Raw genomic sequence first — 62927 nt, 5'->3', positions numbered from 1 at the left:
TTCAGAGGAGTTTTTGGCATTGTTTGAATTATTTTTAAAATTCAAAACAGTGGCAAAATAATTTAAATAAAACAAAAACAGAATAAAAACGGAAATAAAAAGAGAGAGAGAGACTACCTGGGCCACTTACCTGTAGCCGGCCCAGCTGGCCAGCTCCTCCCGCTGGCCCAGCCCACCGCCGCCTCCCTCCCCTGTCGCCTTCCTCCTCTGCCAGGAGGACGGGCACGCGCCCGGCGCGCGCGGCCACGCGCCCCGGCCACCTCCTCCCTGCCTGGCTGCCTCCTCCTCCCCTGGTCGCCTCCCGCGACGCCACGCAGCCCCTGGCTCCCTCTCTCACTCTCCTCGCTCTTTCCCTCCGTCCCTATCCTCCTCTGTTTCTCTCTCCCTCTCGTGCCGAGCACAGCCGTCGCCTCCGACGCTGTTCGCCGCGGCCACCGGCCACCCCTCGCCTCGCCGATGCCTCCAGAAGAACCGCCGCACTTTCTTCTTCGTCTCCACCAACTCACGTGACGTCGGGAGCCCTGCATCGCCGCCCACGTCGCCGTTCCCCTCCTCGGCCACCGGAACTCGCCGTCGTTCGATTCGCCGCCGACAGGACGTCCCCGAGCCCACTTAGCGTCTCGTCCGACTCCCCGTGAGTTCCTCTTCTCTTCCCCTCAATCCCCGCACCTGACTTCGTCCCCTAGCCCCCTTCTTCCACCACGGCCGAAGCTCGCCGCCGCCGTGCCTCGTCGCCATCGTGGCCAGAGCCACTGGAGCTCCCACCTGAGTGCACCATCGTGCTCAGACCGTCTCCACAAGCTCGTAGCACGCCCCAGCTCGCCTTCCCGTGCCCCCTAGCTCTCGCTCGCGTCTCACCCGAACTCCGGCCGCCGCCGCGAGCTCCGTTCCGACGAGCTCCGTCGACCCCACGACCTCCCACTCAGTCCTCTGGATGCGCGGGAGCAAGGGCCATCCCCTGGTGCCCTCAGCGCGCCAAACTGACGCCTCTAGCGCAAGTCCGGCGTGCCCCGCCGTGTTCTGTGGTCACCGGCGACTCATCGCCGGCGCATCTGACGTGGCGTCGTCATTAGCGCTAATGACCCCACTAACTAACCCCCTAGGCCACTAACAGCGGGCCCCACCCCTGGTCAAACCCCAGTCAGCGCTGGGTTTGACCGGGATTAGCTCCTGTGTCACTGACGTGTGGCCCCCACATGTCAGGTTTGACCTGGACCAGCCCGTTGACCCTGCTGACGTCACTGTGACGTGGGGCTGACGCAATAAACCATTTTCTGGATTTTTTATAATTCAGGAAATTCCAGAAAATTATATAAACTTCTATAAATCATAGAAAATTAACCGTAACTCCAAATTAAATAATTTATATATGAAAAATTATCAGAAAAATTCAAGGAATCCATCTGTACCATTTTCATGCATGTTAGAACAACTTATAGCTGCTGTTTAGCACAAATCATATAAAGGGCATTTAAATATCCACATATGGAGTTTGAATTTGAATCTTGGATTCAAACCAACTCCATTTAATCTGGTTTTAGTTGCATTAGCCCAACACACATTCATTTTGCCATGTCATGATCATGCATCATATTGTGCATTGCATTGATTGTGTTCCCTTCTGTGTTGCCGGTATTTGTCCCCTCTCGATAGACGTGATACCGATGATGTGATCGTTGACACTGATGGAGACTCAATGTTATCTTCAGAAGTGCCAGGCAAGCAAAACCCCCTTGTTCATTCCGATACAATCCCACTCTCTCGCTCCTGCTCTCTTTTACTGCATTAGGACAACAACGATTCAACTGTTACTTGCTGCGGTAGCTGAACCCCTTTATCCTTTGCATGACCTGTCATTGCCACAGTAAATAGATGAAACCCACTAGCATGAGTAGGAGTTGTTTGAGCCCTGATGTGCCTACTCATTCATGTTTGTTTGTCATGCCTGCTACTGCTTAGAGTTGAGTCAGGTCTGATTCATCAGGGATGAATCAGAGGTGTGTGAACATGTCCTACTGTGTGTGAGCTAAGTGTGTGAACACGATTTGGTAAAGGTAGCGGTGAGAGGCCATGTAGGAGTACATGGTGGGTTGTCTCATTGCAGCCGTCCTCAGGAACTGAGTTCTGTGTTTGTGATCCATGATTCAGCTACTACCACGCATTGGGCCCGAAACCAATGGACCCTCTCGGCTTCTTGATCACCCTTGTCCTCTGTCCACGAGTTGCAAGTAGTTTCTGGTGTTTGTAGTATGCTGGAGGCCGTGCGCAGCGCTGACCGTAGGGGTGGGCTGTGATGCGGTAGGCACGTGGCACGGTGTACCGGGCGCCCGTTTGGTGTCTCGGGAACCCTGTTCACATCGTTTGGGGCTGTGAGCGAAACTCCGGCCGGATCTCCTCATGGATGGAACCCGAATAGGCGATAAACCTGGACTAGAGACTTAGGTGATTAGGTAGGTCGTGGCCGACACCCACATTGGGCTTCCGCTTGAAGGTTGCCGAGTACATGTCGTGTAAACGGCGGTAAGTGGTGAGAGCGTGTGTGAAGAAGTACACCCCTGCAGGGTTAACCTAATCTATTCGAATAGCCGTGTCCGCGGAAAAGGACTTCTGGGTTGCTTATATCAGTTCATAGACAAGTGAAAGTGGATACTCTAAAATACGCAAGATAAGCGTGAGTGCTATGGATGGCGTTCTCGTAGGGAGACGGGAGCGGATCCATAGTGGTGTATTGATATGGTGAATATGTGGACTCGTGTGCGCCACCTCAAAAAAGTTACTCGCAGTCGTAGTTCAGGATAGCCACCGAGTCAAAGCTGGCTTGCTGCAGTTAAACCCCACCATCCCTTTGTTGATAATGATGCATATGTAGATAGTTCTGATGTAAGTCTTGCTGGGTACATTTGTACTCACGTTTGCCTATTTTATGTTTTTGCAGAGAGACTTCAGTCTCACTAGTATTTCCGCGTGGTCTTCGACGTTTAGCTTGTTACCTCAGCTACGATCTTGAGCCCTCGGCAGGATCTGGTAGATAGTCAGGCTTCTCAGCCTTTTTCATTTATAGATGTCTGTACTCAGACATGATAGCTTCCGCTTGTGCTTTGATTGGTATGCTCTGAATGTTGGGTCATGAGACCTATGTTTGTAATATCTCACTCCTCGGAGCCTAATGAATAAATACTTGATTTGTAGAGTCATGTTGTGATGCCATGTTGTATTTGCACATATCGAGCATATTGTGTGTATGTTATTGAAATGCTTGGTATGTGTGGGATCTGACCATCTAGTTGTTTATCTTTAGTAGCCTCTCTTACCGGGAAATGTCTCCTAGTGTTTCACTGAGCCATGGTAGCTTGCTACTGCTCCGGAACACTTAGGCTGGCCGGCATGTGTCCTTCTTCGTTCCTGTGTCTGTCCCTTCGGGGAAATGTCACGCGATGAATACCGGAGTCCTGTTAGCCCGCTACAGCCCGGTTCACCGGAGTCCTGCTAGCCCAGTGCTACAGCCTGGATTCACCCGCTGATGACCGACACGTTCGATGCTGGGTCATGGATGCCTGTCCCTGTAAGTCTGTGCCACTTTGGGTTTACGACTAGCCATGTCAGCCCGGGCTCCTTATCATATGGATGCTAGCGACACTGTCATATACGTGTGCCAAAAGGCGCAAACGGTCCCGGACAAAGGTAAGGCGACACCCGTGGGAATACCGTGCGTGAGGCCGCAAAGTGATATGAGGTGTTACATGCTAGATCGATGTGGCATTGAGTCGGGGTCCTGACAGCGTTGGTATCAGAGCTTGACTGCCTGTAGGATTACCAAGCCAAACTGGTCGAAGTTGAGTCTAGAAATTCTTTAGTTATATAAGGGAATTGATTGTGGGATGGAACGTAAGGCTCTTTTTACTCCTTATACCTCATGCCCTTCTGATCTGAGTCATCTTATCTTTCCTGCGGGGATTAAGAACTAGGCTATCTCTTCTTTCTATTAGGATCACGTGTTACTAATCAGTAGACTTATAAGATTGTTGGATTTAAGTCTCAGTTTAGTTCCTACTACTTCCGTATATTAATTGCTGATCTCGGAACTTTGATATTGTGCTTCTGAGTGGTTATGCCACCATTTTTGTGATTGTCTCAAATCTTTTTGAGCAATTATAGCCGTTATGCTGTCCGAGTCATCCCAGGTTTTCAAATAAGTCCGATGCATTTGCAAATCCCTTCCTTCTGTTTCCGATGTTCCCATGGGCCAGATTAACCACACTAATCGGTGTGTTGAGGTAATTATTGCCTCGCCATATATGTTGGAATTATTATTATGACCCTAAGTGCTTAGGGGATCATCTAGTGGTCTAGCCATGATTTGTGTCCTAGTGTGAAGATTCTGGCCTTTATTCTCGGAAGCATCCCGTGATGCTACTTAGTAGTAGGTATTCTACTCCTGGGTTCTGAACCCGAGATTCACTCTACCTACTTCATGTTGATAGTAATTGCTAGTGCCTTTAGGATATTAGTAACCTTTGCGATAGTCCTTGAAGTCCGTGGTATCTTCTTCTTCCAAATACCATGAACTACTTATGGCAGATGTTTATTGGATCAAAAAAAATCACAATTAGAGTACTCTTGAGGAGTTCTCCATTCATAAATCGTGACTCTGCCAGTTCTACCTTTCTGCATGGGTTATCCGGAAGAAATATGTTGAACTTGGTTCGACATACTAATCTATGCATCCACAACTCAGAAAGTTATATGTTCCTTTGAGTTGTTCTCTTTAGTTGCATTCTGACCCTCGTCTATCAATTGATAGTCAAGAGTATGCGTGCGTTCGTTCATCGATGCCTATGACTCTTGTGGTCTGTCAAGCCATTCTATTCTGGAATGACTAGGAGAAACAAACTCCAGTACCTCTTCCATATCTACGATTGGGTCAAAGTAGTTGTATTCCGCAGATCAAATGCCAATCCAGCTTTTGTTCTGTTCTACCTTGGAGTATCACCATCTTTATATCGGGATTGTTATAGGAATTGCACACCATCCTATGAACTCTTGGTACAGTGATACTTCTTGCCATCACTGTTCATTCCTCGGCCCTCGTGTTGATGCAACCGGAATACCGACAAATGAATTGTGATGTGTGAAATCAATACTGCTAGCAACTCTGTTGCTTGGTAGTTAAAGGATAATAATTTCATTCTTAGTATGTTGGTTTTCGAATCATCCTTCTAAGACTGATCGTGCTACCTAGTCCTTATTTCGGTGCACCCTTCGATTGATGAGTTAGGATCTTGTCAAGTCCTCACTCATTTGATCATATCGTCTTGTCCTCAAAAGCAAGATTGTTCTCGAGCTTAGTAACATACCGGTGGTTCGTGACTTTCCAAATATCTTCTTGGAGGTGTTACCGGGTTGTCACCTGACCGCTATGTTGAGTTCGTGATCAAGTTGGTTTCTTGTGAACCACCTTCTCTCCAAGAATCTGTGTTGGATATCCCTGAGCTAGTTGGTTAAGCTAGACAACAACTTGGAGAGTTGGAAGATAAAAGCTTGCCTGACTTAGTTCATTCCAAAGGGATATTCTTGTGTAGGGTGTGCTGAAGAAAGATGATATCTTCATCGATTGGTCCTTGTGATCAGTTGTTGGACCTATTGTCTTATTAATCCTTTGATTTGAGTGTGGGCTATCGTCAAATCAAATCAGTACCAACGATGCTCGTAATGTTGTCTTATTCGTGGTTGATCCCTCGAGCATACACCATTACATCTTTGGTCTGACCAATGCTATCACCGTGTTCACTTAACTATGGAATTCCTTTTAAAAGGAAACCCGGATGAATTGTTGTTGAGCCCATTGACAACATCCTTGTCTTCTCCATAATTTTGCTGAACATTAAGCTAGTGTTGGAAACTTTTGAAAGCATTTGTTCATGCTAGCTCATGAAGCATATGTTTGGATGAAGGTAGTGACTTCCTTTAATTCATGTGCATCTGATGCAAGTTGCCGCCGTGGATTCGAGAAAGTCAATGTTGCTTTCTTTGGAATCATTCCAAATCAGTCATGCACACGTGCGAAGAATGCTGTGGTTTGAAGACTTGCAACCTTCAATCTATATGTATCCCTAGCACACCAAGCCACTGATTGATTTGTTCAAGGAGAAGGAGTTCCTTCATAAGAGCTAATCCGGACTTATGAAAGAACTTCGATACCCTCGTTGATGGTTCCCCCTCCTGAACTCGGTAGTGTTTTATTATAAGACTACCACGTGGTCATGCTTGTCTGGGACAACGCGTTCACATGTTTGTAGCAGAACCACCTCATGTTTTGGAGCTTGCTATCGTAGTTCATCTCCCGAGAATCCCGCAACGTCATCTCGTCGATTTGTGTTGCAAACTTTCATTTTTCTTCCTAGACTCGATGGGTCTGGAATATTCTGACACCAACCAGATCTGAATCTCAGGCAGATATGATGGTTGGAACATTTCCCTAAGAACTATAATATTGGTCTCTCGATAACCAGTAAGGTGGATGTCGTGGCCAACACACCCATCCGGTAGACCTATTATTATAGTATCTTGTTTGAGGAAGTTGGCCACCCCCCCCCATAGGGATTTCGTAGGGTTTACCCCCTAGTTGCCCCTATGGATTTTTGTGTTCCCGAAGTCCGACCTTTACTTGATGTTCTAGATACCAAACCATTTCAATGAATGGGATACGCTAGCACATCAAGGAGAACATTAGAAGCGGAGTGCTAAATGTCTCTCGGTCGATCATCCAGATTTTATTTCCTTGGCCCCGTCAAGGGTGAAATCTGAGAAGGTGTTATCTTCCTTTGCATCTGCATCCTCCATCACCATTCATTATGGTAGCAAGTTGTGTTGCCAGAATCCTTGACACGGATATTGGTGGAATCTTGATGATTGTGGAAATGCTCAAGTTCTTGAGAGCACGCACAAGCGCTACGTCTTATCATCGGCACTAGCTGGGATTGCCCCAGATTTCCTCGGTTATGCTATAACCACTCCAACAGTGAATTCACTCTCTATTGTTGGGTTCTTCCCCAGTTACCAGAATCATTCCCAGCATTTGCATTTTGTTCCCAGCTTGCACCGCCAATGTGCCATTCTACCATGGGTCTCTTCTATTTCCGGTGATAAGCAAAATTCATCCATTACGTTGTCTTCAACAAGGTAATCCACATCATCCAAGTCCGAGTATGCCATTCTACCGACCCCCTCCAAACGATCGCTCGAGAATTGCCTTAGGCTGGTTTAAAGAGTTTCAATGATCTCGGAATCAAAAGTAATTCTTTTTGCCACTTAAGGGGATATCTCTACGAGTCACCTTCCCTAAGGTGTATCGTTATGGTATCATGGCAACTCAACTCCTCGCTACGTTGACAATCGTTTACCACCTTCTTAGGTATGAAATTGTTGTCTACCTAGTGAACCTTCGTCATCCGTTTCTTCCACCCCTATTGATGTGTATCTCGTGTCTCAACCCGAAAGATGGTTCTAAGTCTCATTCCGTAAGTTAATCTTGAGTTGTTCGATCTTCGAGAAAATCGACCCTTCTAGAGTCTCCTTCTTCTCTCCAGATCATGTTGGCAGGATTTCTCAGAGCAAGACTTCAAGATAAAGATGGTGGACAAATCAAAATCCATTTGAAGTGCAACTGGATCGTGAAGATTGTACTAGTTTGCGTTTCCCCTTCATCCTACCCTATGCTTGAATCTCGAGACGAGATTCTTGTTTAGTGGGGGTGAGTTGTCACATCCCTAGCTTCTGGCTTTGCTCTAGGCTAGCTTCATGTGTGCATCATGTCTATATTTTTGAAACTTGAATTGAGGAATGTTGGAAGCCTCAAAACCCTAAATAAAAGAGGGGCAAAAACCCTGGAAATCTCATTCATTGCTCCAAAGTGCTCCTCTTAAATGTTTGATAATTTTTGGTAAGGATTCTGGTCCCAACCAAAATATTGAACATTTTTAAGGATTTATTCTTGGGACTTTGAATTTAAATCTTTAGCTATTTGAATTTGAATTATATTCATATAATTAGAATATAATTTAAATACCCCTGAAATATTTTATAAGCTTTTGGAAAAGTCCATCTAGCATTATAAAATATTCAGAGGAGTTTTTAGCATTGTTTGAATTATTTTTAAAATTCAAAACAGTGGAAAAATAATTTAAATAAAACAAAAACAGAATAAAAACGGAAATAAAAAGAGAGAGAGAGACTACCTGGGCCACTTACCTGTAGCCGGCCCAGCTGGCCAGCTCCTCCCGCTGGCCCAGCCCACCGCCGCCTCCCTCCCCTGTCGCCTTCCTCCTCTGCCAGGAGGACGGGCACGCGCCCGGCGCGCGCGGCCACGCGCCCCGGCCACCTCCTCCCTGCCTGGCTGCCTCCTCCTCCCCTGGTCGCCTCCCGCGACGCCACGCAGCCCCTGGCTCCCTCTCTCACTCTCCTCGCTCTTTCCCTCCGTCCCTATCCTCCTCTGTTTCTCTCTCCCTCTCGTGCCGAGCGCAGCCGTCGCCTCCGACGCTGTTCGCCGCGGCCACCGGCCACCCCTCGCCTCGCCGATGCCTCCAGAAGAACCGCCGCACTTTCTTCTTCGTCTCCACCAACTCACGTGACGCCGGGAGCCCTGCATCGCCGCCCACGTCGCCGTTCCCCTCCTCGGCCACCGGAACTCGCCGCCGTTCGATTCGCCGCCGACAGGACGTCCCCGAGCCCACTTAGCGTCTCGTCCGACTCCCCGTGAGTTCCTCTTCTCTTACCCTCAATCCCCGCACCTGACTTCGTCCCCTAGCCCCCTTCTTCCACCACGGCCGAAGCTCGCCGCCGCCGTGCCTCGTCGCCATCGTGGCCAGAGCCACTGGAGCTCCCACCTGAGTGCACCATCGTGCTCAGACCGTCTCCACAAGCTCGTAGCACGCCCCAGCTCGCCTTCCCGTGCCCCCTAGCTCTCGCTCGCGTCTCGCCCGAACTCCGGCCGCCGCCGCGAGCTCCGTTCCGACGAGCTCCGTCGACCCCACGACCTCCCACTCGGTCCTCTGGATGCGCGGGAGCAAGGGCCATCCCCTGGTGCCCTCAGCGCGCCAAACTGACGCCTCTAGCGCAAGTCCGGTGTGCCCCGCCGTGTTCTGTGGTCACCGGCGACTCATCGCCGGCGCATCTGACATGGCGTCGTCATTAGCGCTAATGACCCCAGTAACTAACCCCCTAGGCCACTGACAGCGGGCCCCACCCCTGGTCAAACCCCAGTCAGCGCTGGGTTTGACCGGGATTAGCTCCTGTGTCACTGACGTGTGGCCCCCACATGTCAGGTTTGACCTGGACCAGCCCGTTGACCCTGCTGACGTCACTGTGACGTGGGGCTGACGCAATAAACCATTTTCTGGATTTTTTATAATTCAGGAAATTCCAGAAAATTATATAAGCTTCTATAAATCATAGAAAATTAACCGTAACTCCAAATTAAATAATTTATATATGAAAAATTATCAGAAAAATTCAAGGAATCCATCTGTACCATTTTCATGCATGTTAGAACAACTTATAGCTGCTGTTTAGCACAAATCATATAAAGGGCATTTAAATATCCACATATGGAGTTTGAATTTGAATCTTGGATTCAAACCAACTCCATTTAATCTGGTTTTAGTTGCATTAGCCCAACACACATTCATTTTGCCATGTCATGATCATGCATCATATTGTGCATTGCATTGATTGTGTTCCCTTCTGTGTTGCCGGTATTTGTCCCCTCTCGATAGACGTGATACCGATGATGTGATCGTTGACACTGATGAAGACTCAATGTTATCTTCAGAAGTGCCAGGCAAGCAAAACCCCCTTGTTCATTTCGATACAATCCCACTCTCTCGCTCCTGCTCTCTTTTACTGCATTAGGACAACAACGATTCAACTGTTACTTGCTGCGGTAGCTGAACCCCTTTATCCTTTGCATGACCTGTCATTGCCACAGTAAATAGATGAAACCCACTAGCATGAGTAGGAGTTGTTTGAGCCCTGATGTGCCTACTCATTCATGTTTGTTTGTCATGCCTGCTACTGCTTAGAGTTGAGTCAGGTCTGATTCATCAGGGATGAATCAGAGGTGTGTGAACATGTCCTACTGTGTGTGAGCTAAGTGTGTGAACACGATTTGGTAAAGGTAGCGGTGAGAGGCCATGTAGGAGTACATGGTGGGTTGTCTCATTGCAGCCGTCCTCAGGAACTGAGTTCTGTGTTTGTGATCCATGATTCAGCTACTACCACGCATTGGGCCCGAAACCAATGGACCCTCTCGGCTTCTTGATCACCCTTGTCCTCTGTCCAGGAGTTGCAAGTAGTTTCTGGTGTTTGTAGTATGCTGGAGGCCGTGGACAGCGCTGACCGTAGGGGTGGGCTGTGATGCGGTAGGCACGTGGCACGGTGTACCGGGCGCCCGTTTGGTGTCTCGGGAACCCTGTTCACATCGTTTGGGGCTGTGAGCGAAACTCCGGCCGGATCTCCTCATGGATGGAACCTGAATAGGCGATAAACCTGGACTAGAGACTTAGGTGATTAGGTAGGTCGTGGCCGACACCCACGTTGGGCTTCCGCTTGAAGGTTGCCGAGTACATGTCGTGTAAACGACGGTAAGTGGTGAGAGCGTGTGTGAAGAAGTACACCCCTGCAGGGTTAACCTAATCTATTCGAATAGCCGTGTCCGCGGAAAAGGACTTCTGGGTTGCTTATATCAGTTCATAGACAAGTGAAAGTGGATACTCTAAAATACGCAAGATAAGCGTGAGTGCTATGGATGGCGTTCTCTTAGGGAGACGGGAGCGGATCCATAGTGGTGTATTGATATGGTGAATATGTGGACTCGTGTGCGCCACCTCAAAAAAGTTACTCGCAGTCGTAGTTCAGGATAGCCACCGAGTCAAAGCTGGCTTGCTGCAGTTAAACCCCACCATCCCTTTGTTGATAATGATGCATATGTAGATAGTTCTGATGTAAGTCTTGCTGGGTACATTTGTACTCACGTTTGCCTATTTTATGTTTTTGCAGAGAGACTTCAGTCTCACTAGTAGTTCCACGTGGACTTCGACGTTTAGCTTGTTACCTCAGCTACGATCTTGAGCCCTCGGCAGGATCTGGTAGATAGTCAGGCTTCTCAGCCTTTTTCATTTATAGATGTCTGTACTCAGACATGATAGCTTCCGCTTGTGCTTTGATTGGTATGCTCTGAATGTTGGGTCATGAGACCTATGTTTGTAATATCTCACTCCTCGGAGCCTAATGAATAAATACTTGATTTGTAGAGTCATGTTGTGATGCCATGTTGTATTTGCACATATCGAGCATATTGTGTGTATGTTATTGAAATGCTTGGTATGTGTGGGATCTGACCATCTAGTTGTTTATCTTTAGTAGCCTCTCTTACCGGGAAATGTCTCCTAGTGTTTCACTGAGCCATGGTAGCTTGCTACTGCTCCGGAACACTTAGGCTGGCCGGCATGTGTCCTTCTTCGTTCCTGTGTCTGTCCCTTCGGGGAAATGTCACGCGATGAATACCGGAGTCCTGTTAGCCCGCTACAGCCCGGTTCACCGGAGTCCTGCTAGCCCAGTGCTACAGCCTGGATTCACCCGCTGATGACCGACACGTTCGATGTTGGGTCATGGATGCCTGTCCCTGTAAGTCTGTGCCACTTTGGGTTTACGACTAGCCATGTCAGCCCGGGCTCCTTATCATATGGATGCTAGCGACACTGTCATATACGTGTGCCAAAAGGCGCAAACGGTCCCGGGCAAAGGTAAGGCGACACCCGTGGGAATACCGTGCGTGAGGCCGCAAAGTGATATGAGGTGTTACATGCTAGATCGATGTGGCATTGAGTCGGGGTCCTGACAAGATGGTACGCCCTGTTGTGGAGAACTTTGGTGACGATGAAGGGTCCTTCCCAAGAAGGAGCAAGCTTGTGATGTTTCTTCTGATCCACTCGGAGAACTAAATCTCCTTCCTGGAAGGCTCGACCCCTCACATTTCTGGCGTGGAAACGACGCAAATCTTGTTGGTAGATGGTCGATCGGATCAGAGCCATCTCCCTTTCTTCCTCTAAAAGGTCGACTGCGTCCTGCCGCGCTTGTTCAGCTTCTGCTTCGTTGTAGATCTCAACTCGAGGAGCATTGTGGAGAAGATCACTCGGCAAGACTGCTTCAGCTCCGTAGACCAAGAAGAATGGAGTTCTTCCGGTCGACCGATTAGGTGTGGTCCGCAGTCCCCAAAGCACCGAGGGAAGTTCGTCGACCCATGCTCCAGCTGCATGCTTGAGATCACGCATCAGCCGGGGTTCCAATACCTTGAGAATTAGGCCATTGGCTCGCTCTGCTTGTCCATTCGTCTGCGGATGGGCGACCGAAGCGTAGTCGACTCGTGTGCCTTGAGAGTTGCAGAAATCCCTGAACTCTTCCGAGTCAAAGTTTGACCCATTATCCGTAATGATGCTGTGCGGGACTCCATATCTGAATATCAGTTCCCTGATGAAGCTAACAGCAGTACCGGCGTCAAGGTTCTTGATTGGTTTAGCCTCAATCCACTTGGTGAACTTGTCGACTGCCACCAGTATGGTGCAAAGTGATCCATCTCTGAATATACTCCCTGAGAGTCTCATTGGTCTTCTGCACACAGACTTGCAGCTCCGTCAATCCAGCCGGTCGCTTGCAAGTTCCTTCAAACGTTCTGACAAACACTCGGGACAGATCTTCCCAAGTGTAAATACTGCTAGGAGGTAACTGATTCAACCACGCTCTGGCAGAACCTTCCAACATGAGGGGCAAATGCTTCATGGCCACCTCGTCATTCCCACCACCAATCTGAACTGCCACTCGGTAGTCCTCAAGCCAAGTTTCAGGCTTGGACTCACCGGTGAACTTGCTGACTCCTGTTGCCAACCTGAAATTGGGAGGAATCACTGCGGCTCTGATAGCTCTGCTGAAACATTCCGGACCAGAAACATGCACTCGACTGCTCGTGGGCGCATCTCTGTCGAGTCCACCTCGATGGGCTCTGTTCCGGTCGACCAAGCCTTGCACGATAATGGATCGCGCGTCGAAGCCTGGTTCTCTAGGGTCGACTGGAACTCTTCGCCCCGCACTGAGCTGACGTCTGTCATCTTGCTGCCGAGGAGCGTAAGACCCACCCCTCGGAGGGGAAGTGGGCACTCGACGCCTATCATCTCGGTCGTGTCGGTCTCCATATTGGTTTCGCCGATTCTCGCGCCCTTCACGCCGCGGAGGCAATCTGGGACTATGAGCCGACTGAACCGTATTCGCAGCGACGGATCGACTGTGAATTCTGTTGCGCGACTGCGACACGGCTGAATTCTGATCTCCTGCTGCCCAGAGCAGATCCCTGATCTGCATCAAGCCTCTGCCAGCTTCCGACTGAGAGGGCTGGATGGACTCTGCTATACGGGTCGCAGCTGCTAAATTCTGGATTGGGGTTCGATAGACCTGAGTCGGCGGGAAGAGTTGACGTCGACTAGCGTCGGGAACTCGTTGCCGCGCGCGCTCGTCGAGTGCTCGCTGAAGATTCTCCAGGCGAGCGCGTTCGGCCAAATTGGCCAAACGTGCCTCCTCCAAGGCGCGAGCCTCGGGGGTTTCTCCTGCGATGGGAGTATGCAGGGCATCCATGTTCCTGCGACGAAGTTCCTCTCTTTGCAGAGAGTTGAGTGGCTCGGGCTGGTACTCTTCGTGGTCTCGTGCGGGGTCGCCTCCGTCGCCTGCCCCACCATCACGGGCGAAGCCAGGAGGGCTGCGAGGCCCGTCGACCATCAGGATTTCCGCCGCTGGATCACTGCTATCGCATTCGGATGAAGTCTCTACGGAGCCAGTCGACAGATCGAACATGCCGTAGAGAGACTCGTCGGGCTCGATTGCCGCAACTTGGGTGGTGGCCGTCTGGCGAGCCACCGCGTGTCTCACCCACCGCTGAAGCCTCGACCGACCCGAGCGCTTGCGCTGGCGGGAGACCGAGAGGGTGGTCGATAGGGGAGTCGACCGATATGGGGTCGTCGGTTGCCGCAGCAGAACGCCGCGGACACATGCGTGAAAATGCGTCGCACCGCGGACGGGGAGCGCATCGACGTCGAGTGGAGCCTCCTGGAGCCAGGCGGAGTCGTCGGCGACGAAGGTGAGAGCACCGAGACGAATCTCTCGACCCTCGACCAAAACCCCAGAAGCTACCATGATGAAAGTACTCGGAAGAATCGCAACTTCTCCACAAAATCGCTAAAACACCTGCCCCACGGTGGGCGCCAACTGTCGTGGATCTAAGTCTGACAGTAGAGTGGGGGTAGGTATGGAGAGGCAAGGTCCTAGCTATGGAGAGGTTGTAAGCACAAGAGATGTACGATTTCAGGCCCTTCTCGGAGGAAGTAAAAGCCCTACGTCTCGGAGCCCGGAGGCGGTCGAGTGGATTATCTGTATATGGATTACAGGGTGCCGAACCCTTCTGCCTGTGGAGGGGGGTGGCTTATATAGAGTGCTCCAGGTCCCCAGCCAACCCACGTAATGAAGGGTTTAAGGTACATTAAGTCCGGGGCGTTACTGATAATGCCCCACATAAAGTGTCTTTACTATCATAAAGTCTACTTAATTACAGACCGTTGCAGTGCAGAGTGCCTCTTGACCTTCTGGTGGTCGAGTGAGTCTTCGTGGTCGAGTCCTTCAAGTCAGTCGAGTGAGTCCCTCGTAGGTCGACTGGAAGGTGATCTCTTCTAAGGCTGTCCTTGGGCAGGGTAATTAGATCAGGTCTGTGACCCTACCCTAGGTACATGACTCCATCAGACGGTGATCAAGCATTTTGTGATCAACTAGTGATGAGGATTCTCTATCTTTTATCTCTACTAACTGAAGCTTTGTCACAAGCATCCATAGTAACCCTATGGGATACAAATTTAGTTCATTCCATTATTTTCTAGAGAAACTTTGTCTAGCTGATCACAACACGATGCTGCTGGCAAATGTTTTTGTAATACTAGGTAGTACTCCCTCCATTTTTATTTACTCTGCATATTAGAGTTAACTGAAGTCAAAGTTCATACAGTTTGACCAAGTTTATAGAAAACAATATAATCATTTACCATAACAAATATATATTATGTGAAAGTACATTTAATAATAAAACTAATATTATCGATTTGTTATTGTATATGCTAATATTTTTGTTTATAAACCTGGTCAAAGTGTCGAAAGCTTGACTTTGGCCAAAGTTAATACGCGGACTAAATAAAAACAGAGGGAGTACACCATATTTAAAGGGGAAAAGGAACACATTTTTTTGACACAATATCGTTTTTCATGTTACAATTTTTTTTAAAGATGGATCACCCTCGGCCTGTGCATCAAGCGATGCACACACCAATTTTTTATATTACTCAACAGACCCGACAAAACAAATACAAGGATCAACTCGAAGTCGACTTCATGGCAACGACAGTCGCTACACCTACACACTTCATGATGTGCCTTAACCTCGCATCAACACACACCATCTAATCCGATGGCCTCACCAAGCCACCGGCTGGAAAAAAGAGGGAACCAACTGGCCTGGCAAATCCTCTGTACTCATCGCATGCACACGCTCTAGAACCAGCCGCAACCTTCTTACGTCGTCCGATCTTCGGGAGCGACCTATGCATTAACTTTGTCAGACCATTATGTCGTTGATTCAACCATGATGCCAAACAACGCAATCACCTGTGCACGTCCATCAACACGCATACGTCACCAAGGCTCCACCGCTCCAGGCCGCGTTTACCTGTCATCGTCGTCGTTGCGGTAGATGCAACACCACTCCTCCTGTTGCCCCCTCCAGCTAGTATCTGCTCCAAGACGATGCCCCCAAGAGGGAGAAGGGTCGCGAAGGGCCCATCATCATCGGATCCGGGAGGCCCTGATCTAGGGCTTTCCCTGGAGCAGCCGAAACAAGATGACCAAGAATACAAGCAACTATGCCTTCAACAAGGAGATGATGGCCAAGATGCCACCATCGTCCGCCATGAATGTGGCCGATAGGAATTTCACTCGCATTCGCGCCACCCTGAACTAGTAGCTGCCTGGATCCATAGTGGGCCATCCCCTGATGATGCGCGCAGCCGCCGGATTGCTGTCAGGGAACCAACATCCCTCGATGACCCCTCATAGCGCCACTGACATCCACTTGAACAACTGACACAGATCTTGGTGCCACCATTGGCCAACCATTGCCAGAGAGGCTACGGGATCCCATCGGCCGGTTCGAGGGAGCTCTACCTCCGCATGACCAGGGATGCTGCCTAGGATGCTGCGCGCGTAATCCACGATGGGCCCGTCCCAGCCGCTCCACGGGTTTCCGTGTGGCATCCATGGACCCGGCTACTTCGCGTTGGGCCAGCACCACCGCACCTCGGCTGGTGTCATCTTTGGAAAGAAGAGTGGCGGTGTGGATTTGCTACTGGTGTCGCCCTGGGGAGGGGTCGTGGGGTGTTTGTACATGTTATATGTACAAAAGACACCAAAATCTATTATAAATTATAATCATGTCGTGGGGCCATTGTAATTTTCATGTCCTAACACATTTCCCTTACCTTCGTATATTTATAAAAAGATCATGACATGAAAGGATTACATAATTATTAGTAATACAAGCTCGGTAAACACACATATTTATGTGAGATGCTTCTTTAGCGTGAATCAAAGACTTTGTGCATATATATATGCACCTGAGATGTGTATGAGCCCACACGCTATTGTAGTCAACTATATGCTTGTCTAGGCAGTACGGTCTAGCTGCATTAAATGCTCATCACAAACATAATTTGATTCTTCTCACATTCCAGATGTTGCGGCATGTTGCACACACAGTTAGTGGTCAACTACGAGCTCCTCATAGAAGTTTTTTTGTTTCCAACCATATATAAGTAATCATTGTAGAGTTGCACATACCAGATCCACAAATCTGGTGGTGGTTCTTGTGTTGAGAAGAACCACCAGTAAGGATATTCCTCAAGTCTCGCATAAGCAAAGAGACATTGAAATTGTGTTTCCAAGTCTAAAAGCAATGACAAGTGAAAATTACTATCATACCTTTATGAGATTTTGTATCTTTTGATTTAAATAACCAGAAGACAAGATTCTACTGCTGTACGGACTTACAAGTTTAAGTTGAAGTTTATGAAGTCTATGGTCTTCGATATTGGGTATACTTCAAATTTACGTGTATACAAAACCCTTTTTAAGTAGGATTCATGAATTTCACAGATTTTTCTTTATATTTCCTCTCACTATTGTCCGCCGCGGCATCGTCATTGTTGATCATGGTCTGTGTATTGTCGAATACCACTATTAGACATTCTGTCCTATATCACTACTATCAACAAACCACCATCCACCATTTGAAGCCTCTACCACATCTCTTTCATCAAGCATCAAAATTAATATTGTGGTGGACTTTTAAGATATTTAAAAGTGGCAACAGAACAACGTTCGATGAAAGTCTTCTCGGTTGGAGCTATCCAGTCGCGCATCGCAGCAACCCTAGATAGTGCAGCACCACTGATGGAGATTGTACAAACGATTGGTGTGTCTGGGTGCCCTAGCTGTTTTTCGTTCTCCCATGGTGCAAGAGCAGCGCTTGTAGGCGATATCGTAAGAATGCTTTGTGGATATCATATGTCACTTCATAACTAGGTGATAATAAAGGTGCCCTAATGTATCTCAAAAAGTGTTTGTTGTTTTGCATGGATCGAGACTGGGATTTGTTACTCTGTCGGACTAAGACATATCTCTGGGCCTTCTCGGTAACACGATATTGATAGTAGCTTGCAAGCATGTATCTAATGAGTTTAGTCATGACAATATTGTATTACGAAACGAGTAAAGAGACTTCCCGCTAATGAGATTGAACTAGGTATGGCGTTACCGACGATCGAATCTCGAGCAGGAAAAGATCGCGAGACAAAGGTAATTGTACACGGGATTAACTGAATCCTTGACATCGTGGTTCAAACTGATTAAGATCTTCGTTGAATATGCGGGAGTCAATATGGGCATCCAGGTTCCTTTATTAATTATTGATCGGAGAGGTGTCTCGGTCATGTCTGCATGTTCTCGAACCCGTAGGGTTACACACTTAATGTTCATTAACGCTAGGGGTGAGAAATTGGTAATAGAGTTGCAGCAAGAGGTAGCTTGCATCAATTTGCCTTTTTTTTGTTAAATTTTGCTCATTTTATGGAAATTACGCGGTAAGTCACAACTTGTGGTCATCAACACCAAAAACAACATTTTGATGGAAATAGGAGTCGTTTCCAGACAAACCATATATGGATCGAATGTAAAAGTAGCAAGGGCAACGAACAACAGATGCTCTAAACTTTTTTCATATATAATTCATTGACAATATATTACTCTAGATGTAATTATAAAATCCATATAAGAACAAAGATAAACGCTTGATGGATGTATGCGAAGATATTTCATTAAACATACATTGTTTCAAAGTAAATAATGGGAGGTCTTCCCCAACATTCATATTATAACTAGATAGTACTACTAGCAATAACGGAAAAACACATAGTTTATTTCTCCAGGATTACTTGCTCGTGTTTCGAGCTGAAGCGCTGCATGTTTGTTCTTTATGTCCTAGACCTGTAAAAGGTAGACAAATAAGTTGTTAGCATACTCCTTAATAAGGAATCAAACAAGCACTATGAAATTTACGACACCTATTATTCGTCTAATAAACAAAAATAGTGTCTAAAAATATTTCAAAAATAGTGTTACTCGATAAAAGTGAAAATTGTATTTTCTGTTTTGTTTTTCGTTTCTTCTTTCAAATACGTATTGATCATTCTATATTGTATAAAAGATATACTATGTGTACATGTAGACGTTTTTCTTGACATCAACAGATATGGTTCCTATATAATAGATTTATAAACTTAATTTCTCAAAACTGGCTAGCAAATAGGAAATAATATATATACCACAATTATACTTCAGTGCAGACACCAATTAAACTTACGGTCAGGGAGGGTGTGTAGAATGCATGAATATCAATTTTTCTGTAGTTCTCTATGGAGCTGCTTTGCGCCTGGATTGCTATGAACTTCACAGTACCACGCGCCATCGACAATTTTCCAGTCCCACCAACAATAGCAAACTCACCATCTGCACTAGTAATTGCCCCCATCACTTGTAACGTAGACCCGCCAAACCTATTAAAATTGTAACAACAATTTGAAAAACTAAACCTCCAGAAAATAATTGTATATTGAACGTACAAATAATTCTTGCATGTTTAAACCTGCATGGACATACCTTGAATCCTGAAAGACCATGCTGAAAGGAAGAAACCAAGCAACGCCATTGGCCTGACTTTTGGTAGCCTGGATATGCATTCCCTTTGCCCGAGCAATGATACTTGACGTGGAATCAGGGGCAGCATGTATCTCCCAGTCATTAACGGCTACCATACCGAACGAGTTCTCAAAGCCAGGGTTGAGAATTATTTCTTGGTTGTGGGCTGGTCCACTAGCGACTTGGTGGAGGTACAAAGATAGATTGAGCTCTTCCTCACAACTACTCTTACACTTCCCTATATAAGGGTCATATGAGATTGGAAGGGTGGCCATGGCTATGGCTAAATTTGAGAAGGTAAGGAAAATGAAGACATGGCTTGCATGGGCCATCACTATGATTTTTTGACCTACAAAGAGGATGAGGATCTCTCTACTAGTACGTGTGTGAGTAAGTACTAGGTATGAATGAAAGAGACCATATTTATAGAGTTAGTTTTTGACTATGACATAAAAAATAGGTTACTTTCCTATAAGACCAACCATGAGAAACCTAGTATCATGTGTAACCGTGTTAATGAGAGATGATTCCAGATGCAAAATAGATCACATGCTTATGTGCTCTTGACACGTGATTATACTGAGATGTGCCTCCTTCGATTCTAAACCATAAGTGCATTAATTGCTGAGCCCCACATGATATAGAAAGCATCTCACGTTAATTGGGATTCCGAATATGCCATTCGAAGTCAACTTCGAGCTGAATAAATCCAATCAGCTCATCTGGAAGTGTTAACTGTGTAGATAGGAGAAGCCATAATTAGTAGATCCCTTCCATGAGTCCAAGTAAGTGAACAACTAATTATAATGTGTTTTCTACATTGGACGGTGATCATGCATTTTGTGATCAACTAGTGACGAGGATTCTCTATCTTTTATCTCTACTAACTGAAGCTTCGTCACAAGCATCCATAGAAACCCTATGGGATACAAGTTTAGTTCATTCCATTATTTTCTAGAGAAACTTTGTCTAGCTGATCACAACATGATGCTGCTGGCAAATGTTTTTGTAATACTAAGTAGTACTTCCTCCATTTTTATTTACTCTGCATATTAGAGTTGACTGAAGTCAAAGTTCATACAGTTTGACCAAGTTTATAGAAAACAATTTAATCATTTACCATAACAAATATATATGATGTGAAAGTACATTTAATAATAAATCTAATGTTATCGATTTGTTATTGTATATGCTAATATTTTTGTTTATAGACCTGGTCAAAGTATCAAAAGTTTGACTTTGACCAAAGTTAATACGCGGACTAAATATAAACAGAGGGAGTACACCATTATTAAAGTGGAAAAGGAACACATTTTTTGACACAATATTGTTTTTCACGTTACACTTTTTTTAAAGATGGATCACACTCGGCCTGTGCATCAAGCGATGCACACAACAATTTTTTATATTACTCAACAGACCCGACAAAACAAATACAAGGATCAACTCGATGCCGACTTGATGGCAACGAAAGTCGCTACACCTACACACTTCATGATGTGCCTTGACCTCGCATCAACACACACCATCTAATCCGATGGCCTCACCAAGCCACCGGCTGGAAAAAAGAGAGCACCAACTGGCCTAGCAAATCCTCTCCACTCATAGCATGCACATGCTCTAGAACCAGCCGCAACCTTCTTCTATCATCCCATCTTCAGGAGCGACCTATGCATTAACTTTGTCAGACCATTATGTCGTCGATGCGACCATGTTGCCAAACAACGCAATCACCTGTACATGTCCATCAACACGCATACGTCACCAAGGCTCCACTGCTCCATGCCGCGTTTACCTATCATCGTCGTCGTTGCGGTAGATGCAACATCACTCCTCCTGTTTCCCCCTCCTGCCAGTATCTGCTCCAAAACGATGCCCCCAAGAGGGAGAAGGGCCGCGAAGGGCCCATCATCATTGGATCCGGGAGGCCCTGATCTAGGGCTTTCCCTGGAGCAGCCGAAACAAGATGACCAAGAATACAAGAAACTATGCCTTCAACAAGGAGATGATGGCCAAGATGCCACCATCGTCCGCCATGAATGTGGCCGATAGGAATTTCACTCGCATTCGCGCCACCCTGAACTAGTAGCTGCCTGGATCCATAGTGGGTCATCCCTTGATGATGCGCCCAGCCGCCGGATTGCTGTCAGGGAACCAACATCCCTCAATGACCCCTCATAGCGCCACTGACATCCACTTGAACAACCGACACAGATCTTGGTGCCACCATTGGCCAACCATTGCCAGAGAGACTACGAGATCCCATCGGCCGGATCGGGGGAGCTCCACCTCCGCATGATCAGGGACGCCGCCTAGGCTGCTGCGCGCGTAATCCACGATGGCCCCGCCCCAATCGCTCCACGGGTTTCTGTGCGGCGTCCATGGACCCGGCTACTTCGCGTTGGGCCAGCACCACCGCACCTATGTTGGTGGCATCTTTGGAAAGAAGAGTGGCGGTGTGGATTTGCTACTGGCGGCGCCCATGGGAGGGGTTGTGGGGCGTTTGTACATGTTATATGTACAAAAGACACCAAAATCTATTACAAATTATAATCATGTCGTGGGGCCATTGTAACTTTCATGTCCTAACACATTTCCCTTACCTTCCTATATTTATAAAAAGATCATGACATGAAAGGATTACGTAATTATTAGTAATACAAGCTCGGTAAAAACACGCATTTATGCGAGATGCTTCTTTAGCGTGAATCAAAGACTTTGTGCATATATATATGCACCTGAGATGTGTATGAGCCCACACGCTATTGTAGTCAACTATATGCTTATCTAGGCAGTACAGTCCAACTGCATTAAATGCTCATCACAAACAGAATTTGATTCTTCTCGCATTCCAGATGTTGCAGCATGTTGCGTACACAGTTAGTGGTCAACTAGGAGCTCCTCATAGAAGTTTTTTTGTTTCTAGCCATATATAATTAATGATTGTAGAGCTGCACATACCAGATCCACAAATCTGGTGGTGGTTCTTTTGTTGAGAAAACCACCACTAAGCATATTCCTCAAGTCTCGCATAAGCAAAGAGACATTGAAATTGTGTTTCCAAGTCTAAAAGCAATGACAAATGAAAATCACTATCACACCTTTATGAGATTTTGTATCTTTTGATTTAAATAACCAGAAGACAATATTCTACTGCTGTACAGATTTACAAGCTTAAGTTGAAGTTTATGAAGTCTATGGTCTTCGATATTGGGTATACTTCAAATTTACGTGTATACAAAACCCTTTTTAAGTTGGATTCATGAATTTCACAGATTTTTCTTTACATTTCCTCTCACTATTGTCCGCCATCACTATGATTTTTCGACCTACAAAGAGGATGAGGATTTCTCTACTAGTACGTGTGTGAGTAAGTACTAGGTATGAATGAAAGAGACCATATTTATAGAGTTAGTTTTTGACTATGCCATAAAAAATTAAGTTACTTTCCTATAAGACCAACCATTAGAAACCTAGTATCATGTGTAACCGTGTTAATGAGACATGATTCGAGAGGCAAAATAGATCACATGCTTATGTGCTCCTGACACGTGATTATACTGAGATGTGCCTCCTTCGATTCGAAACGATAAGTGCATTAATTGCTCAGCCCCACATGATATAGAAAGCATCTCACGTTAATTGGGATTCCGAATATGCCATTCGAAGTCAACTTCGAGCTGAATAAATCCAATCAGCACATCTGGAAGTTTTAACTGTGTAGATAGGAGAAGCCATAATTAGTCGATCCCTTCATGAGTCCAAGTAAGTAAACAACTAATTATAATGTGTTTTTCTACGTTGGACGGTGATCATGCATTTTGTGATCAACTAGTGACGAGGATTCTCTATCTTTTATCTGTACTAACTGAAGCTTCGTCACAAGCATCCATAGTAACCCTATGGGATACAAATTTAGTTCATTCCATTATTTTCTAGAGAAACTTTGTCTAGCTGATCACAACACGATGCTGCTGGCAAATGTTTTTGTAATACTAAGTAGTACACCATTATTAAAGGGGAAAATGAACACATTTGTTTGACACAATATTGTTTTTCATGTTACAATTTTTTTTAAAAGATGGATTACGCTCGGCCTGTGCATCAAGCAATGCACACAACCATTTTATATATTACTCAACAGACCCAACAAAACAAATACAAGGATCAACTCGAAGTCGACTTCATGGCAACGACAGTCGCTACACCTACACACTTCATGATGTGCCTTGACCTCGCATCAACACACACCATCTAATCCGATGGCCTCACCAAGCCACCGGTTGGAAAAAAGAGAGCACCAACTGGCCTAGCAAATCCTCTGCACTCACCGCATGCACAAGCTCTAGAACCAGCCGCAACCTTCTTCTGTCGTCCCATCTTCAGGAGCGACCTATGCATTAACTTTGTCTGACATTATGTTGTCGATGCGACCATGAGGCCAAACAACGCAATCACCTGCGCACGTCCATCAACACACATACGTCACCAAGGCTCCACTGCTCCACGCCGCGTTTACCTGTCATTGTCATCGTTGCGGTAGATGCAACAAAACTCCTCCTGTTGCCCCCTCCAGCCAATATCTGCTCCAAGACGATGCCCCCAAGAGGGAGAAGGGCCGCGAAGGGCCCATCATCATCGGATCCGGGAGGCCCTGATCTAGGGCTTTCCCTGGAGCAGCTGAAACAAGATGACCAAGAATACAAACAACTATGCCTTCAACAAGGAGATGATGGCCAAGATGCCACCATCGTCCGCCATGAATGTGGCCGATAGGAATTTCACTCGCATTCGCGCCACGCTGAACTACTAGCTGCCTGGATCCATAGTGGGTCATCCCCTGATGATGCGCGCAGCCGCCGGATTGCTGTCAGGGAACCAACATCCATCGATGACCCCTCATAGCGCCACTGGCATCCACTTGAACAACTGACACAGATCTTGGTGCCACCATTGGCCAACCATTGCCAGAGAGGCTACGGGATCCAATCGGCCGGTTCGAGGGAGCTCTACCTCCGCATGACCAGGGATGCCGCCTAGGCTGCTGCGCGCGTAATCCACGATGGCCCCGTCCCAGCCGCTCCACGGGTTTCCGTGTGGCGTCCATGGACCCAGCTACTTCGCATTGGGCCAGCACCACCGCACCTCGGCTGGTATCATCTTTGGAAAGAAGAGTGGCGGTGTGGATTTGCTACTGGTGGCGCCCTGGGGAGGCGTCGTGGGGCGTTTGTACATGTTATATGTACAAAAGACACCAAAATCTATTATAAATTATAATCATGTCATGGGGCCATTGTAATTTTCATGTCCTAACACATTTCCCTTACCTTCGTATATTTATAAAAAGATCATGACATGAAAGGATTACGTAATTATTAGTAATACAAGCTCGGTAAACACACGCATTTATGCGAGATACTTCTTTAGCGTGAATCAAAGACTTTGTGCATATATATATATATGCACCTGAGATGTGTATGAGCCCACACGCTATTGTAGTCAACTATATGCTTGTCTAGGCAGTACGGTCTAGCTGCATTAAATGCTCATCACAAACAGAATTTGATTCTTCTCACATTCCAGATGTTGCGGCATGTTGCGCACACAGTTAGTGGTCAACTACGAGCTCCTCATAGAAGTTTTTTTGTTTCCAGCCATATAAAAGTAATCATTGTTGAGCCGCACATACCAGATCCACAAATCTGGTGGTGGTTCTTGTGTTGAGAAGAACCACCAGTAAGCATATTCCTCAAGTCTCGCATAAGCAAAGAGACATTGAAATTGTGTTTCCAAGTCTAAAAGCAATGACAAGTGAAAATCACTATCACACCTTTATGAGATTTTGTATCTTTTGATTTAAATAACCAGAAGACAAGATTCTACTGCTGTACGGATTTACAAGCTTAAGTTAAAGTTTATGAAGTCTATGGTCTTCAATATTGGGTATACTTCAAATTTATGTGTATATAAAACCCTTTTTAAGTTGGATTCATGAATTTCACAGATTTTTCTTTACATGTCCTCTCACTATTGTCCGCCGCGGCATCGTCATTGTTGATCATGGTCTGTGTATTGTCGAATACTACTATTAGACATTCTGTCCTGTATCACTACTATCAACAGACCAGCATCCACCATTTGAAGCCTCTGCTGCATCTCTTTCATCAAGCATAAAAATTAATATTGTGGTGGACTTTTAAGATATTTAAAAGTGGCAACAGAACAACATTCGATTAAATTCTTCTCGGTTGGAGCTATCCAGTTGCGCATCGCAGCAACCCTAGATAGTGCAGCACCACTGATGGAGATTGTACAAACGATTGGTGTGTCTGGGTGCCCTAGTTGTTTGTCGTTCTCCCATGGTGCAAGAGCAGAGCTTGTAGGCGATATCGGAAGAATACTTTGTGGATATCAAATGTCACTTCATAACTAGGTGATAATAAAGGTGCCCTAATGTATCTCAGAAAGTGTTTGTTGTTTTGCATGGATCGAGACTGGGATTAGTTACTCTGTCATACTGAGACATATCTCTGGGCCCTCTCGGTAACACGATATTGATAGTAGCTTGCAAGCATGTATCTAATGAGTTTAGTCATGACGATATTGTGTTACAAAATGAGTAAAGAGACTTTCCGCTAATGAGATTGAACTAGGTACGGCGTTACCGACGATCGAATCTCGAGCAGGCAAAGATCGCGAGACAAAGGTTCAAAGACACAGGATTAACTGAATCCTTGACATTGTGGTTCAAACTGATTAAGATCTTCGTTGAATATGCGGGAGTCAATATGGGCATCCAGGTCCCTTTATTAATTATTGATCGGAGAGGCGTCTCAGTCATGTCTGCATGTTCTCGAACCCGTAGGGTTACACACTTAATGTTCACTAACGCTAGGGGTGAGAAGTTGGTAATAGAGTTGCAGCAAGAGGTAGCTTGCATCAGTTTGCCTATTTTTGTTAAATTTTGCTCATTTTGTGGAAATTAGGCGGTAAGTCACAACTTGTGGTCATCAACACCAAAAACAACATTTTGATGGAAATAGGAGTTGATTCCAGACAAACCATATATGGATCGAATGTAAAAGTAGCAAGGGCAACGAACAACAGATGCTCTAAACTTTTTTCATATATAATTCATTGACAATATATTACTCTAGACGTAATTATAAAATCCATATAAGAACAAAGATAAACGCTTGATGGATGTATACGAAGATATTTCATTAAACGTACATTGTTTCAAAGTAAATAATGGGAGGTCTTCCCCAACATTCATATTATAACTAGATAGTACTATTAGCAATAATGGAAAAACACATAGTTTATTTCTCCAGGATTACTTGCTCGTGTTTCGAGCTGAAGCGCTGCATGTTTGCTCTTTATGTCTTAGACCTGTAAAAGGTAGATAAATAAGTTGTTAGCATACTCCTTAATAAGGAATCAAACAAGCACTATGAAATTTATGACACCTATTATTCGTCTAATAAACAAAAATAGTGACTAAAAATATTTCAGAAATGGTTTTACTAGATAAAAGTGAAACTTGTATTTTCTGTTTTGTTTTTCGTTTCTTCTTTCTAATACGTATTGATCATTCTATCATTGTATAAAAGATATATTATGTGTACATGTAGACGTTTTTCTTGACATCAAGAGATATGGTTCCTATATAATAGATTTATGAACTTAATTTCTCAAAAATGTCTAGCAAATAGGAAATAATAGATATACCACAATTATACTTCAGTGCAAACACCAATTAAACTTACGGTCAGCGAGGGTGTGTAGAATGCATGAATATCAATTTTTCTGTAGTTCTCTATGGAGCTGCTTTGCGCCTGGATTGCTATGAACTTCACGGTACCACGCGCCATCGACAATTTTCCAGTCCCACCAACAATAGCAAACTCACCATCTGCACTTGTAATTGCCCCCATCACTTGTAACGTAGACCCGCCAAACCTATTAAAATTGTAACAACAATTTGAAAAACTAAACATCCAAAAAATAATTGTATATTGAACGTACAAATAATTCTTGCATGTTTAAACCTGCATGGACATACCTTGAATCCTGAAACACCATGCTGAAAGGAAGAAACCAAGCAACGCCATTGGCCTGACTTTTGGTTGCCTGGATATGCATTCCCTTTGCCCGAGCAATGATACTTGACCTGGAATCAGGGGCAGCATGTATCTCCCAGTCATTAACAGCTACCATACCGAACGAGTTCTCAAAGCCAGGGTTGAGAATTATTTCTTGGTTGTGTGCTGGTCCACTAGCGATTTGGTGGAGGTACAAAGATAGATTGAGCTCTTCTTCACAACTACTCTTACACTTCCCTATATAAGGGTCGTATGAGATTGGAAGGGTGGCCATGGCTATGGCTAAATTTGAGAAGGTAAGGAAAATGAAGACTTGGCTTGCATGGGCCATCACTATGATTTTTGGACCTACAAAGAGGATGAGGATCGCTTTACTAGTACATGTGTGAGTAAGTACTAGGTATGAATGAAAGAGACCATATTTATAGAGTTAGTTTTTGACTATGCCATAAAAAATAAGTTACTTTCCTATAAGACCAACCATGAGAAACCTAGTATCATGTGTAACCGTGTTAATAAGACATGATTCCAGATGCAAAATAGATCACATGCTTATGTGCTCCTGACACGTGATTATACTGAGATGTGCCTCCTTCGATTCGAAACGATAAGTGCATTAATTGCTGAGCCCCACATGATATAGAAAGCATCTCACGTTAATTGAGATTCCGAATATGCCATTCGAAGTCAACTTCGAGCTAAATAAATCCAATCAGCACATCTGGAAGTGTTAACTGTGTAGATAGGAGAAGCCATAATTAGTCGATCCCTTCCATGAGTCCAAGTAAGTGAACAACTAATTATAATGTGTTTTCTACGTTGGACGGTGATCATGCATTTTGTGATCAACTAGTGACGAGGATTCTCTATCTTTTATCTATACTAACTGAAGCTTCGTCACAAGCATCCATAGTAACCCTATGAGATACAAATTTAGTTCATTCCATTATTTTCTAGAGAAACTTTGTCTAGCTAATCACAACACGATGCTGCTGGCAAATGTTTTTGTAATACTAAGTAGTACTCCCTCCATTTTTATTTACTCTGCATATTAGAGTTGACTGAAGTCAAAGTTCATACAGTTTGACCAAGTTTATAGAAAACAATATAATCATTTACCATAACAAATATATATGATGTGAAAGTACATTTAATAATAAATCTAATATTATCAATTTGTTATTGTATATGCTAATATTTTTGTTTATAAACCTGGTCAAAGTATCGAAAGCTTGACTTTGACCAAAGTTAATATGCGGACTAAATAAAAAAGGGAGTACACCATTATTAAAGGGGAAAAGAACACATATTTTTTACACAATATTGCTTTTCATGTTACAATTTTTTTTAAAGATGGATCACGCTCGGCCTGTGCATCAAGCGATGCACACAACAATTTTTTTATATTACTCAACAGACCCGACAAAACAAATACAAGGATCAACTCGAAGTCGACTTCGTGGCAACGACAGTCGCTACACCTACACACTTCATGATGTGCCTTGACCTCGCATCAACACACACCATCTAATCGATGGCCTCACCAAGCCACCGGCTGGACAAAAGAGAGCACCAACTGGCCTAGCAAATCCTCTACACTCATCGCATGCACACGCTCTAGAACCAGCCGCAACCATCTTCCGTCGTCCCATCTTCGGGAGCGACCTATGCATTAACTTTGTCAGACCATTATGTTGTCGATGCGACCATGATGCCAAACAAGGCAATCACTTGTGCATGTCCATCAACACGCATACGTCACCAAGGCTCTACTGCTCCATGTGGCGTTTACCTGTCATCATCGCCGTTGCGGTAGATGCAACATCACTCCTCCTGTTGCCCCCTCCAGCCAGTATCTGCTCCAAGACGATGCCCCCAAGAGGGAGAAGGGCCGCGAAGGGCCCATCATCATCGGATCCGGGAGGCCCTGATCTAGGGCTTTCCCTGGAGCAGCCGAAACAAGATGACCAAGAATACAAGCAACTATGCCTTCAACAAGGAGATGATTGCCAAGATGCCACCATCGTCCGCCATGAATGTGGCCGATAGGAATTTCACTCGCATTCGCGCCACCCTGAACTAGTAGCTGCCTGGATCCATAGTGGGCCATCACCTGATGATGCGCGCAGCCGCCGGATTGCTGTCAGGGAACCAACATCCCTCAATGACCCCTCATAGCGCCACTGACATCCACTTGAACAACCGACACAGATCTTGGTGCCACCATTGGCCAACCATTGCCAGAGAGGCTACGGGATCCCATAGGCCGGCTCGGGGGAGCTCCACCTCCGCATGACCAGGGACGCCGCCCAGGCTGCTGCACACGTAATCCACGATGGCGCCGCCCCAGTCGCTCCATGGATTTCCGTGCGGCGTCCATGGACCCGGCTACTTCGCGTTGGGCCAGCACCACCGCACCTATGCTGGTGGCATCTTTGGAAAGAAGAGTGGCGGTGTGGATTTGCTACTGGCGGCGCCCTAGGGAGGGGTCGTGGGGCGTTTGTACATGTTATATGTACAAAAGACACCAAAATCTATTACAAATTATAATCATGTCGTGGGGCCATTGTAATTTTCATGTCCTAACACATTTCCCTTACCTTCGAATATTTATAAAAAGATCATGACATGGAAGGATTACGTAATTATTAGTAATACAAGCTCGGTAAACACACGCATTTATGTGAGATGCTTCTTTAGCGTGAATCAAAGACTTTGTGCATATATATATGCACCTGAGATGTGTATGAGCCCACACGCTATTGTAGTCAACTATATGCTTGTCTAGGCAGTACAGTCCAGCTGCATTAAATGCTCATCACAAACAGAATTTGATTATTCTCGCATTCCAGATGTTGCAGCATCTTGCGCCCACAGTTAGTGGTCAACTACGAGCTCCTCATAGAAGTTTTTTTGTTTCCAGCCATATATAATTAATCATTGTAGAGCTGCACATACCAGATCCACAAATCTGGTGGTGGTTCTTTTGTTGAGAAGAACCACCACTAAGCATATTCCTCAAGTCTCACATAAGCAAAGAGACATTGAAATTGTGTTTCCAAGTCTAAAAGCAATGACAAATGAAAATCACTATCACACCTTTATGAGATTTTGTATCTTTTGATTTAAATAACCAGAAGACAAGATTCTACTGCTGTACAGATTTACAAGCTTAAGGTTAAGTTTATGAAGTCTATGGTCTTCGATATTGGGTATACTTCAAATTTACGTGTATACAAAACCCTTTTTAAGTTGGATTCATGAATTTCACAGATTTTTCTTTACATTTCCTCTCACTATTGTCCGCCGCGGCATTCTCATTGTTGATCATGGTCTGTGTATTGTCGAATACCACTATTAGACATTCTGTCCTGTATCACTACTATCAACAGACCACCATCCACCATTTGAAGCATCTGCCACATGTCTTTCATCAAGCATCAAAATTAATATTGTGGTGGACTTTTAAGATATTTAAAAGTGGCAACAGAACAACGTTCGATGAAAGTCATCTCGGTTGGAGCTATCCAGTCGGGCATCGCAACAAACCGAGATAGTGCAGCACCACCGATGAAGATTGTACAAAGGATTGGTGTGTCCGAGTACCCTTATTGTTTGTCGTTCTCCCGTGGTGCACGAGCAGCGCTTGTAGGCGATATCGGAAGAATGCTTTGTGGATATCAAATGTCACTTCATAACTAGGTGATAATAAAGGTGCCCTAAAGTATCTCAGAAAATGTTTGTTGTTTTGCATGGATCGAGACTGGGATTTGTTACTCTGTCGGACGGAGACATATCTCTGGGCCCTCTCGGTAATACGATAATGAAAGTAGCTTGCAAGCATGTATCTAATGAGTTTAGTCATGACGATATTGTATTACGAAACGAGTAAAGAGACTTTCCGCCAATGAGATTGAACTAGGTATGGCGTTACCGACGATCGAATCTCGAGCAGGTAAAGATCACGAGACAAAGGTAATTGTACACGGGATTAACTGAATCCTTGACATCGTGGTTCAAACTTATTAAGATCTTCGTTGAATATGTGGGAGTCAATATGGGCATCCAGGTCCCTTTATTAATTATTGGTCGATGAGGTCTCTCGGTCATGTCTGTATGTTCTTGAACCCGTAGGGTTACACACTTAATGTTCATTAACGCTAGGGGTGAGAAGTTGGTAATAGAGTTGCAGCAAGAGGTAGCTTGCATCAGTTTGCCTTTTTTTTTTGTTAAATTTTGCTCATTTTGTGGAAATTACGCGGTAAGTCACAACTTGTGGTCATCAACACCAAAAACAACATTTTGATGGAAATAGGAGTTGTTTCCAGACAAACCATATATGGATGAAATATAAAAGTAGCAAGGGCAACGAACAACAAAATCTCTCAACTTTTTTCATATATAATTCATTGACAATATATTACTCTAGATGTAACTAAAAAATCCATATTAGAACAAAGATAAACGCTTGATGGATGTATACGAAGATATTTCATTAAACGTACATTGTTTCAAAGTAAATAATGGGAGGTCTTCCCCAACATTCATATTATAACTAGATAGTACTAATAGCAATAACGGACAAACACATAGTTTATTTCTCCAGGATTACTTGCTCGTGTTTCGAGCTGAAGCGCTGCATGTTTGTTCTTTATGTCTTAGACCTGTAAAAGGTAGTTAAATAAGTTGTTAGCATACTCCTTAATAAGGAATCAAACAAGCACTATGAAATTTATGACACCTATTATTTGTCTAATAAACAAAAATAGTGACTAAATATACTTCAAAATAGTATTACTCGATAAAAGTGAAAATTGTATTTTCTGTTTTGTTTTTCATTTCTTCTTTCAAATACGTATTGATCATTCTATCATTGTATAAAAGATATATTACGTGTACATGTAGACGTTTTTCTTGAGATCAACAGATATGGTTCCTATATAATAGATTTATGAACTTAATTTCTCAAAACTGGCTAGCAAATAGGAAATAATATATATACCACAATTATACTTCAGTGCAGACACCAATTAAACTTACGGTCAGCGAGGGTGTGTAGAATGCATGAATATCAATTTTTCTATAGTTCTCTATGGAGCTGCTTTGCGCCTGGATATCTATGAACTTCACAGTACCACGCGCCATCGACAATTTTCCAGTCCCACCAACAATAGCAAACTCACCATCTGCACTAGTAATTGCCCCCATCACTTGTAACGTAGACCCGCCAAACCTATTAAAAGTGTCAAAACAATTTTAGAAACTAAACATCCAAAAAATAATTGTATATTGAATGTACAAATGATTCTTGCATGTTTAAACCTGCATGGACATACCTTGAATCCTGAAAGACCATGCTGAAAGGAAGAAACCAAGCAACGCCATTGGCCTGACTTTTGGTAGCCTGGATATGCATTCCCTTTGCCCGAGCAATGATACTTGACGTGGAATCAGGGGCAGCATGTACCTCCCAGTCATTAACGGCTACCATACCGAACGAGTTCTCAAAGCCAGGGTTGAGAATTATTTCTTGGTTGTGGGCTGGTCCACTAGCGACTTGGTGGAGGTACAAAGATAGATTGAGCTCTTCCTCACAACTACTCTTACACTTCCCTATATATGGGTCATATGAGATTGGAAGGGTGGCCATGGCTATGGCTAAATTTGAGAAGGTAAGGAAAATGAAGACATGGCTTGCATGGGCCATCACTATGATTTTTGGACCTACAGAGAGGACGAGGATTTCTCTACTAGTACGTGTGTGAGTAAGTACTAGATATGAATGAAAGAGACCATATTTATAGAGTTAGTTTTTGACTATGCCATAAAAAAATAAGTTACTTTCCTATAAGACCAACCATGAGAAACCTAGTATCATGTGTAACCGTGTTAATGAGACATGATTTGAGATGCAAAATAGATCACATGCTTATGTGCTCCTGACACGTGATTATACTGAGATGTGCCTCCTTCGATTCAAAACGATAAGTGCATTAATTGCTCAGCCCCACATGATATAGAAAGCATCTCACGTTAATTGGGATTCCGAATATGCCATTCGAAGTCAACTTCGAGCTGAATAAATCCAATCAACACATGTGGAAGCGTTAACTGTGTAGATAGGAGAAGCCATAATTAGTCGATCCCTTCCATGAGTCCAAGTAAGTGAACAACTAATTATAATGTGTTTTCTACGTTGGACGGTGATCATGCATTTTGTGATCAACTAGTGACGAGGATTTTCTATCTTTTATCTCTACTAACTGAAGCTTCGTCACAAGCATCCATAGTAACCCTATGGGATACTAATTTAGTTCATTCCATTATTTTCTAGAGAAACTTTGTCTAGCTGGTCACAACACGATGCTGCTGGCAAATGTTTTTGTAATACTAAGTAGTATACCATTATTAAAGGGGAAAATGAACACACTTTTTGACACAATATTGTTTTCCATGTTACAATTTTTTTTTAAATATGGATCATGCTCGGCCTGTGCATCAAGCGATGCACACAACCATTTTATATACTAGATGATACCCCGCGCGTTTCTGCGGGAGATGGTTAGGTATACATGAGCGACATTAATTCAATATGTATCAAGGAGACATGATACTTGTATCTAAAAAGGAGGCATGATACTTGAATCAATAATTTGGTTGGGATATATGAATGCTCAAATAGATCTGAAACTCTCTCGCTAATTAAAAAGATTAGACAATAAAATATACTGAAAGATTTTGTGATTACTTCAACTTCTAAGTGTAAAACACGAACGATGTAAATGCAAACTTAAGGCCAATTATGTGTTGTTGGGGTTTCTGGGTATAAATATTTCCAATCTATCAAGTACCAACAGTCATTAAATCTGTTCATTTTCACTGACAGGTGGGAGGGAAAGGCCATGTCACTCTAGCTATGGCACATTGTTTGATGCAGGTTAATTCGACCTCACAACATGTTTACATACATACAATGATGTCAGCCTCTTCTTTAGTATATGGAACTTCATATAAAAAAGGTAGCAGGACATATGAATATGAAAGCCGGCAAAATGGTACTGTATAATCTACATAATCACGATAAAAACTTGTCCAAAAAACGTAGCATGACATATGACTATCAAAGCCAGCAAAACGGTTCTGTATAATCACATAATCACGATAAAAACATCCCTTTTACATATTATAAGTACTTGTTAACAGAAGTAGTAAGTTTGCTAATTCATTTAAGGGCAATAGACTTGATATGAAATCTCTTCACTGCAGTTGCATGAAACAAAAATGCAAAATTGTTAGTTCATATTTGCCCGCAGAAAAATTTAATGAATTTTTTTCATTGCCAACCCATATAGGAGCTTCAGAAAAGATGCAGTGGGCTTGTGGGAAGCTAACTGTTCTTGCTCTACTGCATCCCCGTGTAGTTGCTTCAGAAAAGACACATAGTGGGAAGCTAGCAGCTCTTGTTCAAGTATCAGTGGAAAGCAAAATTAAACATGTGAAGGGCAGGAACTTGTGAAGAATGACAAACCGATGACCCGTATCACCGTATGAGAGGCTCAGTAGCAGCATGTACAGAAGCACCCCGAAAAATTTCATTCTCAGTTTTCGGAGCTGATGTGTAAATGTACTGAACTGGTCACCTACAAAATCTTATATTCTCCACACATTTAGATATACCCAAAAAGACCAAGAGGAACTTCATTAGCAGAAAAAAGTAAGGATAATAGATGGCAGCACCAGGCGCCTAACTGGTGGTTTCCCTCTGCCTTCAACATGGTCTGTGGACGCAAGACCAAAGGAGCCTTTTGATGGCAGACCAAGTAGCAGCAGCGGCAAGGCTAGAGGCCAAGATGAATCTGAGATAGGGATTTGGTCACGAGTGCGCAAGTGTGGGAAAGCAAAGTGGAGGCATGTCTTTACATGAATAGGAGTAACGATCATGGACTGCTACAAATTCCATCTTCAGTTTCTTGTGCAGTTATGGCTAAGCAATAGTGGACATGGCGTTGAGGAAGTGGAACAGAACAGCCGTGGGAAAGACAATGAATGGATGTGACTACGTGTGGGCTGAGAGGACTACAGCCCAATCAATCTGCCTTTTGCAGAGAAGAGGCTTCGTACAGCCCAGACGCAGGAAATCCAGTCCGAGGGTCTTGAAAAAAATAGGAAAAGGAAAATATTGTGAAAAGGCTGATGTGGCATAGTGATGAGGTGGATAGGCTGCATGTCAAAAGAAATAGAATAGTGGGGATCAACTATTTAGGTATTACAGATTACTCAACAGACCCGATAAAACAAATACAAGGATCAACTCGAAGTCGATTTCATGGCAACGACAGTCGCTACACCTACACACGTCATGATGTGCCTTGACCTCGCATCAACACACACCATCTAATCCGATGGCCTCACCAAGCCACCGGCTAGAAAAAAGAGAGCACCAAGTGGCCTAGCAAATCCTCTGCACTCACGGCATGCACATGCTCTAGAAGCAGCCGCAACCTTCTTCCGTCGTCCCATCTTCAGGAGCGACCTATGCATTAACTTTGTCAGACCATTATGTCGTCGATGCGACCATGATGCCAAACAACGCAATCACCTACACACGTCAATCAACTCGCATACGTCACCAAGGCTCCACTGCTCCATGCCGCGTTTACCTGTCATCGTCGTCGTTGCGGTAGATGCAACACCACTCCTCCTGTTGCCCCCTCCAGCCAGTATCTGCTCCAAGACGATGCCCCCAAGAGGGAGAAGGGCCGCGAAGGGCCCATCATCATCGAATCCGGGAGGCCCTGATCTAGGGCTTTCCCTGGAGCAGCCGAAACAAGATGACCAAGAATACAAGCAACTATGCCTTCAACAAGGAGATGATGGCCAAGATGCCACCATCGTCCGCCATGAATGCGGACGATAGGAATTTCACTCGCATTCGCGCCACCCTGAACAAGTAGTTGCCTGGATCCATAGTGGGCCATCCCCTGATGATGCCCGCAGCCGCCGAATTGCTGTCAGGGAACCAACATCCCTCAATGACCCCTCATAGCGCCACTGACATCCACTTGAACAACCTACACATATCTTGGTGCCACCATTGCCAGAGAGGCTACGGGATCCCATCGGCCGGTTCGGGGGAGCTCCACCTCCGCATGACCAGGGACGCCTCCTAGGCTGCTGCGCGCGTAATCCACGATGGCCCCGCCCCAGCCGCTCCACGGGTTTTTGTGCGGCGTCCATGGTCCCGGCTACTTCGCGTTGGGCCAGCACCACCGCACCTATGCTGGTGGCATCTTTGGAAGGAAGAGTGGCGGTGTGGATTTGCTACTGGCGACGCCCTGGGGAGGGGTCGTGGGGCGTTTGTACATGTTATATGTACAAAAGACACCAAAATCTATTACAAATTATAATCATGGCATGGGGCCATTGTACATTTCCCTTACCTTCGTATATTTATAAAAAGATCATGACATGAAAGGATTACGTAATTATTAGTAATACAAGCTCGGTAAACACAGTTGGAAAGTGATTTCCTTGATGATTCTGTTTACATCTCAGAGTATACATAGGGAGAGAAAGTCCCTAGAGATATGGCACGCAGGCCCTCAGATCCTACAATCTAGGATCGTTACAACATGCCAGTTAATGTTACAAGTGGTACAAAAATATACAACTTAACACCCCCCCCTCAGCCGGAACTCCATTAGAAAGGATGTTCAGGCTGGATCGAAAGTCGGTGAACAATGGCGAAGGCAGACCCTTGGTGAAGATGTCGGCATATTGGGAGTTGGATGGCACATGCAAGACACGTACTTCGCCAAGAGCAACGCGATCCCGAACAAAGTGTAGATCAATCTCAATATGCTTAGTCCGTTGATGCTGAACAGGATTGCTCGCAAGGTATGAAGCACTTATGTTGTCACAATACACCACGGTGGCACGTGTGGGTGGAACCTTGAGCTCATGGACGAGTTGCCGGAGCCAACAGGATTCAGCCACACAATTTGCAACACCACGATATTCAGCCTCGGCACTGGATCATGAGATGGTGGGCTGCCTCTTGGATGACCAAGAGATGAGGTTTGCGCCAAGGAACACACAAAAACCGGAAGTGGACTTGCGTGTGTCCAGACACCCTGCCCAATCGGCATCCGTGTAGGCAGTGAGGTCTCATGAGGGAGAGCGAAAAAGCTGAAGGCCATAATGGGAGGTGCCCTGTAAGTATCGTAGAATGCGCTTCACAAGCTGCATGTGTATGTCACGAGGGGCATGCATGAATAAGCAAGCTTGTTGGACAACATATGTGATGTCGGGGCGCGTGAGGATTAGGTATTGTAGTGCCCCGGTGATGCTACGATAGTGAGTGGGGTTGGAGAGGAGATGGCTATCGTGGGAGGATAGTTTAGAGCTCGTGTCAACCGGTGTGGAAACTGGCTTACAGTTGATCATGTTGGCGCGGTCAAGAAGCTCTAGTGTGTACTGTTGTTGGCATAGGAAGAGGCCGGATTGGTTGGTGGTGACATTTATGCCGAGGAAATGGTGTAATGTGCCAAGATCAGTCATGGCAAACTCTCGTTTGAGAGAGGCGATGACATGGGTGAGTGTGTGAGGGGAGCTCGCTGTGAGTATAATGTCATCTACATATACAAGGAGATATGCAAGGGAGTTACCATGGTGTAGGATGAAGAGGGAGGTGTCACTCTTGGATGCCCGAAACCCAAGAGACAAGAGGAATGCTTGGAAGCGCTAGAACCACGTCCGGGGAGCTTGTTTGAGAACATAGAGTGACTTGTGGAGAAGACACACATGGTCCGGCTTGGAGGAGTCCACAAACCCAGCCGGTTGCGAGCAATACACAGTCTCATTGAGCTCACCGTGGAGAAAAGCATTCTTGACGTCAAGCTGGTGGATGGGCCATGAATGAGAGGTGGCAAGACTCAAGACCACCCGAATAGTTGCTGGCTTGACCACCGGACTGAATGTTTCATCATAGTCCACACCCTCTTGTTGTGTGAAGCCACGAACGACCTACCGTGCCTTGTACCGTGCCAAAGACACGTCCGTGTTGAACTTGTGCCAAAAAATCCACTTGCCCGTGACCACATTTGCACCTGCAGGCTTAGGCACCAAAGACCAAGTAAAGTTGTTCATTAATGCATTAAACTCATCTAACATTGCTTGGCGCCAATGGGGATCCTTGAGAGCGGATTTATACGTGGGAGGAATGGGGGAGATGGTGGAGGAGGCGTCGACAAGGAAGAGTCATTTGGGCATTAAGAACCCTATTTTGGCACGTGTGGTCATGCGGTGTGCGTTATTGGGTGGCTGTATCGGGAGTGTATGGGATGGAAGAGGTGGCGGTGGCGTACTGGGTGGCGAGCGGCTCGAGGAGGATTCGGTGGGACCGAGCGAGGCGTTGGGGACGGGCGAGCCTGGCGCGGGAGTGGGCGCGCGATCCAATGGGGATGCAGCGGGACCGGGCGAGGTAGGTGGGCTGGTGGGTGCGCGATCCGATGGGGATGCGGCCGGACCGGGTGAGGTAGGTGGGCTAGGGGGCACGCGGGCCGATGGGGATGCCGCGGGACCGGGCATGGAGTTGTCGCTGTTGGTCGCGCGATCCGAGGAGGATCCGGACGCGGGGGACGAGGGAGTGGGCACTTCGGGGGACGTGGGAGGGGTTGGTTGGTGGGGTGCGGAAGCTGGTGATCGGTGGGACCCAGGCGGGGTAGGTGGGAATGATCCAGGGGGTAATCGGGGTTGGGCTGGGTGTTTGCATGGGGATTTGTTGTGGACGTGATAGTGATGTGGTCCAGCGTGCGGCAACTATATGGAAAGATCATTTCATCGAATATAACATGGCGAGAGACGATGACGCGACGTGAGGCGAGGTCGAAACACCGATAACCCTTGTGCTCATGTGCATAGCCAAGGAAGACGCGGCGGGACGAGCGGGGAGCGAGTTTGTGATCCATGGTGGCATATTGGTTCGGGAAGCATAGGCAGCCGAAGACACGAAGGTGGTCATATGTGGGTGCAACACCATAGAGGAGAAAATGCGGTGTGTGTGGCGCAATGACACGAGAGGGACGCCGGTTGAGGAGGTAGGTGGCTGTGTGTAGGGCTTCAACCCAAAATGGTGGTGTGAGGTTGGCTTGAAGAAGAAGGGTGCGCAAGACATCATTAGTGGTGCGAATCATGCGTTCTGCTTTGCCGTTTTGGGGGGAAGTATGGGGGCAGGAGAAGCGATAAGCAACGCCGTTGGAGGAGAAGAAGGCGCGAAGAGATGAGTTGATAAATTCACCACCGTTGTCACACTGCATGCTTTTGATGATTGAATTGTGTGTAAATGAGCGTAAAGAAGCGTTGAAGGACCGTGGAAGTTTCGGATTTGTTGCCGAGGGGGAAGGTCCACGAGTAATGTGTATAATCATCAAGCACCACAAGATAGTATTGAAAAACAGAGAAAGTAACAACAGGTGATGTCCATAAATCACAGTGGATTAAATCAAAAGGGGCATAAGTTTTGCTAAAAGAAGAGGGAAAGGGTAAACGAGGCTGCCGGCCAAGTTGGCAAGCACTACATGGTGTGTGAGGAGCCTTATTACAATCTAATTGTTTTGATAGGGAAGAAAAAGTGTGGACGCCGGGATGCCCAAGGCGACGATGCCACAAGTCCGAGGGGGTGGCTACAAGGAGAGCGGACGCCGGTGCCGGTTTATTGCCAACGAAGGGGTAGAGATCCCCGTGGCTAACGGAGATCATGAGAACTCGTCGAGTGCGAAGATCCTTCACAAGAAAACCACACGGGTAAAATTCAATAGAGCAAGAATTATCTTTAGTAAATTTACGAACAGAGATGAGGCTAGTGACTACGTTGGGGGAGACAAGAATGTCAGTAAGGCAAAAATTATTAGGGAAGAGAGTGGTGGAGCCCGTGGCAGTGACAGGAAGATGATGCCCATTACCAATAACAATGCTAGAAGGTAAATGTGAAAATGAAGAACTCAACGAGGTCGGGTTACCTTGGGTGCCCATCACGTGCGAGGAGGCGCCACTGTCGAGAAACCACTCGGGAGCTGGGGGCGTGGCATAGTCGCCGTTGCTGAAGGCGGCGTTGAGCATGGCGAGGTGGTCCCACGAGGGCTGTGGGGGCTGGTAGTAGGGAGTGGATGGGACGGGCGAAGGGGTGTATGCAGGATACACCTGTGTGTGTGCGCCAGGTCAGGGCCCAAGAACACCGGCGGCGTTCGGCGGAATCCAGCCAGGGCGGGGCGTCGGGAGAGCCATCCCGTACGGGGCAAAGTACCACGTGAAGGGAGAGAACGAAGGCGCCTGCTGACCGCGCCCGGAGTGGTCGCCGCGCCCACGGCCACGACCGCGCCCGCGCCCGCGGCCGCGATCACCGCCGTCACCAGAGCGGTCACCACGCCTGCGACCAGAGGAGTGGGACGGCGGATGGGGAGCGTCGGGGCGCAGTCATAGGAGCGGTCGGCCGTGCGATCACCCTGGCCGGGACCACCAGAGGAGTCGGCCGAGGAACCGCCGCCCGAGGAGCTGCCGCCCGCCATGGCGAACGCGGAGGCGCCTTCCTCCGCCGCGCGCTGTGCCTGCGACTCCTCCGCAAGGACAACACGGGAGAGGACGGTGTCGAAGGGGAGGCCCTGGTTGCCGAGGACGACGCGGATGGTGTCGAGCCGCTTGTCGAGGCCGTGAAGAAACTGCGTGGTGAGATCCACCTCGGTAACGGCATGGTTGATGTCAGCAAGTGCGTCAGTGAGGAGTTTGAGACGGCGGGCGTACTCCGACACCGAGAGGTCACCCTGCTTGAGGTTGCGGTATTGGCGGTTGAGGATCATGAAGCGGGCGTCGCGATTGGCGAGGAAGAAATCTTTGATCTTGTGCCAGAGGGCTTAGGTGGTGGTGGCGCCAACAACGTGGTCACACATGGTGTCTAAGAGAGTGGCATAGATCCACAGAACGACATGGGCGTCGAGCTCAAGGTATTGGGAGGTAGCATTGGGAGGTGGAGGATGATCGAGGAGGTAGGAGACACCATAGCGAACCAGGACCATCAGGAAGAAAGTCTTCCACTTATGATAATTGTGATCGGCAGGGTTGAGGAGGAACTTGATGTGGTTCGTGATGTGATCACGAAAAATGGGGTGGGGAGCGGCGGTGGCCGGCGAGGGTGCAGGGGAGGGGCCGGCGGTGGAGAAGAGAGGGGCAAATTGAGAGGGTGCCATGGCGGGGAAGGTGCCGCTGAAGAGGGTGGGGGACATGTCGAAGACGAAGGGAGGGGTGGTCGGGGCGGTGGCCGGGGATTTGCCGGCGACAGGCGCCGAGGAGGAGGAGAGGGTGCCCGGCGACGTGGTCGAGCTCGTGGCGGCGGCGGAGGAGGAGGTGTCGTCCGCGTCCATGGCGAGCGTCCTGGCGACTGATACCAAGTTGGAAAGTGATTTCCTTGATGATTCTGTTTACTGTTGGGGAACGTAGTAATTTCAAAAAAAAATCCTACGTACACGCAAGATCATGGTGATGGCATAGCAACGAGAGGGGAGAGTGTTGTCCACGTACCCTCGTAGACCGTAAGCGGAAGCGTTATGACAACGCGGTTGATGTAGTCGTACGTCTTCAGATCCGACCGATCCAAGTACCGAACGTACGGCACCTCCGAGTTCAGCACACGTTCAGCTCGATGACGATCCCCGGACTCTGATCCAGCAAAGTGTCGGGGATCAGTTCCGTCAGCACGACGGCGTGGTGACGATGATGATGCTCTACCGGCGCAGGGCTTCACCTAAACTCCGCGACGATATGACCGAGGTGGAATATGGTGGAGGGGGGCACCGCACACGGCTAAGGAACGATCCGTAGATCAACTTGTGTGTCATGGGGTGCCCCCCTGCCCCCGTATATAAAGGAGCAAGGGGAGGAGGCCGGCCGTAGGAGGGGGCGCGCCAAGTGTGGAGTCCTACTAGGACTCCCTAGTCCTAGTAGGATTCCACCTCCCTTGTTGGAGTAGGAGAAGGGGAAAGAGGGGGAGAGGAAGAAGGAAAGGGGGGCTGCGCCCCTTGTCCAATTCGGACTAGAGGGGGGGCGCAGGCCTCCTTCCTTTTGGCCTCTCTCCTCTATTCCCGTATGGCCCAATAAGGCCCATATACTCCCCGGCGAATTCCCGTAACTCTCCGGTACTCCGAAAAATACCCGAATCACTCGGAACCTTTCCAAACTCCGAATTGAAGGAAATATGCCCTAGAGGCAATAATAAAGTTATTATTTATTTCCTTATTTCATGATAAATGTTTATTATTCATGCTAGAATTATATTAAACGAAAACATGATACATGTGTAAATACATAGACAAACATATAGTCACTAGTATGCCTCTACTTGACTAGCTCATTAATCAAAGATGGTTATGTTTCCTAACCATAGACATGTGTTGTCATTTGATTAATGGGATCACATCATTAGGAGAATGATGTGATTGACATGACCCATTCCATTAGCTTAGCACTTGATCGTTTAGTATATTGTTATTGCTTTCTTCATGACTTGTACATGTTCCTGTAACTATGAGATTATGCAACTCCCGTTTACCGGAGGAACACTTTGGGTACTACTAAACGTCACAACGTAACTGAGTGATTATAAAGGAGTACTACAGGTGTCTCCGAAGGTACATGTTGAGTTGGCGTATTTCGAGATTAGGTTTTGTCACTCCGATTGTCGGAGAGGTATCTCTGGGCCCTCTCGGTAATGCACATCACTATAAGCCTTGCAAGCAATGTGACCAATGAGTTGGTTACGGGATGATGCATTACGTAACAAGTAAAGAGACTTGCCGGTAACGAGATTGAACTAGGTATTGGATACCGACGATCAAATCTCGGGCAAGTAACATACCGATGACAAAGGGAACAACGTATGTTGTTATGCGGTTTGACCGATAAAGATCTTCGTAGAATATGTAGGAACCAATATGGGCATCCAGGTTCCACTATTGGTTATTGACCGAGAATAGTTCTAGGTCATGTCTACATAGTTCTCAAACCCGTAGAGTCCGCACGCTTAAGGTTTCGATGATAGTTATATTATGAGTTTATGAGTTTTGATGTACCGAAGGAGTTCGGAGTCCCAGATGAGATCGGAGACATGACGAGGAGTCTCAAAATGGTCGAGACGTAAAGATCGATATATTGAACGACTATATTCGGACTTTGGAAAGGTTCCGAGTGATTCGGGTAGTTTTCGGAGTACCGGAGAGTTACGGGAATTTGGCCGGGGAGTATATGGGCCTTATTGGGCCATACGGGAATAGAGGAGAGAGGCCGAAAGGAAGGAGGCACGCACCCCCCCTCTGGTCCGAATTGGAAAAGGGGTGCGGCCCCCTTTTCCTTCCTCCTCTCCCCCTCTTTCCCCCCTTCTCCTACTCCAACAAGGAAGGAGGGAGTCCTACTCCCGGTGGGAGTAGGACTCCCCTTGGCGCGCCCCCTCCCCCCTTGCTCCTTTATATACGGGGGCAGGGGCACCTCTAGGACAACACAAGTAGATCTATGGATCGTTCCTTAGCCGTGTGCGGTGCCCCCCTCCACCATATTCCACCTCGGTCATATCGTCGCGGAGTTTAGGCGAAGCCCTGCGCCGGTAGAGCATCATCGTCGTCACCACGCCGTCGTGCTGACGGAACTCATCCCCGAAGCTTTGCTGAATCGGAACCCGGGGATCGTCATCGAGCTGAACGTGTGCTGAACTCGGAGGTGCCGTACGTTCGGTACTTGGATCGGTCGGATCGTGAAGACATACGACTACATCAACCGCGTTGTCATTACGCTTCCGCTTACGGTGTACGAGGGTACGTGGACAACACTCTCCCCTCTCGTTGCTATGCTATCACCATGATCTTGCGTGTACGTAGGAATTTTTTTGAAATTACTACGTTCCCCAACAGTGGCATCCGAGCCTAGGTTTTATGCGTTGATGTTATATGCACGAGTAGAACACAAGTGAGTTGTGGGCGATACAAGTCGTACTGCTTACCAGCATGTCATACTTTGGTTCGGCGGTATTGTGAGATGAAGCGGCCCGGACCGACATTACGCGTACGCTTACGCGAGACTGGTTTCACCGTTGCGAGCACTCGTGCTTAAAGGTGGCTGGCGGGTGTTTGTCTCTCTCACTTTAGCTGAATCGAGTGTGGCTACGCCCGGTCCTTGCGAAGGTTAAAACAGCACTAACTTGACGAACTATCGTTGTGGTTTTGATGCGTAGGTAAGAACGGTTCTTGCTAAGCCCGTAGCAGCCACGTAAAATTTGCAACAACAACGTAGAGGACGTCTAACTTGTTTCTGCAGGGCATGTTGTGATGTGATATGGTCAAGACGTGATGCTATATTTTATTGTATGAGATGATCATGTTTTGTAACCGAAGTTATCGGCAACTGGCTGGAGCCATATGGTTGTCGCTTTATTGTATGAAATGCAAACGCCCTGTAATTGCTTTACTTTATCTCTAAGCGGTAGCGATAGTCGTAGAAGCAATAGATGGCGTAACGACAACGATGCTACGATGGAGATCAAGGTGTCGCGCCGGTGACGATGGTGATCACGACGGTGCTTCGAAGATGGAGATCACAAGCACAAGATGATGATGGCCATATCATATCACTTATATTGATTGCATGTGATGTTTATCCTTTATGCATCTTATCTTGCTTTGATTGACGGTAGCATTTTAAGATGATCTCTCACTAATAATCAAGAAGTGTTCTCCCTGAGTATGCACTGTTGCGAAAGTTCTTCGTGCTGAGACACCACGCGATGATCGGGTGTGATAGGCTCTACATTCAAATACAACGGGTGCAAAACAGTTGCACACGCGGAATACTCAGGTCATACTTGACGAGCCTAGCATATACAGATATGGCCTCGGAACACGGAGACCGAAAGGTCGAACGTGAATCATATAGTAGATATGATCAACATAGTGATGTTCACCATTGAAACTACTCCATCTCACGTGATGATCGGACATGGTTTAGTTGATTCGGATCACGTGATCACTTAGATGACTAGAGAGATGTCTATCTAAGTGGGAGTTCTTAAGTAATATGATTAATTGAACTTAAATTTATCATGAACTTAGTCCTGGTAGTATTTTGCAAATTATGTTGTAGATCAATAGCTTGCGTTGTTGCTTTCATATGTTTATTTTGATATGTTCCTAGAGAAAATTGTGTTGAAAGATGTTAGTAGCAATGATGCGGATTGGATCCGTGATCTGAGGTTTATCCTCATTGCTGCATAGAAGAATTATGTCCTTAATGCACCGCTAGGTGACAGACCTATTGCAGGAGCAGACGCAGACGTTATGAACGTTTGGCTAGCTCAATATGATGACTACTTGATAGTTTAGTGCACCATGCTTAACGGCTTAGAATCGGGACTTCAAAGATGTTTTGAACGTCATGGACCATATGAGATGTTCCAGGAATTGAAGTTAATATTTCAAGCAAATACCCGAGTTGAGAGATATGAAGTCTCCAACAAGTTCTATAGCTAAAAAGATGGAGGAGAATCGCTCAACTAGTAAGCATGTGCTCAGATTGTCTGGGTACTTCAATCACTTGAATCAAGTGGGAGTTAATCTTCCAGATAAGATAGTGATTGACAGAATTCCCTAGTCACCATCACTAAGTTACTAGAACTTCGTGATGAACTATAGTATGCAAGGGATGACGAAAACAATTCCCGAGCTCTTCGTGATGTTGAAATCGATGAAGGTAGAAATCAAGAAAGAGCATCAAGTGTTGATGATTGACAAGACCACTAGTTTCAAGAAAAGGGCAAAGGGAAAGAAAGTGAACTTCAAGTAGAATGACAAGCAAGTTGTCACTCCCACGAAGAAGCCCAAAGCTGAGCCAAAGGCTGAAACTGAGTGCTTACACTGCAAAGGAAATGGTCACTGGAAGCGGAAATGCCCTGAATATTTGGTGGATAAGAAGGATGGCAAAGTGAACAAGGGTATATTTGATATACAGGTTATTGATGTGTGCCTTACTAGTGTTTATAGTAGCTCCTGAGTATATGATACTTGTTCGGCTGCTAAGATTAGTAACTCGAAACAGGAGTTACAGAATAAACAGAGACTAGTTGAAGGGGAAGTGACGATGAGTGTTGGAAGTAGTTCCAAGATTGATATGATCATCATCGAACACTCCCTATACTTTCGGGATTAGTGTTAAACCTAAATAAATGTTATTTGGCATTTGCGTTGAGCATGAACATGATTTGATCGTGTTTATTGCGATACGGTTATTCATTTAAAGTTAGAGAATAATTATTATTCTGTTTACATGAATAAGACCTTCGATGGTTATACACCCAATGAAAATAGTTTGTTGGATCTCGATCATAGTGATACACATATTCATAATATTGATGCCAAAAGATGCAAAGTTAATAATGATAGTGCAACTTATTTGTGGCACTGCTGTTTGGGTCATATCGGTGTAAAGCGCATGAAGAAACTCCATAAAGATGGATTTTCGAAATCACTTGGTTATGAATCATTTGATGCTTGCGAACCGTGCCTTTTGGGCAAGATGACTAAAACTCCGTTCTCCGGAACAATGGAACAAGCTACTGACTTATTGAAAATAATACATACCGATGTATGCGATCCAATGAGTGTTGATGCTCGTGGCAAGTATCGTTATTTTCTGACCTTCACAAAATGATTTGAGCAGATATGAGTGTATCTACTTGATGAAACATAAGTCTGAAATAATTGAAAAGTTCAAAGAATTTCAGAGTGAAGTGGAAAAATCATCGTAACAAGAAAATAAAGTTTCTACGATCTGAACGCGGAGACGAATATTTGAGTTACGAGTTTGGTCTTCAATTAAAACAATGTGGAATAGTTTCACAGCTCACGCCACCTGGAATACCACAACGTTATGGTGTGTCCGAACGTCGTAACCGCACTTTATTAGATATGGTGCGATCTATGATGTCTCTTATCGGTTTTACCACTATCGTTTTGGGGTTGTGCATTGGAGACAGCTGCATTCACGTTTAAAAAGGGCACCATCTAAATCCGTTGAGACGACACCGTATGAACTATGGTTTAGCAGTAAACCTAAGCTGTCATTTCTTAAAGTTTGGAGTTGGGATGCTTATATGAAAAAGGTTTTCAAGCTGATAAGCTCGAACCCAAATCGGAGAAGTGCGTCTTCATAGAATACCCAAAGGAAACTGTTGGGTACACCTTCTATCACAGACCCGAAGGCAAAACATTCGTTGCTAAGGATGGATCCTTTCTAGAGAAGGAGTTTCTCTTGAAAGAAGTGAGTGGGAGGAAAGTAGAACTTGATGAGGTAACTGTACCTGCTCCCTCATTTGAAAGTAGTTCATCACAGAAATCTGTTCCTGTGACTACTACACCAATTAGTGAGGAAGTTAATGATGACGATCATGAAACTTCAGATTAAGTTACTATAGAATATCGTAGGTCTTACAGAGTAAGATCCGCACCAGAGTGGTACGGTAATCCTGTTCTGGAAATTATGTTACTAGACCATGACGAACCTACGAACTATGAAGAAGCGATGGTGAGCCCAGATTCCGCAAAATGGCTTGAGGCCATGAGATCTGAGATAAGATCCATGTATGAAAACAAAGTATGGACTTTGATTGACTTGCCCAATGATCGGCGAGACATTGAGATTAAATGGATCTTCAAGAGGAAGACGGACGATGATAGTGTTACTATCTACAAAGTTAGAATTGTCACAAAAGGTTTTCGACAAGTTCAAGGTGTTGACTACGATGAGAGTTTTTCACTCGTATCTATGCTTAAGTCTATCTGAATCATGTTAGCAATTGCCGCATTTTATGAAATCTGGCAAATGGATAAACAAAACTGCATTCCTTAATGGTTTTCTTAAAGAAGAGTTGTATATGATGCAACCAGAAGGTTTTGTCAATCCTAAAGGTGCTAACAAATTGTGCAAGCTCTAGCGATCCATCTATGGACTGGTGCAAGCATCTCGGAGTTGGAATATATGCTTTGATGAGTTGATCAAAGCATATGGTTTTATACAGACTTTTTGAAGAAGCCTGTATTTACAAGAAAGTGAGTGGGAGCTCTGTAGCATTTCTAATATTATATGTGGATGACATATTGTTAATTGGAAATGACATGGAAATTCTGGATAGCATGAAAGGATACTTGAATAAGAGTTTTTCAAAGCAAGACCTCGGTGAAGCTGCTTACACATTGAGCATCAAGATCTATATAGATAGATCAAGATGCTTGATAAGATTTTTCAATGAGTACATACCTTGATAAATTTTGAAATAGTTCAAAATGGAACAGCCAAAGATGGAGTTCTTGCCTGTGTTACAAGGTGTGAAGTTGAGTAAGACTCAAGACCCGACCATTGCAGAAAATAGAAAGAGAATGAAAATTCCCTATGCCTCAGTCATAGGTTCTATAAAGTATGCTATGCTGTGAACCAGACCTATTGTATACCTTGCTCTGTGTTTGGCAAAGGAATACAATTTTGATCTAATAAGTAGATCACTGGACATGGGTCAAGAATATCCTTAGTGAGGACTAAGGAGATGTTTCTCGATTATGGAGGTGATAAAAGAGCCCGTCGTTAAAGTTACAACGATGCAAGCTTTTACACCAATCCAGATGACTCTAAGTCTCAATCTGGATACATATTGAAAGTGGGAGCAATTAGCTAGAGTAGCTCCGTGCAGAGCATTGTGGACATAGAACATTTGCGAAATACATACGACTCTGAATATGACAGACCCGTTGACTAAGCTTCTCTCACGAGCAAAACATGATCATACCTTAGTACTCTTTTGGGTGTTAATCACATAGCGATGTGAACTAGATTATTGACTCTAGTAAACCCTTTGGGTGTTGATCACATGATGATGTGAACTATGGGTATTAATCACATGCAAATGTGAATATTGGTGTTAAATCACATAGCGATGTGAACTAGATTATTGACTCTAGTGCAAGTGGGAGACTGAAAGAAATATGCCCTAGAGGCAATAATAAAGTTATTATTTATTTCTTTATTTCATGATAAATGTTTATTATTCATGCTAGAATTATATTAACCGGAAACATGATACATGTGTAAATACATAGACAAACATATAGTCACTAGTATGCCTCTACTTGACTAGCTCATTAATCAAAGATGGTTATGTTTCCTAACCATAGACATGTGTTGTCATTTGATTAATGGGATCACATCATTAGGAGAATGATGTGATTGACATGACCCATTCCGTTAGCCTAGCACTTGATTGTTTAGTATATTGCTATTGCTTTCTTCATGACTTATACATGTTCCTGTAACTATGAGATTATGCAACTCCCGTTTACCGGAGGAACACTTTGGGTACTACCAAACGTCACAACATAACTGGGTGATTATAAAGGAGTACTATAGGTTTCTCTGAAGGTACATGTTGAGTTGGCGTATTTCGAGATTAGGTTTTGTCACTCCGATTGTCGGAGAGGTATCTCTGGGCCCTCTTGGTAATGCACATCACTATAAGCCTTGCAAGCAATGTGACCAATGAGTTGGTTACGGGATGATGCATTACGTAGCGAGTAAAGAGACTTGCCGGTAACGAGATTGAACTAGGTATTGGATACCGACGATCAAATTTCGGGAAAGTAACATACCGATGACAAAGGGAACAACGTATGTTGTTATGCGGTTTAACCGATAAAAATCTTCGTAGAATATGTAGGAACCAATATGGGCATCCAGGTTCCGCTATTGGTTATTGACCGAGAATAGTTCTAGGTCATGTCTACATAGTTCTCGAACCCGTAGGGTCCGCACGCTTAAGGTTTCGATGACAGTTATATTATGAGTTTATGAGTTTTGATGTACCGAAGGAGTTCGGAGTCCCGGATGAGACCGGAGACATGACGAGGAGTCTCGAAATGGTTGAGACGTAAAGATCGATATATTGGACGACTATATTCGGACTTCGGAAAGGTTCCGAGTGATCCGGGTAGTTTTCGGAGTACCGGAGAGTTACGGGAATTCGCCGGGGAGTATATGGGCCTTATTGGGCCATACGGGAATAGAGGAGAGAGGCCGAAAGGAAGGAGGCACGCAGCCCCCCTCTGGTCCGAATTGGACAAGGGGTGCGGCCCCCTTTTCCTTCCTCCTCTCCCCCTCTTTCCCCCCTTCTCCTACTCCAACAAGGAAGGAGGGAGTCCTACTCCCGGTGGGAGTAGGACTCCCCTTGGCGCGCCCCTCCTAGGCCGGCCGCCGCCTCCCCCCTTGCTCCTTTATATACGGGGGCAGGGGGGCACCTCTAGGACAACACAAGTTGATCTACGGATCGTTCCTTAGCCGTGTGCGGTGCCCCCCTCCACCATATTCCACCTCCGTCATATCGTCGCGGAGTTTAGGCGAAGCCCTGCGCCGATAGAGCATCATCATCGTCACCATGCCGTCGTGCTGACGGAACTCATCCCCGAAGCTTTGCTGAATCGGAGCCCGGAGATCGTCATCGAGCTGAACGTGTGCTGAACTCGGAGGTGCCGTACGTTCGGTACTTGGATCGGTCGGATCGTGAAGACGTACGACTACATCAACCGCGTTGTCATAACGCTTCCGCTTACGGTCTACGAGGGTACGTGGACAACACTCTCCCCTCTCGTTGCTATGCTATCACCATGATCTTGCGTGTACGTAGGAATTTTTTTGAAATTACTACGTTCCCCAACACGAATATAGTCGTCCAATATATCGATATTTACGTCTCGACCATTTCGAGACTCCTCGTCATGTCCCCGATCTCATCCGGGACTCCGAACTCCTTCGGTACATCAAAACTCATAAACTCATAATATAACTGTCATCGAAACCTTAAGCGTGCGGACCCTACGGGTTAGAGAACTATGTAGACATGACCTAGAACTATTCTTGGTCAATAACCAATAGCGGAACCTGGATGCCCATATTGGTTCCTACATATTCTACGAAGATCTTTATCGGTCAAACCGCATAACAACATACTTTGTTCCCTTTGTCATCGGTATGTTACTTGCCCGAGATTCGATCGTCGGTATCCAATACCTAGTTCAATCTCGTTACCGGCAAGTCTCTTTACTCGTTACACAATGCATCATCCCGCAACTAACTCATTAGTCACATTGCTTGCAAGGCTTATAGTGATGTGCATTACCGAGAGGGCCCAGAGATACCTCTCCGACAATCGGAGTGACAAAACCTAATCTCGAAATACGCCAACCCAACATGTACCTTTGGAGACACCTGTAGTACTCCTTTATAATCACCCAGTTACATTGTGACGTTTGGTAGCACCCAAAGTGTTCCTCCGGTAAACGGGAGTTGCATAATCTCATAGTTACAGGAACATGTATAAGTCATGAAGAAAGCAATAGCAACATACTAAACGATCAAGTGCTAGGCTAACGGAATGGGTCATGTCAATCACATCATTCTCCTAATGATGTGATCCCATTAATCAAATGACAACACATGTCTATGGTTAGGAAACATAATCATCTTTGATTAATGAGCTAGTCAAGTAGAGGCATACTAGTGACTATATGTTTGTCTATGTATTCACACATGTATCATGTTTCTGGTTAATACAATTCTAGCATGAATAATAAACATTTATCATGAAATAAGGAAATAAATAATAACTTTATTATTGCCTCTAGGGCATATTTCCTTCAGTCTCTCACTTGCACTAGAGTCAATAATCTAGTTCACATCGCTATGTGATTTAACACCAATATCCACATCTGCATGTGATTAATACCCATAGTTCACATCATCATGTGATCAACACCCAAAGGGTTTACTAGAGTCAATAATCTAGTTCACATCGCTATGTGATTAACACCCAAAAGAGTACTAAGGTATGATCATGTTTTGCTCGTGAGAGAAGCTTAGTCAACGGGTCTGTCATATTCAGAGCCGTATGTATTTCGCAAATATTCTATGTCCACAATGCTCTGCACGGAGCTACTCTAGCTAATTGCTCCAACTTTCAATATGTATCCAGATTGAGACTTAGAGTCATGTAGATTGGTGTAAAAGCTTGCATCATTGTAACTTTTACGACGGGCTCTTTTATCACCTCCATAATCGAGAAACGTCTCCTTAGTCCTCACTAAGGATATTATTGACCCATGTCCGGTGATCTACTTATTAGATCAAAATTGTATTCCTTTGCCAAACACAGAGCAAGGTATACAATAGGTCTAGTTCACAGCATAGCATACTTTATAGAACCTATGACTGAGGCATAGGGAATGACTTTTCATTCTCTTTCTATTTTCTGCAATGGTCGGGTCTTGAGTCTTACTCAACGTCACACCTTGTAACACAGGCAAGAACTCCTTCTTTGACTGTTCCATTTTGAACTATTTCAAAATTTATCAAGGTATGTACTCATTGAAAAATCTTATCAAGCGTCTTGATCTATCTATATAGATCTTGATGCTCAATGTGTAAGCAGCTTCACCGAGGTCTTGCTTTGAAAAACTCTTATTCAAGTATCCTTTCATGCTATCCAGAATTTCCATATCATTTCCAATTAACAATATGTCATCCACATATAATATTAGAAATGCTACAGAGCTCCCACTCACTTTCTTGTAAATACAGGCTTCTTCAAAAGTCTGTATAAAACCATATGCTTTGATCAACTCATCAAAGCATATATTCCAACTCCGAGATGCTTGCACCAGTCCATAGATGGATCGCTGGAGCTTGCACAATTTGTTAGCACCTTTAGGATTGACAAAACCTTCTGGTTGCATCATATACAACTCTTCTTTAAGAAAACCATTAAGGAATGCAGTTTTGTTTATCCATTTGCCAGATTTCATAAAATGCGGCAATTGCTAACATGATTCAGACAGACTTAAGCATAGATACGAGTGAAAAACTCTCATCGTAGTCAACATCTTGAACTTGTCGAAAACCTTTTGCGACAATTCTAGCTTTGTAGGTAGTAACACTATCAGCGTCCGTCTTCCTCTTGAAGATCCATTTAATCTCAATGTCTCGCCGATCATTGGGCAAGTCAATCAAAGTCCATACTTTGTTTTCATACATGGATCTTATCTCAGATCTCATGGCCTCAAGCCATTTTGCGGAATCTGGGCTCACCATCGCTTCTTCACAGTTCGTACGTTCGTCATGGTCTAGTAACATAACTTCCAGAACAGGATTACCGTACCACTCTGGTGCGGATCTTACTCTGTAAGACCTACGATATTCTATAGTAACTTAATCTGAAGTTTCATGATCGTCATCATTAACTTCCTCACTAATTGGTGTAGTAGTCACAGGAACAGATTTCTGTGATGAACTAATTTCCAATAAGGGAGCAGGTACAGTTACCTCATCAAGTTCTACTTTTCTCCCACTCACTTCTTTCGAGAGAAACTTCTTCTCTAGAAAGGATCCATTCTTGGCAACGAATGTTTTGCCTTCGGATCTGTGATAGAAGGTGTACCCAACAGTTTCCTTTGGGTATTCTATGAAGACGCACTTCTCCGATTTGGGTTCGAGCTTATCAAGTTGAAAACATTTTTCATATAAGCATCGCAACTCCAAACTTTAAGAAACGACAGCTTAGGTTTACTGCTAAACCATAGTTCATACGGTGTCGTCTCAACGGATTTAGATGGTGCCCTATTAAACGTGAATGCAGCTGTCTCTAATGCATAACCCCAAAATGATAGTGGTAAACTGATAAGAGATATCATAGATCGCACCATATCTAGTAAAGTACGATTACGACTTTCGGACACACCATTACATTGTGGTGTTCCAGGTGGCGTGAGTTTGTGAAACTATTCCACATTGTTTTAATTGAAGACCAAACTCGTAATTCAAATATTCATCTCCACGATCAGATCGCAGAAACTTTATTTTCTTGTTACGATGATTTTCCACTTCACTCTAAAATTCTTTGAACCTTTCAACTATATCAGACTTATGTTTCATCAAGTAGATATACCTATATCTGCTCAAATCATTTTGTGAAGGTCAGAAAATAACGAAACTTGGCACGAGCATCAACACTCATTGGATCGCATACATCGGTATGTATTATTTCCAATAAGTCAGTAGCTTGTTCCATTGTTCCGGAGAACGGAGTTTTAGTCATCTTACCCAAAAGGCACGGTTCGCAAGCATCAAATGATTCATAACCAAGTGATTCCGAAAATCCATCTTTATGGAGTTTCTTCATGCGCTTTACACCGATATGATCCAAACGGCAGTGCCACAAATAAGTTGCACTTATCATTATCAACTTTGCATCTTTTGGCATCAATATTATGAATATGTGTATCACTACGATCGAGATCCAACAAACTATTTTCATTGGGTGTATGACCATCAAATGTTTTATTCATTTAAACAGAACAACAATTATTCTCTGATTTTAAATGAATAGCCGTATTGCAATAAACATGATCAAATCATATTCATGCTCAACGCAAACGCCAAATAACATTTATTTAGGTTCAACACTAATCCCGAAAGTATAGGGAGTATGCGATGATGATCATATCAATCTTGGAACCACTTCCAACACTCATCGTCACTTCCCCTTCAACCAGTCTCTGTTTATATAACTCCTGTTTCGAGTTACTAATCTTAGCAACTGAACAAGTATCAAATACTCAGGGGCTACTATAAACACTAGTAAGGTACACATCAATAACCTGTATATCAAATATACCCTTGTTTACTTTGCCATCCTTCTTATCCACCAAATATTCAGGGTATTTCCGTTTCCAGTGACCATTTCCTTTGCAGTGTAAGCACTCAGTTTCAGGCTTTGGTCCAGCTTTGGTCTTCTTCACAGGAGTGACAACTTGTTTGCCATTCTACTTGAAGTTTCCCTTTCTTTCCCTTTGCCCTTTTCTTGAAACTAGTGGTCTTGTCAATCATCAACACTTGATGCTCTTTCTTGATTTCTACCTTCGTCGATTTCAACATCACGAAGAGCTCGGGAATTGTTTTCGTCATCTCTTGCATACTATAGTTCATCACGAAGTTCTAGTAACTTAGTGATGGTGACTAGAGAATTCTGTAAATCACTATCTTATCTGGAAGATTAACTCCCACTTGATTCAAGTGATTGAAGTACCCAGACAATCTGAGCACATGCTTACTAGTTGAGCGATTCTCCTCCATCTTTTAGCTATAGAACTTGTTGGAGACTTCATATCTCTCAACTCGGGTATTTGCTTGAAATATTAACTTCAATTCCTGGAACATCTCATATGGTCCATGACGTTCAAAACATCTTTGAAGTCCCGATTCTAAGCCGTTAAGCATGGTGCACTAAACTATCAAGTAGTCATCATATTGAGCTAGCCAAACGTTCATAACGTCTGCGTCTGCTCCTGCAATAGGTCTGTCACCTAGCGGTGCATTAAGGACATAATTCTTCTGCGCAACAATGAGGATAAACCTCAGATCACGGATCCAATCCGCATCATTGCTACTAACATCTTTCAACACAATTTTCTCTAGGAACATATCAAAATAAACATATGAAAGCAACAACGCAAGCTATTGATCTACAACATAATTTGCAAAATACTACCAGGACTAAGTTCATGATAAATTTAAGTTCAATTAATCATATTACTTAAGAACTCCCACTTAGATAGACATCCCTCTAATCCTCTAAGTGATTACGTGATCCATATCAACTACACCATGTCCGATCGTCACGTGAGATGGAGTAGTTTCAACGGTGAACATCAATATGTTGATCATATCTACTATATGATTCACGCTCGACCTTTCGGTCTCCGTGTTCCGAGGCCATATCTGTATATGCTAGGCTCATCAAGTTTAACCTGAGTATTCCGCGTGTGCAACTGTTTTGCACCCGTTGTATTTGAACATAGAGCCTATCACACCCGATCATCACGTGGTGTCTCAGCACGAAGAACTTTCGCAACGGTGCATACTCAGGGAGAACACTTCTTGATAATTAGTGAGAGATCATCTTAAAATCCTACCGTCAAACAAAACAGAATAAGATGTATAACAGATAAACATCACATGCAATCAAAATATGTGACATGATATGGCCATGATCATCTTGCGCCTTTGATCTCCATCTCCAAAGTACTGTCATGATCTCTATCGTTACCAGCACGACACCATGATCTTCATCATCTTGATCTATATCATTGTGTCGTCACATGGTCGTCTCGCCAACTATTGCTCTTACAACTATTGCTATCACATAGCGATAAAGTAAAGCAATTATTTGGCACTTGCATCTTATGCAACAAAGAGACAGCCATAGGGCTTCTGCCAGTTGCCGATAACTTCAACAAAACATGATCATCTCATACAACAACTTATATCTCATCACGTCTTGACCATATCACATCACAACATGCCCTGCAAAAACAAGTTAGACGTCCTCTACATTGTTGTTGCAAATTTTACGTGGCTGCTACGGGCTTAGCAAGAATCGTTCTTACCTACGCATCAAAACCACAACGATAGTTCGTTAAATTGGTGCTGTTTTAACCTTCTCAAGGACCGGGCGTAGCCACACTCGGTTCAACTAAAGTTGGAGAAACTGACACCCGCCAGCCACCTGTGTGCAAAGCATGTCGGTAAAACCAGTCTCGCGTAAGCGTACGCGTAATGTTGGTCCGGGCCGCTTCATCCAACAATACCGCCGAACCAAAGTATGACATGCTGGTAAGCAGTATGACTTGTATCGCCCACAACTCACTTGTGTTCTACTCGTGCATATAACATCAACGCATAAAACCTAGGCTCGGATGCCACTGTTGGGGAACGTAGTAATTTCAAAAAAAAAATCCTACGTACACGCAAGATCATGATGATGGCATAGCAACGATAGGGGAGAGTGTTGTCCACGTACCCTCGTAGACCGTAAGCGGAAGCGTTATGACAACGCGGTTGATGTAGTCGTACGTCTTCAGATCCGACCGATCCAAGTACCAAACGTACGGCACCTCCGAGTTCAGCACACGTTCAGCTCGATGACGATCCCCGGACTCTGATCCAGCAAAGTGTCGGGGATGAGTTCCGTCAGCACGACAGCGTGGTGACGATGATGATGCTCTACCGGCGCAGGGCTTCGCCTAAACTCCGCGACGATATGACCGAGGTGGAATATCGTGGAGGGGGGCACCGCACACGGCTAAGGAACGATCCGTAGATCAACTTGTGTGTCATGGAGTGCCCCCTGCCCCCGTATATAAAGGAGCAAGGGAAGAGGAGGCCGGCCCTAGGAGGGGGCGCGCCAAGTGTGGAGTCCTAGTAGGATTCCACCTCCCTTGTTGGAGTAGGAGAAGGGGAAAGAGGGGGAGAGGAAGAAGGAAAGGGGGGCTGCCCCCCTTGTCCAATTCGGACCAGAGGGGGGGCGCGGGCCTCCTTCCTTTTGGCCTCTCTCCTCTATTCCCGTATGGCCCAATAAGGCCCATATACTCCCCGGCGAATTCCCGTAACTCTCCGGTACTCCGGAAAATACCCGAATCACTCGGAACCTTTCCGAACTCCGAATATAGTCGTCCAATATATCGATCTTTACGTCTCGACCATTTCGAGACTCTTCGTCATGTCCCCGATCTCATCAGGGACTCCGAACTCCTTCGGTACATCAAAACTCATAAACTCATAATATAACTGTCATCGAAACCTTAAGCGTGCGGACCCTACGGGTTCGAGAACTATGTAGACATGACCTAGAACTATTCTTGGTCAATAACCAATAGCGGCTCCTACATATTCTACGAAGATCTTTATCGGTCAAACCGCATAACAACATACTTTGTTCCCTTTGTCATCAGTATGTTACTTGCCCGAGATTCGATCGTCGGTATCCAATACCTAGTTCAATCTCGTTATCGGAAGTCTCTTTACTCGTTACATAATGCATCATCGCGCAACTAACTCATTAGTCACATTGCTTGCAAGGCTTATATTGATGTGCATTACCGAGAGGGCCCAGAAATACCTTTCCGACAATCGGAGTGACAAAACCTAATCTCGAAATACACCAACCCAACATGTATCTTTGAAGACACCTGTAGTACTCCTTTATAATCACCAAGTTACGTTGTGACATTTGGTAGCACCCAAAGTATTCCTCCGGTAAACGGGAGTTGCATAATCTCATAATTACAGGAACATGTATAAGTCATGAAGAAAGCAATAGCAACATAATAAACGATCAAGTGCTAGGCTAACGGAATGGGTCATGTCAATCACATCATTCTCCTAATGATGTGATCCCATTAATCAAATGACAACACATGTCTATGGTTAGGAAACATAACCATCTTTAATTAATGAGCTAGTCAAGTAAAGGCATACTAGTGATTATATGTTTTGTCTATGTATTCACACATGTATCATGTTTCCGGTTAATACAATTCTAGCATGAATAATAAACATTTATCATGAAATAAGGAAATAAATAATAACTTTATTATTGCCTCTAGGGCATATTTCCTTCATTTACATCTCTGAGTATACATAGGGAGAGAAAGTCCCTAGAGATATGGCAGGCAGGCCCTCAGATCCTACAATCTAAGATCGTTACAACGTGCCAATTAATGTTACAAGTGGTACAAAAATATACAACTTAACAAACACACGCATTTATGCGAGATGCTTCTTCAGCGTGAAACAAAGACTCTGTGCATATATATATATGCACCTGAGGTGTGTATGAGCCCACACGCTATTGTAGTCAACTATATGCTTGTCTAGGCAGTACGGTCTAGCTGCATTAAATGCTCATCACAAACAGATTCTTGGACTCATTGAGCATCATCTTGACAATATCAGATTCATACTCACAGAGAAAACAAAATCAATGGATAAAGCAGGCTGAGAAATACCGTACCAAATTGTGGTCTTCTCATCCACCCAGATGTTGTACTCTTATCTCAAAAGCCAACACGCATGTGTCATCAGCCGCAGCCCCGTGAACTAAAGATAAGCCAAGTAACCATGCAGGCGCCCGGATTCTTGTACACATCACCAGCAGCAATGGCGTCTATCAGTGATGTGAATCCTATCATGGCCATGTTCAATCTATTCTAGCATGGTGATTCTTCTCAAGACCTGAATAAAACAAACCGGAATTTGTTTATTTGCAGCTGGAAAGATATTCTTTTTCCATGCAAGAATAAATCAAGTTAACCTAGGAAATGGACAGTTGGAGCTAATTGTACTTTGGAGAATGATAGTGTCCATTCCCAAGCATAATTAAGAAAGAGGGAATATACAGTAGCATGCAGTTAAATATGTGATAAGAGTATTTGATGGTCAAGCCTGAACCTGAATGGTCAACCATCATGCCAGTAAAGTAAATAGTGGTGGTAATTACACTAAATAAATTCAAATTTTATTGTTTCAATGCTTATTCGTTAATAAAAAGAGCAACCTAATTTACATATCTTTCAAGTACTATATAAAAAAGAAACGTATATGTTATTCATTTCATGTAATAGATTTAGAAGAGCAAGATAACTTACATCAAGCATTAGAGAGAGAGCAGAGGAGAGGAACTAAGGCTTACCAATGCCGGAGTCGGAGAAGAAGCGCCACCAGAGAGGCAGGGCAGCAGGCTTCGGAGTGAGTGCCAGCGCAGGCAGACATACTCACTGGTGATGTTGGGCGCCTTCTCCCCTGCTCACACCACACGTCCATTTCTTTTGCACCTGTGTGAGGAGACCGCATCAGAGTGATGGTCATGGAAAACATATCTCGAAGAAATACATTCTTTCAAAAATAATATGAAGAAATTTGATCAATAGCTCAAGACACTTTATTCCATAAAAGATTCTCAGGAACGTATGGTTTAGGAGAGCTATTTCAGACTTATTGGAGAAGCAAATATGACTAGTTATGTATCGTTATACTAGCAATTTGCAATCCCATTCAGAGTAAGAAAAACAAGCAATAAAGTACACAAGACTAACCAAACTTCAAGCACGCATAAATTAGACGGCACAGATATTGATGAAAAGCTGGAATCTGTCTAAGCACCAGAAAAAAAACCATGTCTTTCTTTCAATACAAGAAGAACTAGAAGATACACAGATCATGTACTTGTAGGCCCAGTAAGATGGTAACTCAGACAGAAACTTAAACCTTGCTTAACATTGATCCTAGCCCACACAATAGTCGGGTGGAATTGAGCTTGACCTTGACTATATCAGATGCGCATACTAACGGAGAAAACAAAAACAATGGATAAAGAAGGCCGAGAAATAACATACCCTGCTGTGGTCTTGTCAACCACCACTTGTTGTACTCAATCTCAAAAGCCCCCACGCCGGTGCCCAGCGGCCCAACCCCGTGAACCGAAGATGAGCCAAGTCGCCATGCAGGCTCCTGGGATTCCCATATACGCCTGGCTGTGTTGCATCCTACGCAATGGAGTTGGTCAGTAAGTAGAACAACATTATTTTTCCCATGCAAAAATAAACCAGTAAGAAGGGGAGCCTTGGCGCAGTGGTAAAGCTGCTGCCTTGTGACCTTGAGGTCACGGGTTCAAGTCCTGGAAACAGCCTCTTACAGAAATGTAGGGAAAGGCTGCGTACAATAGACCCAAAGTGGTCGGACCCTTCCCCAGACCCTGCGCAAGCGGGAGCTACATGCACTGGGGCTGCCCTTTTTAAAAAAATAAATAAATAAATCAAGTTAACCTGGGAAATGGGCCTTGAAGCTAATTGTACTTTGTAGAATGATAATGTCCATTGCCAAGCATATTTAAGAAAGTAGACGAAATATACAGTAGCATGCAGTTAGATATGCGATAGAGTATTTGATGGTCTGAATGGTCAATCATCATGCCAGTAAAGTAAATAGTAGCAGTAATTAAACTAAAAGAATCAAGTTGCCAGGGGTGAGGAATGCATATGGAGGAGGCGAGTGAGGAAGAAGATGGAACCAAGCCTGAATCTGAATGTCTACTGCATAATCAAAGTCTGTTTCTGATCTAACTGAAAGTGTAACTAGTCTTAAAAAACAGAGGTTTCTATTTCTACTTTCTAGTGCATGCATTTGTCGAAGGGCAAAGAAAAACAATAAAAGTTGCCAAATGTTATTGTTTCAATGCTTATTCGTTAAAAACAGCCAGCTAATTTACATATCTTTTAGGTACTATATGCAAAAAAGAAATGTGTATGACCTTTATTCATTTCGTTTACCATGGCTCGACAGCCATGGGCACAGCGAGCATGGGAGAGGGCAGAGTAGAGGAACCAGTGGCTTACCAATGTCGGAGTCGTAGAAGAAGCGGTCACTGGAGGGGCAAGGCAGCAAGCATCGGAGTGGGTGCCAGTGCAGGCAGACAAGACTCACTGGTGATGTTGGGCACCTTCTCCCCTGCAGACACCACACGGCAGTCTCTTGTGCTCCTGCGTGAGGAAACCACATCAGAGTGGTCCGCATAGAAAAATACTCTCGAAGAAGATAAATTCTTACAAAAATAATATAAAGAACTTTGATCAATTGTTAAGACACTCTATCCCAGTCATATGAAGATTCTCACGAACCGTACGGTTTAGGAGACTTATTCCAGACCTATTGGAGAAGCCAATATGATTAGTTCTGTACGGTCTGCATACTCATAATTTGTTTCTAATCTGACTGAAAGTATAGCCAGTCTGAAAGGGAAAAACAGAGCTTTCTATTTCTACTTTCTAATGCATGCATTTGGCGAGGGGGCAAAGAAAAGCGAAGCTGATTATTGAGGTAGTAATCAAATCCTGCTTCAACACACAGCCCTAATCGACTCCCAGCTTCAACACTTGTATTCAGCATAGATGAACAGCAGGTTGAACTAATCTAGCATGGTGACGGTGACGATGACCAGAATTTTCATAGTTACCTTTTTTTTTATCTTAGACGACTCTTCTGGGTAAGACCTGAATCAAACAAACCAGAATTTATTAATTTACAGGAGGAAAGATATTTTTTCCATGCAAGAATAAATCAAGTTAACATATGAAATGGACACTTGGAGCTAACTGTACTTTGGTGAATTATAATGTACATTGCCCGGCGTATTTAAGAAAGAAGAATAAACAAACAGTAGCATGCAGTTGAATAGTATTTGATGGTCAGACTTGAAACTGAATGGTTAATCACTATACCAGTAAAGTAGATGGTTACACTAAAAGAACCAAGTTGATGCTTGCTGCAAGAGGCGGGGATTGCGTACAGAGGCGGCAACTGAGGGAGAGGTCGATGGGCTGAAGCTATGAAGTACAGTATGAAGAAGAGTAACCAAGCCTGAATCTGAATGTCAGCATTCTCAAAGTCTGCAAGACCAATGTTTCTAATTCTGACTGAAAGTAT

At 44.8% G+C, this 62927-nt stretch overlaps 2 protein-coding genes and 1 long non-coding RNA gene across 7 annotated transcripts in view; all 3 read right to left on the bottom strand.

Annotated features, from left to right (window-relative positions):
- Positions 1-18528: 18528 nt before the first annotated feature.
- Positions 18529-19720, bottom strand: LOC119294171 (dirigent protein 21-like). The gene is made up of 3 exons (XM_037572413.1): positions 19348-19720; positions 19052-19244; positions 18529-18675 (listed from the first exon to the last, which is right to left on the bottom strand). The coding sequence occupies exons 1-3, from the start codon at positions 19716-19718 to the stop codon at positions 18670-18672; spliced, it is 570 nt and encodes a 189-aa protein (XP_037428310.1). The 5' UTR covers positions 19719-19720; the 3' UTR covers positions 18529-18669.
- Positions 19721-26772: 7052 nt separating this feature from the next.
- LOC119292966 (dirigent protein 21-like) lies at positions 26773-27837 on the bottom strand. Its single transcript, XM_037571598.1, has 3 exons — positions 27452-27837; positions 27156-27348; positions 26773-26778 (listed from the first exon to the last, which is right to left on the bottom strand). Exons 1-3 carry the CDS (start codon positions 27820-27822, stop codon positions 26773-26775), a joined length of 570 nt encoding a protein of 189 aa, XP_037427495.1. The 5' UTR covers positions 27823-27837.
- A 31180-nt stretch (positions 27838-59017) lies between these two features.
- The window catches only part of LOC119292027, an 8451-nt gene continuing 4541 nt past the window's right edge, over positions 59018-62927 (bottom strand). For 4 of the 5 annotated variants that reach the window (XR_005142828.1, XR_005142830.1, XR_005142826.1 and 1 more), the window contains 5 exons: positions 62458-62494; positions 61841-61984; positions 60842-60991; positions 60139-60280; positions 59018-59681 (listed from right to left, as the gene is read on the bottom strand). This is a non-coding gene — a long non-coding RNA (uncharacterized LOC119292027). Of the gene's footprint in view, positions 59682-60138; positions 60281-60841; positions 60992-61165; positions 61231-61840; positions 61985-62457; positions 62495-62927 lie in introns of all 5 variants that reach the window. The other variant, XR_005142827.1, reaches the window with a different exon arrangement.

Source organism: Triticum dicoccoides, chromosome 4B (assembly GCF_002162155.2).
Source record: "Triticum dicoccoides isolate Atlit2015 ecotype Zavitan chromosome 4B, WEW_v2.0, whole genome shotgun sequence".
Classification (NCBI taxonomy): domain Eukaryota; kingdom Viridiplantae; phylum Streptophyta; class Magnoliopsida; order Poales; family Poaceae; genus Triticum; species Triticum dicoccoides.
The sequence above is the reverse complement of the archived record's forward strand: the minus strand, read 5'-3'. Positions and strand labels throughout refer to the sequence as shown.

Coding starts and splice junctions, on each gene's coding strand:
- LOC119294171 (XM_037572413.1), bottom strand. CDS start 19,718: ATGGCCCATGCAAGCCATGTCTTCATTTTCCTTACCTTCTCAAATTTA. Junction 19,245..19,347: donor ATGGTCTTTCAGGATTCAAG/GTATGTCCATGC, acceptor CAATTTTAATAG/GTTTGGCGGGTCTACGTTAC.
- LOC119292966 (XM_037571598.1), bottom strand. CDS start 27,822: ATGGCCCATGCAAGCCAAGTCTTCATTTTCCTTACCTTCTCAAATTTA. Junction 27,349..27,451: donor ATGGTGTTTCAGGATTCAAG/GTATGTCCATGC, acceptor CAATTTTAATAG/GTTTGGCGGGTCTACGTTAC.